General features: G+C 44.8%; 2 protein-coding genes across 4 annotated transcripts; both read right to left on the reverse strand.

Moving 5' to 3' along the window:
• Positions 1–1,376: 1,376 nt before the first annotated feature.
• SLC23A3 (solute carrier family 23 member 3) lies at positions 1,377–19,861 on the reverse strand. The gene is made up of 12 exons (XM_069985058.1): positions 19,655–19,861; positions 19,221–19,372; positions 14,638–14,732; positions 14,331–14,389; positions 14,025–14,206; positions 12,375–12,486; positions 12,097–12,286; positions 11,355–11,608; positions 2,558–2,663; positions 2,222–2,389; positions 2,046–2,141; positions 1,377–1,666 (listed from the first exon to the last, which is right to left on the reverse strand). Exons 1-12 carry the CDS (start codon positions 19,787–19,789, stop codon positions 1,377–1,379), a joined length of 1,839 nt encoding a protein of 612 aa, XP_069841159.1. The 5' UTR covers positions 19,790–19,861.
• Positions 19,862–23,971: 4,110 nt separating this feature from the next.
• On the reverse strand, positions 23,972–59,550 carry PRKAG3 (protein kinase AMP-activated non-catalytic subunit gamma 3). Of its 3 annotated transcripts, XR_011364499.1 has the most exons (14): positions 59,328–59,550; positions 53,063–53,108; positions 51,838–51,947; positions 47,944–48,025; positions 45,300–45,358; positions 43,010–43,055; positions 42,841–42,895; positions 42,626–42,752; positions 41,082–41,247; positions 30,648–30,685; positions 27,454–27,600; positions 26,503–26,596; positions 24,693–24,804; positions 23,972–24,318 (listed from the first exon to the last, which is right to left on the reverse strand). XR_011364499.1 is itself a non-coding variant. In XM_069982523.1 (13 exons), exons 1-13 carry the CDS (start codon positions 59,358–59,360, stop codon positions 24,782–24,784), a joined length of 1,026 nt encoding a protein of 341 aa, XP_069838624.1. In that variant the 5' UTR covers positions 59,361–59,550; the 3' UTR covers positions 23,972–24,781. The 3 variants fall into 3 exon arrangements, 1 of the variants encoding a protein (XP_069838624.1); XR_011364498.1 differs by having other exon boundaries at positions 23,972–24,804; positions 26,422–26,596; XM_069982523.1 differs by having other exon boundaries at positions 23,972–24,804.
• Between the last annotated feature and the right edge of the window lie 12,539 nt (positions 59,551–72,089).

Raw genomic sequence — 72,089 nt, forward strand, 5'->3', positions numbered from 1 at the left:
GCAGAACCTGTGTAGAGCTGTCAGTATGTGCTGGTATTAAAAAGTGGGACCAATCTCTATTGTAGAGTCGTTCAATGCCTTGTTTTAGCAGCGTCCTGCCAGTGATGCTTATCCTTATACCTATGAGGGTCAACAGCCTGAACCTACCCCTCAATTCTGGTTAGATTGTATTGTGGTGTTTCTTGCCTTCTAAGTAGAAGTGGTATTGAAGTAGTCCTTAAGTTTTTCCACTAGATGTCACTAGTATGTATATTGTGTACCTCAGTATTGCACAGCTGTAGGTAACTAAATGGTTATTGTTTCTAGGATCTGTGCACCAATGGGAGCTCTTTCTATTTTCTACCTATCTCTATCCTTCTCTTTCTCTTGCACTCTCTTCTCACCAACTCACAGCACACATTACAGATGCTGTAGGAGGAAGTCACATGGGGAGAGGAAGTGTAGCCACATCTTAGTGAGTCTTACTCTGGCTTTGGTAGAGGAAGGACGCAAGCCAGAACGGTCCCTGCAGTAGCCAAGTAGGGCCCTGGCTTATGCCAAGTCCCCTATGGAGAGTCTTACTCTGGTCTCTGTAGTGAACAGACGCACATGAGACTCTGGGTCCACTTCATTTATCATTTGCTACAAAAAATGATACTGAAACCTATGTCAGCTCTGAGCTGGCGTAGGTTTCCAAATTTTCTCACGGACAGGCTCTGTGTGCTCGGGATTTATGTAGAGGCAATGGGCCTCTACATAAATACCCTGAGCTCCGGGGACATTTGTAAGCCCGGTGTAAAAAACATGCCCCAGTGACCCCACCAGCAGAATAGTGAGTGCAGCTCTGGAGTATAATACAGGATGTAACTCAGGAAGAGACCAGGATCAGTAATGTAATGTATGTACACAGTGACTGCACCAGCAGAATAGTGAGTGCAGCTCTGGAGTATAATACAGGATGTAACTCAGGATCAGTAATGTAATGTATGTACACAGTGACCCCACCAGCAGAATAGTGAGTGCAGCTCTGGAGTATAATACAGGATGTAACTCAGGATCAGTACAGGATCAGTACTGTAATGTATGTATACAGTAACCCCACCAGCAGAATAGTGAGTGCAGCTCTGGAGTATAATAAAGGATGTAACTCAGGATACAGTTATAGCAGGATGTAAAGAACTGTCTCAGGGCAAATACAAATGCAATGTGAAGGATGGATGCGTTGTTCTCCTCTGTAGTAAGTGACGCCGCAGGCTATAAGAGTGGGGAGGAGGCTTGAAGGATCCTTTATATAACAGAATATGTCTCGTGTTATGTGCTCAGGATAGGACGCAGTGAAGCACGCTGCAGAAGTTAAATAAATTCTCTTTATAAAACTATAAATATTACAGTAGATACTATACAGAGGCTCCAGGATCCTCTATGCTCCTCATACATCTCAGCTCCAGCTCTATGGCAGGGGGTCCTCCCAGCAGTTTGTCATCCTCGCCTTCTGCAATCACAATAGATTTAGCTGGCGGAGAGCACAGCTGCGAGAAGGGATATGTGGCTGGCAGGAGGCAGGACAGGGCCGGAGGGAGTCCATAAACCTGCGCCAGCTCTCCTTCCTCATCCTTGTGAGGTTCCTTATTGAATGCCGAGTCCTTCTGGGAGTCATCTGACTGTAGACCTCGCTCCTCCAGGCTTCCTGGACGTAAGAGAATGAAATCAAAGTCAGTGTTAATTTATAGTATCCTTATATACAGACACAAATGTGAGAGCTGCAACAATGTAACCAGAGAGAAAGCAAAAAAAAAAAAAAAAAGCTCCTGTGTGTTTCCATGGTTACAGACTACAAACAAACTCTGTGTAGTCGGTTCCTGTAATCATCAATCACTATGTAGTCATTAATATCTGGTTAGAGCGCAGTGTGACTACAAGATCATAGTGCAAAGGGGCTGACTGTAGCTTGTAACCATGAAGACATATAGGTCTGCACAGGAGCTGTATACCCATTATAGGCAGACAGGAAGAGGTTTCTGCAGTAAGAAGGTTATGGGAATTTTAGGGTCTTTAGTTCCTCTCACCTTCCACTGTGTTGTCCAATATAAATGAGAATAACCCTCCCAGAAATATAGGAGTGGTGAGAAGGGATAGCAGGAGCATGTCCAGGGCAGGCCATCCTGGAGGAGAAGAAGAATACGAGCCTGAGCATGTAGCAGTATATAATCCACTGCTAAAGGACAGGCAGGCACCATCTCACCTGTGTCCAGTTGTGTTGGCACCGCATCCAGCCAGCGCGGAACCAGTAAAGCCATGAACATGGTGAAGCCGACAATGAAGATGTTCCTTCCTGAGTCTATATCAGCATACTGGAAGAAAGAGACTCCACCACCCACTGCCATGGAGAAGGTCAGAGAAAGAGTGCCCCCTGCAGATCAAGTGAGAACTGAGGTGAGCCTGAGACCCCTGTACCACAGTCTACTGAGCACTGCTATACAACAACGGTACCAGAATATGGAGCACAACATGCTGGAGAGTGTTTTATAATGGTGTTCAGTATAATGGAGTCTGTGATATCTGGTGTCACTGATCATACCGTGGACAGCAGAAGGGATAGTCATAAGGAACTGAGACAACCTCGGGGAGCAACCCAGGAGAACAAAAAGTAATGCGCATACATGAGCCGAGTGACGACTGCCCACCTGAAAAGCAATTGATATGTAAGAGTTAAGATGATACCACCCCTGTTTAAAAAAAATACTACTATAATACTGCTCCTATATACAAGAATATAACTACTATAATGCGGTTCAGGGAAGAAACAGAGTGCTGCACCTCACACCTATGGCTGATACTAGTGCCGCTTGGCTAAATAAAAAACACATCAGAATTTTGTGTATGAATTGATCAAGCCATACTGCCCCATGTACCTCGTGCCGGTATCTGATACACATGGGTCCCTACACTAAGTCCACACCGTGCCAGTCAGTGACCACCAACCCCGCAGGCGCGCACAGTCAGGGAACGGGGGCCATGGGACGGCCCTGCGACCCCCATGCCACAGGACCAGACCCAAAAACACCACACCAGAACCAGGCCAGCACCGCCGGCGGAGAAGGTCGCCCCCAAGCAGCACAAGTCTGGATAAGGAATTACACTCACCATAGTTATCCAGACTTGTGCTGCTTGGGGGCGACCTTCTCCGCCGGCGGTGCTGGCCGGGTTCTGGTGTGGTGTTTTTGGGTCTGGTCCTGCGGCATGGGGGTCGCAGGGCCGTCCCATGGCCCCCGTTCCCTGACTGTGCACGCCTGCGGGGTTGGTGGTCACTGACTGGCACGGTGTGGACTTAGTGTAGGGACCCATGTGTATCAGATACCGGCACGAGGTACATGGGGCAGTATGGCTTGATCAATTCATACACTAAATTCTGATGTGTTTTTTATTTAGCCTAGCGGCACTAGTATCAGCCATAGGTGTGAGGTGCAGCACTCTGTTTCTTCCCTGAACCGCATAACTACTATAATACTGCTCCTATATACAAGAATATAACTTCTATAATACTGCCCCTATATACAGGAATATAACTTCTATAATACTGCTCCTATATACAGGAATATACTACTATAATACTGCTCCTATATACAGGAATATAACTACTATAATACTGCTCCCTATATACAGGAATATAACTACTATAATACTGCCCACTATATACAGGAATATAACTACTATAATACTGCTCCCTATATACAAGAATATAACTACTATAATACTGCTCCTATATACAAGAATATAACTAATATAATACTGCTCCTATATACAGGAATATAACTACTATAATACTGCCTCCTATATACAAGAATATAACTACTATAATACTGCTCCTATATACAAGAATATAACTACTATAATACTGCCCCTATATACAGGAATATAACTACTATAATACTGCCCCTATATACAAGAATATAAATGCTGTAATACTGCCCCCTATATACAATAATACAACTACTATAATACTGCTCCTATATACAAGAATATAACTACTATAATACTGCCCCCTATATAAAGGAATATAACTGCTATAATTCCCCGGCAGGAAGAAGCGCCGATTGGGCGTGAAACGTCGTCCCCGGGGTGTAAGCGCCCGCTATCCCATCTGTCCTCCCTCACCTATGGATTGAAGTCGCAATAAACTCAGCTTGGAAGCTTGGTGAGTGCCCCAGTCTCTCTTTTCTACTACTCGCATAACTGCTATAATACTGCTCCTATATACAAGAATATAACTACTATAATACTGCTCCTATATACAAGAATATAACTACTATAATACTGCTTCTATATACAGGAATATAACTACTATAATACTGCTCCTATATACAGGAATATAACTACTATAATACTGCTCCTATATACAAGAATATAACTACTATAATACTGCTCCTATATACAGGGATATAACTACTATAATACTGCTCCCATATACAGGAATATAACTACTATAATACTGCTCCTATATACAGGGATATAACTACTATAATACTGCTCCCATATACAGGAATATAACTACTATAATACACGAACTGGAGAGAGTGGAACGGCTGCACATCCCATCTATGGCTGATACTAATGCCGCTAGGCCTGTATTAAAAATCAACACCAGAGTGTCTGTATATGAATTGATCAAGCCATATTGCCCCGTGTACCACCACGCAGGTCCTCTGGTCCACACGGGTCCCTGCGCTAACTCCACACCGTGTCGGTCAGCGACCGCCACCCCCGCAAAGCGTGCACGTGCAGGGAAGGGAGGCCATGGAACGGCCCTGCAACCCCAATGTCACAGGACCAGACCCAAAAAGCCCCACCAAAACCCAGCCAGCACCACCGGCGGGGAAGGCTGCCCCCAAACGACACAAGTATGGATATGGTATTACACTTACCATTGCTGCTCTCACAGAATGGGGAAGACATAGGGTCCAGACATGTGAGCACAGGCATCTCCTGCTAATTTTGGTCATGTGGGTCTTATAAAGGAGTGCGAGCTGTTCAGAGAGGGAGAACTGTAAAACACGAACTGGAGAGAATGGAACGGCTGCACATCCCATCTATGGCTGATACTAATGCCGCTAGGCCTGTATTAAAAATCAACACCAGAGTGTCTGTATATGAATTGATCAAGCCATATTGCCCCGTGTACCACTATAATACTGCCCCTATATACAAGAATATAACTACTATAATACTGCTCCTATATACAAGAATATAACTACTATAATACTGCTCCTATATACAAGAATATAACTACTATAATACTGCTCCTATAAACAGGAATATAACTACTATAATACTGCTCCTATATAGAAGAATATAACTACTATAATACTGCTCCTATATACAGGGATATAACTACTTCATTCAGAAGAAGCAAAACATTAAAAAACGTCCTGGTATCAAGTAACTTTAAATCAGGCAACCAGAAGAAGAACTGGTTACAGCAACTAAACCCCGCAGGGAACAAGAAATGTGGCAGGTGCAACTACTGCAACTTCATGGAACAAGGCCCCCGGGTCACACTGGGAGCCTATCAGGCTGAAGTACGCCAACCCATTTGCTGTCGTAGCGACTACATAGTATATGCTATCTTCTGTCCCTGTAGGAGGTTCTATATAGGATCCACAATAAGAAGCTTCTTCAAAAGATTCCAAGAACACCTTAGATCCATTAGGACCGGACAAGGATGTTATCGGCTGATCGACCACATCAGAAGCGCGCACAACAGTGACCAGAATGCCCTGTCCTTTGCTGGGATAGAAAGAGTTAACACCTGGTCCCCAGGCACAGATCGCCACAAATTGCTTCTAAGGAAAGAGGCAAAATGGATTTCTAGGACAAACGCCTTAGGAGGCCTGGGACTAAATGAGCGCAATGAACTGGTGGCTTTCCTGTAACCAAGTCTGCCCATTGAAGTTTCTGCCACATTTAATTGCCTCATCTCCAACTGGATACAAAACTGACACATTAGCTGAAGCTGGTATGAGTGCAGCACCAGTGTGGCCAAGAACGGTACTACACTACTACTCTACAGTTCATTCATAAAGTTTGCTTTGGCAAAACTACTGGAACACCGATTCTACTCAGAAGCGGCCAGCAATGTTCAGGATCACTTCGATCCCTAATACTATGTACTTTATGTAACTAACCCATCTTTCCTCCACATCTTGTTACATTTTTAATGTGTCACTTTTCCACCACGTGTGTTTGTGTTTATGTTTGTGTGCTGTCACACCCCCCACCGGTGACGTCAGAGTGAGAGGTTACTAACTGACTCCCGGGTTTGAACCTCAGTGGCTTGAGAAAGCGGGAAGTTTACCCGCGAAACGGCTGTAGCCCGAGGGCACAGCATCTGCTGGATCTGTCTCCCCCTGCCCCACACCAACCTGTTTGATGTCACCCTGAAATAAAGATACGGATTGCCTGAAGACTGGTGAGTGCTACGGGTCATCTTTCTGCTGCTTCACTACTTGGCTTGTGCATTATATTGGATTAACTTACCTCTGCATACCTGTCTGAGCACCACATAAAGGCAACTCTATCGGGTCCAAACAATCCCGTTACCCGAGACACCATAAGTGACACTTCCTACACTTATAACACATTTGTGAACGCATTGCTTACCACTGAATGCGATAGTGCCGACATCTCTTTGTAGCTTGTGTGATTTAATTGACTGTACTTTTGTCTGAGCACATCGCGGTGGTTCAGTTCTGATTTATGTCTGCAAGTGATATGGAAGAAGAATTATTGGTTCAGGACGTGGCAGAGTTGGCTCTGGGTGCAGGGAGAGAAGGTGTGGAGGATTTCTTTGAGCAATGCGATCTCAAAGAAGATTTACAACTTATAAGTACCAAAAGCCTCGAGTTCAAAATCATCCAGCTGGCAGAGAAAGAAATCAGATTATTCTGGACTGTAAAATCACTAAAATCGTATAAAAATGCCAAAAGGGTCCCAAGAGGACTGAGAATATATAAAGAAGTATCACAGTTCCAAGAAGATCAGAGTTTCCTTGCAGAGTGGACTGAACTTCAACTCGAGAGCTCATTCAAATTCATGCTGCTGACACTTAAACGCAATGAAGAAGAGTATGAAAAAGTGACCACAGAGCTATGTAAGGCAAAGATTGAACTGAGGACAAGACAAACAGAACAACAAAACCAGCAATTCTGCAGGCGACTAGAGAGAAGACTAGTTCCCTTACAAACAGAAATTAAAGAAAGAAAAAAAGACAAATTTATACGTGACAGAAAAGATTACGAAGAAGGAAAGGTTTTTTCCTGGCAAGAAAAGAAAAAAACAAACAGGAGTTACAGGAAAAAGACACCAAAACAAACCCGCAAAACAAAAGATTATTGGACCACAGAAACGGAATCTAGCTCTTCAGATGAGCAAAGTAAAACTACAGGGAATCCAGGAAGGAGCACATCGGAAGCTGCAGGAACATCAAAAAACGCACCAAAAACCACACCAACCCCTTTAGAAGGAGAAGAACACGGAGAGGAAGGGGTAAAACAAAAAAGAACGACCAGAACAGCAGAGAAGAAGAGGAAGGTCACCTGGAAAGACCTCCACTAACAAAGAAAAACAATAAATACTCGGTCGTAAATTTATCTGGAGTGGATCTTGATAAGGACTGTTTAGACTTACTGGAAAAAGGACTTAACTATTGCATACCTGAAGAATTCAACAGTGCTGACTTCGAAATTGATCTTTATAAGGGCATCAGAAAAATTAATCTATGCAAATTTTTCAAGCAGAACAAGTATAATAACCAAAATAAAGAAAAACGGGAAGGTGAAATGCAGACAGTAGTGGGACCCCTAGGCTTCAGCGCAGCCTCAGATCTCTCAGCAGAGGAACGTGCCAGTATAATCACATTGGCTGAATTAAGTAATGACACTGCCATAAATACCACTGAACCCAGCATGTCAGAGTTCAAAGGGGGAAATAAATCCAGCTTTAACCCCCAAATACAAAAAGGCAGCAATATTGATGTTTTCCACAATTCAGTACAGAGGGACATGAAGGCACTCATCTACCCCCAAGCGGACCCCAACTTGACCCAAAAAGAGCAAAAAGCCCTCAAATGGTTAAAATCCCGCACAGATCTAGTCATAAAAAAGGCCGACAAAGGCGGCAATATAGTAGTGATGTCACAGGGCTACTACTTAAAAGAAGCAGAAAGACAACTCCTGAACAAAGAAATTTACGAACCCCTCCCCTCTGATCCCACGGTGAAAATCCAGAGTAAAATCCAGACATTTCTGAGAAAAAGCATGGAAAGGAATGTGATCAGTAAAAAGACTGCAGAGAAATTAGTGGCTGAAAACCCAAAGAGACCAAGATGGTATTTCCTACCCAAGACTCACAAGTCCCTCACAGCCCCCCCAGGTAGACCAATAGTCTCGGGGATAGGCAGCCCCACTGAATCCTTATCCAAGTACATCGACTGGTTGCTCAGACCAATACTGGACTCAACTCCATCCTATTGCAAGGATACGACCGAATTCCTGAAAATCCTTAAAGATGGCACGTGGGAAAATTCTTGGAATTTAGCTTCGATAGACGTCGAGAGCTTATACACCAAGATCCCACAGGGAAAAGGGATCGAGGTAATCGGCTCTTTCTTACAAGCAGCCGAAAAAAGTGAGGAGTTCATAAGCTTTGTCTGTGAGGCTCTAGAGCTAATACTCACTAATAACTGCTTCACTTTTAATGACAAATGGTACACACAGAGATCCGGGACTGCAATGGGGACGCCGGTAGCATGCACATTTGCAAATCTTTATCTTGCTGCTTTTGAGGAAAAGTTTATCTTTAATGCCACCAACCCATGTATACTAAAGATTAAAAAATATACCAGATTTGTGGATGACATCTTCATTGCCTGGGAAGGCACTAAAGAAGAATTTGATCAATTCATAATATACCTGAATGCAAATAACACTTTCAATATGTACTTTACAAGCAATTTCAGTGAAACCTCAATAGAGTTTCTGGATGTAAAAGTTGAAAAAACCTGCGATGGAGTCACCACAAAAGGTTTTAAAAAACCCACAGCAACAAATAGCTACCTGCACTTCAACAGTTATCACCCGACACATGTGAAAACAGCGATCCCGTACGGCCAATTCATCAGGCTTAGAAAAATAAACGAAGCTGATTCGGACTTTGAAGAACAAGCAGCAAGACTCAAAACTGACCTGCTCCAAAGGGAGTACCCACTGCACGTAATAAATACAGCCCTGGAAAAAGTGAGAAAAATACCCAGGAAGGACCTTTTTAAAAAAAAGAAAAAGGAGGAAAAAGATCAAAGATTTATCTTCACCTTCAAGTACAGTCCAGCAGCTAACACTATAAGACAAGTGATATATAACAATTGGCATATACTGGAAAGTGATAACGCCATAGGAGAGATCGCTGCAAAAAAACCTCTCATTTCATTCAGAAGAAGCAAAACATTAAAAAACGTCCTGGTATCAAGTAACTTTAAATCAGGCAACCAGAAGAAGAACTGGTTACAGCAACTAAACCCCGCAGGGAACAAGAAATGTGGCAGGTGCAACTACTGCAACTTCATGGAACAAGGCCCCCGGGTCACACTGGGAGCCTATCAGGCTGAAGTACGCCAACCCATTTGCTGTCGTAGCGACTACATAGTATATGCTATCTTCTGTCCCTGTAGGAGGTTCTATATAGGATCCACAATAAGAAGCTTCTTCAAAAGATTCCAAGAACACCTTAGATCCATTAGGACCGGACAAGGATGTTATCGGCTGATCGACCACATCAGAAGCGCGCACAACAGTGACCAGAATGCCCTGTCCTTTGCTGGGATAGAAAGAGTTAACACCTGGTCCCCAGGCACAGATCGCCACAAATTGCTTCTAAGGAAAGAGGCAAAATGGATTTCTAGGACAAACGCCTTAGGAGGCCTGGGACTAAATGAGCGCAATGAACTGGTGGCTTTCCTGTAACCAAGTCTGCCCATTGAAGTTTCTGCCACATTTAATTGCCTCATCTCCAACTGGATACAAAACTGACACATTAGCTGAAGCTGGTATGAGTGCAGCACCAGTGTGGCCAAGAACGGTACTACACTACTACTCTACAGTTCATTCATAAAGTTTGCTTTGGCAAAACTACTGGAACACCGATTCTACTCAGAAGCGGCCAGCAATGTTCAGGATCACTTCGATCCCTAATACTATGTACTTTATGTAACTAACCCATCTTTCCTCCACATCTTGTTACATTTTTAATGTGTCACTTTTCCACCACGTGTGTTTGTGTTTATGTTTGTGTGCTGTCACACCCCCCACCGGTGACGTCAGAGTGAGAGGTTACTAACTGACTCCCGGGTTTGAACCTCAGTGGCTTGAGAAAGCGGGAAGTTTACCCGCGAAACGGCTGTAGCCCGAGGGCACAGCATCTGCTGGATCTGTCTCCCCCTGCCCCACACCAACCTGTTTGATGTCACCCTGAAATAAAGATACGGATTGCCTGAAGACTGGTGAGTGCTACGGGTCATCTTTCTGCTGCTTCACTACTTGGCTTGTGCATTATATTGGATTAACTTACCTCTGCATACCTGTCTGAGCACCACATAAAGGCAACTCTATCGGGTCCAAACAATCCCGTTACCCGAGACACCATAAGTGACACTTCCTACACTTATAACACATTTGTGAACGCATTGCTTACCACTGAATGCGATAGTGCCGACATCTCTTTGTAGCTTGTGTGATATAACTACTATAATACTGCTCCTATATACAAGAATATAACTACTTTAATACTGCCCATATATACAGGGATATAACTACTATAATACTGCTCCTATATACAGGAATATAACTACTATAATACTGCTCCTATATACAAGAATATAACTACTTTAATACTGCCCATATATACAGGGATATAACTACTATAATACTGCTCCTATATACAAGAATATAACTACTATAATACTGCTCCTATATACAAGAATATAACTACTATAATACTGCTCCTATATACAAGAATATAACTACTATAATACGGCTCCTATATACAGGAATATAACTACTATAATACTGCCTCCTATATACAAGAATATAACTACTATAATGTATAAAATAGAAAATAAGTCCAAGCACTCACCGGATGAAGGGATCTCTTTGTGCGTTTATTCAGACATCACAGGGAGGGAGCGGTGACAAGGGTGCGGGAGCGTGTAGCAGACAACTGTTTCGCGCCTCAGCGCTTTGTCAAGTCTAACTACTATAATACTGCTCCTATATACAGGAATATAACTACTATAATACTGCCCCCTATATATATATAGTATATGTTACCTGTGTGATTCCTGTTATTCCGGCGCTGGGAATGTTAGATCCCGCTCCGCACACGCTCCCTATAATTCCGGATAAGATATTTCCGATCCCCTCCATGCTGATCCCTCGGTTACAGGAGTGTGCGGGGAGCGGGGGGCAGTTCAGCATCCGAGCACATAAGATATAAGCGCCAAGTGAGGACAGGCTGGAGATGACGGCCATCGCTGCCCCCACGCCGGCCGTCTCCAGGCTCAGGTGAGGCCACCCCGAGGCTCCTGGGCAAAATCAGAGATCAGTGTTAATAAACCTTGTGCCCAGATTCTTATTCACAGTATCACACTTATAGGCTGGGTTCACACACAGTATATTTCAGGCTGTATTTGGTCCTCATGTCAGGTCCTCATAGCAACCAAAACCAGGAGTGGATTGAAAACCCAAGAAAGTATCTGTTCACACAATGTTGAAATTGAGTGGATGGCCGCCATATAACAGTAAATAACGGCCATTATTTTAATATAACAGCCGTTGTTTTAAAATAACAGGAAATATTTGCCATTATATGACGGCCAGCCACTCAATTACAACATTGTGTGAACAGATCCTTTCTGTGTTTTCAATTCACTCCTGGTTTTGGTTGCTATACAGCCTCAAATATACGTAGTGTGAACCCAGCCATAGGCTGAGATACATCATCTCAGCAGAGAGTATCACAAATGATAGGCTTAGATACAGCAGATAGTATCACACATGAGGTTATCCATACCTGGATATGGGAATTGGAACCATGGGGCGGGTTGGGTGATGTTCCCTATGAGGGCAGTGAGCGCCCCCTCTGGATCCTCAGCGGTGGTCTCTGAGGTGTTCTGTACCCCACGGACGTCACTTGGAAACTCCACCGGATCCTGAACCCAAAAACTGCAGATAATCCAGATGCAAGAAACAGGGAGGAAGATCTGTCAGAACCGGCAAAGAAATGGGGTGAGGTGTGAGCGACGGCCGGTAATGCTTGGTGTGGACGATACCTGTGATCTGCTGACTTACGGAGAGCATACGGAATATGGGGGCGTACCTCCTCTCCACCGCTCCCCAGCTACACAGAGGCAGGTGCACACAGCGGAGGGTTTGTGACAATAGACCAGTCACTGCAATCAGGCTGCAATACAACAAGACATCATTCAGTCAATACCCTGCCCCAGTGCATTGTGGGAGACGGAGCTTGGCTACCACAGACAGGTGTCATACAGCTCCCATAAAGAACAATGAAGGTTCAGGCTGTAAATATGCTGAACAAGCAGGAGGTGTTGAGATAGATGTGAGACTATGAATCCTACAGCAGAGGTGACTGGAGTATAAGATGTAATGTAAGTGCACTGTGAATGCAGCTCCGGAGGTGACTGGGGTATAAGATGTAATGTAAGTGCACTGTGAATGCAGCTCCGGAGGTGACTGGAGTATAATATGTAATGTAAGTGCACTGTGAATGCAGCTCCGGAGGTGACTGGAGTATAAGATGTAATGTAAGTGCACTGTGAATGCAGCTCTGGAGGTGACTGGAGTATAAGATGTAATGTAAGTGCACTGTGAATGCAGCTCCGTAGGTGACTGGAGTAAAATATATAATGTAAGTGCACTGTGAATGCAGCTCCGGAGGTGACTGGAGTATAAGATGTAATGTAAGTGCACTGTGAATGCAGCTCCGGAGGTGACTGGAGTATAAGATGTAATGTAAGTGCACTGTGAATGCAGCTCCGGAGGTGACTGGAGTATAAGATGTAATGTAAGTGCACTGTGAATGCAGCTTCGGAGGTGACTGGAGTATAAGATGTAATGTAAAAGCAGAATAGGGACTGACTCTCAGATAGGACGCAAAAGCAGAATTAAAGGGGTATTCCACTCAAACATAACTTTTGATATGTTGCTGCCCATGGTGAGACTAACAATTCCTTCCATACTTGTTATTATCTATTCAGTCTCCTTCCCCCAGTTCTCAGCTGCTGCTTTCTGCTGAAAACACAAAAATCTGTGTGTGAGCTTTTCTCTCTGTCTCTACCTTCTTCTCCTCCCTTCTGAGACAGATGATGTAAACAAGTCCCTGGTAGGCTGTATCTGCAACATAGTAGCTTCTTTATAATGCTGGAAGGGTCAATCACAGTGAGTTCATCAGCAACTTGACCTCAGAATAACCGTCCCAGCATTATAAAAAAAGCTACAATGTTGCAGATACAGCCTTCCAGGGACTTATTTACATCAGATGTCTCAGAAGGGAGGAGGGAGGAGAGGAGACAGAGAGAAAGGCTCACACACAGATTTTTGTGTTTTACCAGCTGAGAACTGGGGGAAGGAGACTGAATAGATCTGGAATGAATTGTTAGGCTCAGCATGGGAAGCAACATATCAAAAGTTATGTTTGACTGGAATACCCCTTTGAGAATGTGGCTCTAGATATGACAGGAGCACAAGATATGATGCAACAGAACAATTGGAAATGCAGCTCTGAAGGTGACTGGTAGATAAGACATGATGTAATAGCAGAATAGTGAGTGCAGCTCTGGAGGCGACTGTTAGATAAGACTAGATGAAACAGCAGAATAGTGAGTGCAGCTCTGGAGGCGACTGTTAGATAAGACATGATGTAACAGCAGAATAGTGAGTGCAGCTCTGGAGGATAAGCAATGAGCAGCAGCAGCTCACCTCATGGAGATCCCCCAGTTGGAGGCACAGAGTGTGGCCGCAGGTTTGTAACAGGAAAGTCCAATAATGGAGAGAACAGGAGCAATGACCATGGGGCCACAGAACTGTAAGATCCAACCCCAGAGTCCAGAGACCCCGAAGAGAAGCTGCAGGAGCCCAGAGACCAGCAGCGCCCCCGATACCTGCAGAACCAGCAGTCATAGTGAGGAGGGGTCAGAGGGCAGCCATAGTCTCATCACAACTACTACACACACCCAGTATACAGGCCGCTGTATATACTGTATCCTCCTTCCTGATCATACTGACCTGTGTGAGGGGCTGGAGGTCACACGAGGGTCCTGCACAATCCACCAATCCAGCAGCATCTGGAAGCAGAGAGTTTAGCAGGTGAGGACAGGTGGGGAAAGTGCAGCCTTACCTCTAAGCCAACAAGAACCAGAGAGACATCATGGTCTCCAGCCTGCAGCTCTCCCACAAATTCTAATGCCGCATATCAGAGCATGCTGGGAGTTGTAGTGTGCAGCAGTTGGAGATCCGCAGGCTGGAGGCCTATTATGTTATGTAATGTACTTAGGTTGTGTCTCATGGAGTTACATGTCAGGATGAGACTCACCGCCTCCTGCTGTAGACTCATTCACATCCTTGTATTTGCTGAGGATGATGGCCGGGACCAGGAGCTCGAAGGTTGGAGCCTGCACCAGGGGTAACCTGCATGATGGGAGAGGTAGTCATCGACCGAGCACAGGCCCTGGCCAACCATCACAGTCTGTGGACCACTAAACACTTCTTACTGATCTGTACCCTGATGAGGAAAGGACCATTGGCTGGAATGTTCTTCCTCAGGACACGGAATGAAAAGTTCTCCAACTTTCCGATAAACTTTTTATTCTGTTTGCTGTCAGTGAATGGAAACATTAATAAAAAGGCTGAAAACCCTTACCGGTAACTACACAACCTGGATTCCAGTCTGATGCATTGTACATAGCTAGTCCTGCTCTCAGCTGTATCCAGTATAGACAATGCTCTGTGAGCTCCAGACTGATACAGTGTACATAGCTAGTCCTGCTCTCAGCTGAGGAGTGATACAATTGTATCCAGTCTAGACAATGCTCTGTGAGCTCCAGACTGATACATTGTACATACCTAGTCCTGCTCTCAGCTGTATCCAGTCTAGACAATGCTCTGTGAGCTCCAGACTGATACATTGTACATAGCTAGTCCTGCTCTCAGCTGTGTCCAGTGTAGACAATGCTCTGTGAGCTCCAGACTGATACATTGTACATAGCTAGTCCTGCTCTCAGCTGTGTCCAGTGTAGACAATGCTCTGTGAGCTCCAGACTGATACATTGTACATAGCTAGTCCTGCTCTCAGCTGTATCTAGTGTAGACAATGCTCTGTGAGCTCCAGACTGATAAATTGTATATAGCTAATCCTGCTCTCAGCTGTGTCCAGTGTAGACAATGCTCTGTGAGCTCCAGACTGATACATTGTACATAGCTAGTCCTGCTCTCAGCTGTATACAGTGTAGACAATGCTCTGTGAGCTCCAGACTGATACATTGTACATAGCTAGTCCTGCTCTCAGCTGTGTCCAGTGTAGACAATGCTCTGTGAGCTCCAGACTGATACATTGTACATAGCTAGTCCTGCTCTCAGCTGTATCCAGTGTAGACAATGCTCTGTAAGCTCCAGACTGATACATTGTACATAGCTAGTCCTGCTCTCAGCTGAGGAATGATACAATTGTATCCAGTACAATAAACAATAGCCTCTTGTTCTGTGATTACAGCTCCTATGTGTCACCATGGTTACAGACTACAAACCCTGAGTAGTCGGATCCTGCAGTCATACGGCTATTTATCTGCCCCTGAACCTTGCTGACAAACATATAGTACCTTCTAATGCCCCTATTCCACGGGCTGTCTAGAGGAGCAAACGAGCACTCTCAGCGCTCGTTTGCTCCTTGTTCCCCGCTCGCTGCCGCCGCTATTCGTCGCGCCTGCAGCAAGCAGGTGAGTGCGGGAGGGGCGGCGGGGAGCTGCGGGGGGGCTGCCCGGGTGATCGCTGATCGTCCGGGCAGCCCATAGGATACAGAAGCGTCTGCTGGCGATGCTCCTATTCAACGGAGCGACGGCTGCAGATCGCTGCTTTATCAGTCACTTGTTTTTCAACATGTTGAAAAATAAGCGACTGCAACGATCAGCCCACATGAACGATGTCGGCTGATCTTTGCACTCTATTCCACGGGACGAATATCGTCCATAGCGGTCGGTATCGTCCGAATACGGACGATAATCGTTCCGTGGAATAGGACCTTAAGGGACAGAAGAGCCACAGATGCTGCGGAACAGCCATGGGCTCCAGTAAAGCCCAATGACTCTATGTACATCACATTCAATTAGACCAGTGATTTTCAACCAGTGTGCCGCGACACATGGTCGGGTGTGCCGCGGGGAAAGTTCCCCAAACTATGGTGCCCCTGCAGATCGCCCCACTGCTGCTGTCCGCCTCACCTACTGGCCGCCTGTAGCGCCCGGACGTGCTGCTCCTATCCAATCAGCGGAGACCGGGAGCGTGGTGCGCTGCGGCACCACGCTCCCGGTCTACGCTGATTGGAGGAGCACATCCGGGCCAGTAGGTGAGGTGGACAGCAGCGGCGACCATCTCGGAGGAGGTGAGGAGGAAGGGGGGGAGAGAAACCTGGGGATGGGGGAGAGAAACACGAGAAAACAATGGGGGAGAGAAACATGGGGATGGGGGAGAGAAGCATGGGGGAGAAACAGGGGGAGAGAGACAGGGAGAGAAGCATGGGGGAGAGAAACATGGGGATGGGGGAGAGAAACATGGGGATGGGGGAAAAACAGGGGAGAGAGAAACATGGGGATGGGGGAGAGAAACATGGGGATGGGGGAAAAACAGGGGAGAGAGAAACATGGGGATGGGGGAGAGAAGCAGGGGGAGAGAAGTTTGGTGGAGAGAAGCAGGGGGGAGAGAAGTAAGGTGGAGAGAAGCATGGGGGAGAGAAGCACAGGAGAGAAGCATGGGAGAGAGAAGCACAGGAGAGAAGCAGGGGGGAGAAGTATGGTGGAGAGAAGCACAGGAGAGAAGTAGGGGGGAGAAGTATGGTGGAGAGAAGTATGGGGGAGAGAAGTACGGGAGAGAAGCATGGGGGGGAGAAGCACAGGAGAGAACTAGGGGGGAGAAGTATGGTGGAGAGAAGCACAGTAGAGAAGTAGGGGGGAGAAGTATGGTGGAGAGAAGTATGGTGGAGAGAAGCAGGGGAGAGAAGCAGGGGGGGAAGTATGGGGGAGAGAAGTATGGTGGAGAGAAGCAGGGGGGAGAAGTATGGTGGAGAGAAGCACAGGAGAGAAGTAGGGGGGAGAAGTATGGTGGAGAGAAGCACAGGAGAGAAGTAGGGGGGAGAAGTATGGTGGAGAGAAGCACAGGAGAGAAGTAGGGGGGAGAAGTATGGTGGAGAGAAGCACAGGAGAGAAGCACAGGACAGAAGCATGGGGGAGAGAAGCACAGGAGAAGTATGGTGGAGAGAAGCACAGGAGAGAAGTAGGGGGGAGAAGTATGGTGGAGAGAAGCACAGGGGGGAGAAGAAAACAGGCCCAGGTTTCACACTGAGTGAGTACCTATACATACTATGTAATTAGTTATAGATATAACAATGTATGTGATATTCTTGTGTTTTTATTTGTTTATAACAATATGTGATGTTATACTGAGTCCGCACACTCCTCACATATCTATCACATATACTTCTATGTAACAAGAACAAAACCTAAAAGAAATAATAGAACAAATAATTACAAAAACTTCCAACGCACAGTCTGTGGGGTTAGAGCTCCAACCACAGCTAACTAGAAGAGACCAACCCAACCATAGTCCATACTGTCCTGACAGTGCAGCAGGGCTGATCCTAAGAGGGGAGGACTGATACACTATAACGAGTGCTGCACCTCTACATGGGATATGTGGTAATAAAGGGATTTTAACAAGAATTCTGTCATGTGTTACTTCCATCCATTTATCCTTACTTCTATGGTGGGAGTGCAGTAACATGACTGGAGACCAGACTACACAGGGCTTGTTTGTAGTCTGTAACCATGGAGACACATAAGTCTGCAAAGGAGCAATATGGTAGGAGAGTTTTAATCAAGTATTTGCACTGTTAGTACAGTGTATGTATTAAAAGTGTCATATAACCCACTGGGAGGGAGGGCATAGGGTCAGACCACCCACCTCTACAGTCCCTTTGGTTTCCATGATAGTGGACTCAGCAGCACAACCTGGATATATAGACAACTTCATGTAATACAATTGGTCTGAATACTCTGCTCATGTATCTTATAGGTGCCAATAGACGTCCCTTACATTTTGCCACAGACCCTTTAAATGGTCCTTAAAGGGATATTCCAATTATGGTTGGGATGGGGACGGCTGCCAGGATTATGGAAGTAGCCAAGCTATCTGGTCTGTGCTGTAAATAGGAGTTATCTGTGCAGGATCGGCAGGGACTGGTCAGAGGATTGTTACTGCTGAATAATGCCAGCAAGTAGTCAGATACAAGCACAGAGAGGCCGATCTCGTCTCCGCTCCATTTCCTGAGTATTAATGGGTTTATTCTAGGAGAGCGAGATAATAACCTGGCGCAACTACAGAGCTCCGTGGAGGTTTTTGTTTAGACCCTCAATTTATTTTTGTCTGTTTTAGACCATAAAATGAGCAAACTATTACTTTAGATCAGTGTTCTACAACCTCTTTGCAAAACTACAACATTGGTCTTAAAAGCTTTGGCTCTTAAAGTGATCGTTCACCATGAAAATGCCATAGAATCTATCAGCGTCATGTTATAGAGCAGGAGGAGCTGAGCAGATTGATGTATATCTGTGCTGGAAAAGATTCCGTATAACCTGTAGTCTATTGATTGTAATCTCCTATCCTCTTATGCTAAGGAGTCCAGTGGGCGGTCCTATTATTGAGTGGCACTGTCTGCTAGACTCCATAGAATAAGAAGAGCAAGTTAAATAGGATATATTCCTATGATTATATATATCAGTCTGCTCAGCTCCTCCTGCTCTATGACATGATGCCAAGAGATTAGAAAGCATTGTCATGGTCACATGGCCCCTTTAAAGGAAAAATCTTGTAGAATGGAGTCTCATTGCCCAATGAATCTGAAGACAATACCTGCTTCCCAGGCCGCTCTGTAAGCCGGTGCTGATACCACAGATGAAGAGGCTGCGGGCCAATAGGCGGCTCTGACCTTGGGGTGTCAGCGGGCGATGCTGCAGGAAGAGGCGGTGACAGGTGCAGAGTAGAGAGGTCTGAATCAAGACGTGCTGGAGGGTGAGAGCAGAATCATATATCAAGCCAGTTATATCACCACTCACCTAGATCAGTGGTCTCCAACCCGTGGCCCCCCCCAGCTGTTCCAAAACTACAACTCCCAGCATGCCCTGAAAGCCTTCTGGAGAGAAAAAGGTTGGAGACTATTGCTTTGGATTAAAGAGCCCCTTCATTTCTTTGGATTAAACAGCCCCTCTGAGCATGCTGGGAGTTGTAGTCTTCTAACAGTTGGCAAGCCATAAGTTGGAGGGTGTAATTGAGTATCCTTAACTTACCTGAAGTGCAAAGAAGAAGCTGAGGAGCCATGGTGGGGTCTCATGGGGCCGGTAGGAAGATTGCCGGCTACTCTTGGTCCCACAGCAGATAATGGACATCTCTGTGACAGGTCTTGGCGGGTTCTGAGGGGTCATGGAGAAACAGCTGAGCCCACCGTTCCCTGCAGATGTAGGAGGAGGGCCATGGACGCCACACTCCTTCCAATGGTCAGGACAACCTTTGCCTGCACACCCATCCCCTGTCATCCATTAACCTTGGTGTTCCACTTGCTTGCCCCGGGGTTTTCCAATAACCTGAACCTCTTGTGCGGGGAGCGTGAATCTAGGAACTCAGGATACGAGGAATTCGTACTAGGAACTCACCGAGTATCAGAGAGTTCACAATGGATGAGCTGCGTCATTCCTCACAGTGACACAACCCATCTCCAGGCTCACACTGTATAGGGGATAGGATCTGCAGAGAATGACCACAGGGCCTCAATAGGCCCCCGACATGGTCAATAGGCCCCCCCATCATCATGGTTAATAGGCCCCCTGACATGGTTAATAGGCTCTCCAACATGGTCAATAGGCCCCCCCATCATCATGGTTAATAGGCCCCCTGACATGGTCAATAGGCTCCCCAACATGGTCAATAGGCCCCCTGACATGGTCAATAGGCTCCCCAACATGGTCAATAGGCCCCCCCATCATCATGGTTAATAGGCCCCCCCAACATGGTCAATAGGCCCCCCATCATCATGGTTAATAGGCCCCCTGACATGGTCAATAGGCCCCCTGACATGGTCAATAGGCCCCCTGACATGGTCAATACATCCCCCAACATGGTCAATAGGCCCCCGACATGGTCAATAGGCTCCCCTACATGGTCAATAGGCCCCCGACATGGTCAATAGGCCCCCGACATGGTCAATAGGCCCCCCCAACATGGTCAATAGGTCCCCGACATGGTCAATAGGCCCCCCATCATCATGGTTAATAGGCCCCCTGACATGGTCAATAGGCTCCCCAACATGGTCAATAGATCCCCAACATGGTCAATAGGCCCCTGACATGGTCAATAGGCCCCCCGACATGGTCAATAGGCCCCCGACATGGTCAATAGGCCCCCTGACATGGTCAATAGGCCCCCCGACATGGTCAATAGGTCCCCCGACATGGTCAATAGGCCACTGGCATGGTCAATAGGCCCCCCGACATGGTCAATAGGCCCCTGGCATGGTCAATAGGCCCCCGACAGGGCCAAACCTTATTATTTGGGCTCCATAGTTATTTGCACTTGGGTCCTGGAGCTTCTAGGTATATCCCTGTTCTTGATACATTCTGTGGTAATGTGAGGTCATTGTGCAGTGTCCTATCGGTACCCCATTGGACTATGGTTGGATGTCATACAGCCAGTGCCACCAGACCTTGTGCAAAGTTCAGTACAGCTCACAGCCTGACCACCTCTGGTTAAGTAGAGAGTCTTGAGTATAGGAAGGAAAGGAGAGGACAGACCTTTGGAGATACGTACAAAGCAGCAAGACTTAGTACTAACCATCGAGACCTGCACCCCACTATTGGGAACTGCAGCATCACATGTAAGTAAAGACTTTTTACACCAACTTTGAGTCAAATAGGATCAGTCTCCGTGACAACCACATGGACTAAAGAGAGCAGCATACCCCCAGATACCCTCACATACACCAGTTTTATGAACTATCCTGCTCCAGCCATAACCTACCTGTTGTAATAGTCAAGAGACTGGGCTTCTTCCCTGCTCTGCACACCCCCTTATAAACAGCAGATGACACATAGAAGTAGATGAGGAAATAACACAGGTTTATTATTTTTATGGATGAGACATGGTGGAAACATGAATTATGCACACTTATACTGTGTATCCTCCAGTCACATCCAAAGCTGCAGGTTTGCAGTCACCTTAGTGGGAGCTCAGAAGACGGTGACATAGACAAAACTAAGCTGTTTGGGTAGAGCAAAGTTATGGTAAAGGAGAACCTCATATATGTCTGCGGAATTCTAAGTACAGCTTTGGATGTGACTAGAGAAGAAGATATTATATATGGATCAGGTGCTACTACTATTTCAGAACCATGTCTGTACAGTTCTATGATGTACTGCAGGAGCCACCATGTACAAATACAACAAAAAGACCCTCCAACAAAATACAAGATACGCTACTTGAATATTAGTGCAATCCCAGTATACATATATACTCACCAATACAGTATCCGGTCACATATAGAGAACTAGAGTCAGTGCAGGATTCAACACTTCATTACCTGTATAGCGATTCCCCAATATGGTGTCCGAATGCAGAATCTGCAATAAGACCCCCAACTATAAGGCTTCATTTACTGGGGTCTCCTATAGGGCGGTGATGGTGCCCCTCAGGATACGGGATACGGGGGCAGCTGTAATCGCTGGGCTTCTTATAGGTGACAACCTTATACTGGGGTGACACTCCATCAGCTATAAAATGTCATCAGGGAAGACATAGAAATCTGTTGGCAGGTGGAAACCATCAGTAAGTAGGCTGGAGGCTGCTGACAGATCATCTAGACAGATTTTAGGTGAATGTTCAGCGTCACAAACATCAATAACTCATCATCCAGGCTGACTGACATAGGAAGAACTGGATATTGTGTAAGGAAGTCACATGACGCTGGGTCACACTACACTGGGTCACATGACGCAGGGTCACATGACGCAGGGTCACACGACGCTTTTTTATATAACGTGTAAAGATAGGGGAAAGACGCATCACAAGAATCAGCACTTTTTATTATGAATCAGGACGGTTCATCACAAACACAATATAACAGATTCATCCACTGATCCATCCACACCTGCTTGTTGTCGGTTTCCCCACCTTGCTGTTGATGGATCCGTTATCCCTATGCTCTGCCTCTATTTTGTATGTTGAGTATTTATAGTTACGTGTCGTGCAGTAATCCACTGGCGAGTGTTACCTCTCAGAACCAGCACTGCCTGTACATGCCGCTATATACCACTATATAGTAAAGCCTATATATATAAATGTCACAGCTGAACCCGGCCCTGGAGCCTGAATGGGGCGGCATTAGTCGAGCCTACTTGATGATGGTTTCCAAGGAGAAGCTGTAATCAGTTACTGATCTACAATGATAGAAAACACAACATACAAAGAGGAAAGATGAATAAATTCTTAAAGTGTCACTGTCGTTTAAAATTTTTTTTCAGAAATCAGTAGTACAGGCGATTCTAAGAAACTTTGTCATTGGGTTTATTAGGCAAAAAATGCATTTTTATCAAGAAAAAGCAGTTTGAAGCTCTCCCCCTTCATCATTGTGTATGGAGAGGGGAGGGGTGGAGGGAGATGAGGCACCAAAACAGGGCAACAAAGAGTTAATTTACAGCTACATCACCAGGCTATCTCCTCTGAAGCCAGCACTGACCTCTGAATACAGGCTTTCCCACAGCTCCCACTGTGTAATCCTTTGTTCTCTGCTGCCGACTAATCTCCCTCCTCCTCTCTCCATAGGTTACACAGGGCCCGACTGATGTAAATGAGTTGAGATTTCCTGATAATGAGCAGTGAATATGAGAGAGGAGGGGGGGGGGGGGGGCTGGGAAAAGGCTTTCTGAATGCAGATGATGGCAGATTTGCCTAATAAACACAATTACAAAGTTTCTTAAAATCACCTGGACTATTGTGACACAACAGTGACACTTTAAAGGGAACCTGTCATATCACTTTAATGCTGCCTGCGTCATCTGGGCGGTTACTGACTTTTCCCCGTCCCTCCAGCTTTGATTGATAGATTTCTCCCAGTTATATAGGGTTAAGCATAGGGAAGACTTATTGATCAAGGCCTGCAAGGCACGGGGAAGCTGTGATGGAGAGGCAGGCAGTGCTGCCCCAATGACTTGTGGTTCAGGCAGCATGAAAGTGATGACAGGTCCCCTTTAAAGGGAACCTGTCACCCCCCGTACCGGGGTGACAGGCTCCCGACCCCCCGTTAGAGACCCTTATACTTACCTCATCCCGCCGGGTCCCGCTTCTGGATTCGGTCGGGTCCCGGAGATCTCAGCCGCTGCAGCCCGGCGCGCGCGCTGAGAGATGAGTCCAACACCCATAGAGAATGACAGGAGAGTCCAGCGCTCCGTCATTCTCTATGAGCGTTGGACTCATCTGTCAGCGCGCGCGCCGGGCTGCAGCGGCTGAGATCTCCGGGACCCGACCGAATCCAGAAGCGGGACCCGGCGGGATGAGGTAAGTATAAGGGTCTCTAACGGGGGGTCGGGAGCCTGTCACCCCGGCACGGGGGGTGACAGGTTCCCTTTAATCCTACACAAAGCTGCTATACAGCTAATGGTAAAGGTGGAGACTGAACTGGTTGAAAATCCTACTAGTAGAAAGTCTCCACAAAAACAAACTGATCACAAGGTGTCGTGCCCCTGGGACCCCCTTAGTAATCATATATAACTTGTGGGGGAACTTAGCAGCAAGTGTTTCATTTCCCTGCAGCGCCACCACAGGAGAAAAGGAGTATTACACCAGGTCCATTCAAATCGCAGGGTTGTCTGGGTGGTTCTGGACAAGACAAGTCCTCCAGAGAGGGAGACGCTCTTTACACATGATCTCCACTCACTCTATCAGCTCAGTTATGATCCCGTGAGGACTGAAGAGGAAACAGAATGTCCACCGTTACATTTCCTACGTACAATGAGATATATACATAACTGCGGGCGGTGTACACAGTATATACCTAGACACCTATCTATCGTCATAGTGATGACCCTGATCACAGGTCCGAGGACGTCTCCATCATGGATGAAACCGGAAACATCTCCAGCTCCAGTCTGTAAACTTCTCATGAACACATAGTACAGTATATTGTATCTCTTAGTATACACCATGAAGAGGAGGCGGAGCCAAGACGCCGCCATTACTGCCAGAAAACATCAAGGCGACATCTGTGACCCCTGACATCCTCCAAGCGGCAATGGAGCCTGCTTCTGTCACCAAACATCACATGACCAGGCATCCAATCACCTTGGAGTGATGAAACAGCGCCCCCTAGCCACAAAATGTCCTATCATTCCTCTGTGTCTGGTCGACTCCTCGCATTCCCATTGACTCCATCACAAGGAATTGCGGTCTAGACCTGGAAGAAGCAGACAGAAAGAGAAGATGTCAGAGAAAAGGCGGAGCTTGCTGGATGGGCGACAGAAAACACCAGAAGCAGTGGAGTAAACCCTTAAAGCGGAAAGAATATTCAGGATGACGTCACCGGCGATGATGTCATCACTGAGAAGAGAAGGGTTTACATGTGCAAGAAGGCGAAAAGGTGCGTGCAGTGTACGGGGGGGGGGGGGGGGGGGGGCACGGATTCTTACTGCCCCATCATTCCCTTGGGATCTCGGGGGAGGAGCTTTCACCTATTTCTCCAGTTTTGAGCTACTTTGCTGAATATAACAGGGAGTCGCCTCAACCCCTCCCACTGCTGGGGCTTTATTTTTCTTTCTTGTTGTATGTTTTTTTTTTTTAATGGAATCTTTTGTTATCCTTTATGTTGTATCGCAAAATGAAAAAATAAACCTATATTTATGGGGTGAAATAAAAAATATGGAGCGATTTTATGATTTGTGAGGTAACTGTGCGGTATAAATTATGTTATCCTGCAGACGGTTTTTATATACTTTTTGTTATTTTTATTACACTACAAACGCTTTGCGTGGTAGTCCGACCCCCGCCACTTCTTTAGTTTTGTATTTATGCAGCTGTCTTGTTGCTCGTTTTTTGCAGGGTAAAATGGCAATATCTATGCAGCTGTCTTGTTGCTTGTTTCCTGCAGGGGAAAACGACAATTTTTATTGACACCATTTTCAGGCAGAGGCCATTTTCTTAACCCTTTTTTTTTTGTAATGCGGCTACTTTATATTATGGGGGTTTTTTTATGGCGTTTTGTGTGATCTATAAACAACAATATATTTTAGCAGGTGATTTTATTTTTTTAGGTAAAAATTTTGTTATTTTTTTGTAGTTTAGATTTTTTCAACTTTATTTTATATTGTTTATTTATTTTTTACATGACTATATATTATGGTGTGTGTGCCATATTGCTTACAAGCATGGCGGAGCCAGACTGTGTCTCTGAGGGGCTGATTGGTAACTAGAGGACACTGACACACAGAATGTAACCACCTAGATGATGAGGTCACTATGCAACACGGCATCTAGGCGGGTAAATGTCTGGGATTTGAGTTATCTCTGATCCCGGCCCCTGATGGATGATACCCGCTGTGTTTAGGTTGGTTTCAACAGACACTCTTTCCAGCTTCTCCCCATTTACATATAACTATACTAAACCAAGAACCCCCTTTATTTCTTATGGTGTATTTCTTTAAACTGAACAATCCCTTTAAGCGATTCCCTGATATATTCAGCAAACTAGCTCCAAATCATGACAGTATCAGGGCATGCAATGTCTCATGCGTTATTGCTTTTATAGAGTCATTAGAGTTTGTTTTTTCCTGATTTTTGACAATGGGCATTGACCAAAGAACTGGAAGGAAGAAGAGAGCAGCCGCCCCAGGACACCTCAGAAGAGCAGCCAGAGGGAAAGAAACAGAGAGGGAAGCGACATGTCAGGCCGAGCAAAAACCTGGAGGCAGCATAAAGGGCCATTTCTGAGGTTCCCGGGTACAAAGGGCAAAGATGAACTTTCCAGACAATTCTCACACGGACGCTTTGCTCCTGCCAAGCACTGTAGGGAGCGTACCTGTGCCTCAGAGAGGAGAAGGAGGTGCAGGGTGAAGGTAGGAAAGACCATCGCAGGGTTAGGAATTAAGGGCATCAATACCTGCGGGGGTTAAAACCAGGGCTTGTAGGATGTCAGAGAGCGACACAATCCCACGGGGCCGACGCTCCTCATCCACCAGAACCAAACGATGAACCTGAGAGAGAGAAGAACATAGGGAACAGACAAATACCGCTATATCCATGTCATCTTATAGAGCATGCTGGTATAACCTGGGTATACACTGTATATAGTTATATATGTACAGCTGGTATAACCTGGGGATCTCCTGTATATATGTACAGCTTGTATATAGTGATATATGTACAGCTGGTATAACCTGGGTATCTCCTGTATATATGTACAGCTTGTTTATAGTGATATATGTACAGCTGGTATAACCTGGGTATCTCCTGTATACAATTATATATGTACAGCTGGTATAACCTGGGTCTCTCCTGTATATAATTATATATGTACAGCTGGTATAGCCTGGGTATATACTGTATATAATTATATATGTACAGCTGGTATAACCTGGGTATCTCCTGTATATAATTATATATGTACAGCTGGTATAACCTGGGTATATACTGTGTATAATTATATATGTACAGCTGGTATAACCTGGGTATATACTGTATATAATTATATGTACAGCTGGTATAACCTGGGTATCTCCTGTATATAATTATATATGATCAGCTGGTATAACCTAGGTCTGTCCTGTATATAATTATATATGTACAGCTGGTATAACCTAGGTCTGTCCTGTATATAATTATATATGTACAGCTGATATAACCTGGGTATATACTGTATATAATTATATATGTACAGCTGATATAATCTGGGTATACACTGTCTATAATTATATATGTACAGCTGTTATAACCTGGGTATCTCCTGTGTATAATTATATTTGTACAGCTGCTATAACCTGGGTATCTCCTGTATATATGTACAGTTTGCATATAGTGATACTAATAGATGTTTGCAGTTTGCGGTCAGTACCTGTTCTCTTACTATTCGATCTATCACAGTTTCCAGGGTTTCATGGGGGTAACACATAAGGACGCCTTCCAGACACAGGGAGCGCCGCCGCAGGGCCTCCCCCACCGTTATATCCAGGTTATTATAAATCTTCTGGGCTGCTAAATGCTGTTATACATGGAGGGAATAGAAGAAACAACACCATGACATGAGCAGGTACACAAGCGCAGTCCTCATAGAGCACCGCGGACGTGTATAACATATGTACATATACAGCACGAAATGTGTCGGTGGACAATCAGGGCCCTCTATCATATATATGTGGGGAGGGGGGGAAATATAGGGCAGTATACTGGGGACCAGATGAACTCGATGCCCTGTACACGACGCCTGGAAGCAGATATGTGTCTGTTTACATGGTCCCGGCTATTGTGCTATTTACAGCTATTTAGTGTAATATAGAAGGCGGAGGACTAAAATTAGAAGCAATCAGGGGGTATTCAGTGACTTCTGCCGGAGAGAAGAGATATAATCCCCCTATAGAGTGACAGAGAGAGGCGAGTGCTGCAGGCTGCTATATACAGAGAGAGGCGAGTGCTGCAGGCTGTTATATACAGAGAGAGGCGAGTGCTGCAGGCTGTTATATACAGAGAGAGGCGAGTGCTGCAGGCTGCTATATACAGAGAGAGGCGAGTGCTGCAGGCTGTTATATACAGAGAGAGGCGAGTGCTGCAGGCTGTTATATACAGAGAGAGGCGAGTGCTGCAGGCTGTTATATACAGAGAGAGGCGAGTGCTGCAGGCTGTTATATACAGAGAGAGGCGAGTGCTGCAGGCTGTTATATACAGAGAGAGGCGAGTGCTGCAGGCTGTTATATACAGAGAGAGGCGAGTGCTGCAGGCTGTTATATACAGAGAGAGGCGAGTGCTATGGGCTGTTATATATAGAGAGAGGCGAGTGCTGCAGGCTGTTATATACAGAGAGAGGCGAGTGCTGCGGGCTGCTATATACAGAGAGAGACGAGTGCTGGGGGCTGTTATATACAGAGAGAGGCGAGTGCTGCAGGCTGCTATATACAGAGAGAGGCGAGTGCTGCGGGCTGCTATATACAGAGAGAGGCGAGTGCTGCAGGCTGCTATATACAGAGAGAGGCGAGTGCTGCAGGCTGTTATATACAGAGAGAGGCGAGTGCTGCAGGCTGTTATATACAGAGAGAGGCGAGTGCTGCAGGCTGTTATATACAGAGAGAGGCGAGTGCTGCGGGCTGCTATATACAGAGAGAGGCGAGTGCTGGGGGCTGTTATATACAGAGAGAGGCGAGTGCTGCAGGCTGCTATATACAGAGAGAGGCGAGTGCTGCGGGCTGCTATATACAGAGAGAGGCGAGTGCTGCAGGCTGCTATATACAGAGAGAGGCGAGTGCTGCTGGCTGTTATATACAGAGAGAGGCGAGTGCTGCAGGCTGTTATATACAGAGAGAGGCGAGTGCTGCAGGCTGTTATATACAGAGAGAGGCGAGTGCTGCGGGCTGCTATATACAGAGAGAGGCGAGTGCTGCAGGCTGCTATATACAGAGAGAGGCGAGTGCTGCAGGCTGTTATATACAGAGAGAGGCGAGTTCTGCAGGCTGCTATATACAGTAAGGCGAGTGCTGCAGGCTGTTATATACAGAGAGAGGCGAGTGCTGCAGGCTGCTATATACAGAGAGAGGTGAGTGCTGCGGGCTGCTATATACAGAGAGAGGCGAGTGCTGCAGGCTGCTATATACAGAGAGAGGCGAGTGCTGCAGGCTGTTATATACAGAGAGAGGCGAGTGCTGCAGGCTGTTATATACAGAGAGAGGCGAGTGCTGCAGGCTGTTATATACAGAGAGAGGCGAGTGCTGGGGGCTGTTATATACAGAGAGAGGCGAGTGCTGCGGGCTGTTATATACAGAGAGAGGCGAGTGCTGCGGGCTGCTATATACAGAGAGAGGCGAGTGCTGCGGGCTGTAATATACAGAGAGAGGCGAGTGCTGCGGGCTGCTATATACAGAGAGAGGCGAGTGCTGCGGGCTGTTATATACAGAGAGAGGCGAGTGCTGCAGGCTGCTATATACAGAGAGAGGCGAGTGCTGGGGGCTGTTATATACAGAGAGAGGCGAGTGCTGCAGGCTGTTACATACAGAGAGAGGCGAGTGCTGCAGGCTGTTACATACAGAGAGGCGAGTGCTGCAGGCTGTTATATACAGAGAGAGGCGAGTGCTGCAGGCTGTTATATACAGAGAGAGGCGAGTGCTGCGGGCTGCTATATACAGAGAGAGGCGAGTGCTGCGGGCTGCTATATACAGAGAGAGGCGAGTGCTGCGGGCTGCTATATACAGAGAGAGGCGAGTGCTGCAGGCTGCTATATACAGAGAGAGGCGAGTGCTGCAGGCTGTTATATACAGAGAGAGGCGAGTGCTGCAGGCTGTTATATACAGAGAGAGGCGAGTGCTGCAGGCTGTTATATACAGAGAGAGGCGAGTGCTGCAGGCTGCTATATACAGAGAGAGGCGAGTGCTGCAGGCTGTTATATACAGAGAGAGGCGAGTGCTGCAGGCTGTTATATACAGAGAGAGGCGAGTGCTGCAGGCTGTTATATACAGAGAGAGGCGAGTGCTGCAGGCTGTTATATACAGAGAGAATCGAGTGCTGCGGGCTGTTATATACAGAGAGAATCGAGTGCTGCAGGCTGTTATATACAGAGAGAGGCGAGTGCTGTGGGCTGTTATATACAGAGAGAGGCGAGTGCTGGGGGCTGTTATATACAGAGAGAGGCGAGTGCTGTGGGCTGTTATATACAGAGAGAGGCGAGTGCTGCAGGCTGTTATATACAGAGAGAGGCGAGTGCTGCGGGCTGTTATATACAGAGAGAGGCGAGTGCTGCAGGCTGTTATATACAGAGAGAGGCGAGTGCTGCAGGCTGTTATATACAGAGAGAGGCGAGTTCTGCAGGCTGTTATATACAGAGAGAGGCGAGTGCTGCGGGCTGCTATATACAGAGAGAGGCGAGTGCTGCAGGCTGTTATATACAGAGAGAGGCGAGTGCTGCGGGCTGTTATATACAGAGAGAGGCGAGTGCTGCAGGCTGTTATATACAGAGAGAGGTGAGTGCTGCAGGCTGCTATATACAGAGAGAGGCGAGTGCTGCAGGCTGTTATATACAGAGAGAGGAAAAGGAGAGCGGAAACTCACTATCACATCGAAGCGGGAATACAGCCCCACCACCTGACCTGTAAGGAAAAGAACACAAGGATTACTGCCACATAGGGATAAGCTGGACAAAATAGTTATACAGAGCAGAAGTATTATAGTAGTTATATTCCTGTATATAGGAGCAGTATTATAGTAGTTATATTCTTGTATATATGAGCAGTATTATAGTAATTATATTCTTGTATATAGGGGCAGTATTATAGTAGTTATATCCCTGTATATAGGAGCAGTATTATAGTAGTTATATTCCTGTATATAGGAGCAGTATTATAGTAGTTATATTCCTGTATATAGGGGCAGTATTATAGTAGTTATATTCCTGTATATAGGGAGCAGTATTATAGTAGTTATATTCTTGTATATAGGAGCAGTATTATAGTAGTTATATTCCTGTATATAGGAGCAGTATTATAGTAGTTATATTCCTGTATATAGGGAGCAGTATTATAGTAGTTATATTCTTGTATATAGGAGCAGTATTATAGTAGTTATATTACTGTATATAGGAGCAGTATTATAGTAGTTATATTCCTGTATATAGGGGCAGTATTATAGTAGTTATATTCTTGTATATAGGGGGCAGTATTATAGTAGTTATATTCCTGTATATAGGGGGCAGTATTATAGTAGTTATATTCCTGTATATAGGGAGCAGTATTATGATATTTATATTCCTGTATATAGGAGCAGTATTATAGTAGTTATATTCTTGTATATAGGGGCAGTAATATAGTCGTTATATTCCTTTCTTCTTCGTATAGAGGCAGCACACATGGGATATAGGTCCCTCCTACTTACTCTCAGGACCGCCCACCTACAAAAAATACCTGACAACAGGTTAACCAATTAAACATAATGACACCACTTAAGTACTCCTTCACACCATCCATACACTGTGTTTTTTTCTGTCCTCCTATTCAGGAGGGCAGGTGAGGTTTGTAGCTCACCTGCTAAATGCCCACCTTTTAGTAACTTATGTTGTTTTCTATTTTTTACAGGGTGGCCAATGTGGGTAACCCTGGCCAGAGCACCCACTGCATGACAGTAATAGTAAGGGTAACCATGCCATTTCTGGTGCTCTGGCAGTTATATGGCCCCTTACATGCATCGGCCAGTGGCTTTGCCTGGCTATGTTGCTATACAGTACTCAGCAGGGCTGGATGGTTTCAGTACCAGGATTATAGCTGCCCTGCAAGGAGATGGTGAGTCTGTATATCTGTTCCTGTCTTTTTAGATGGTACGCTTTACCTGGCTTAATTCCTGCGCTTCATGCTCCGGCCGGCGCTCAGTAGTTCGCTTGCGGTCCAAACGGCGGCCATACTACTTCCGGTCTGCGTTTCACGGACCGGAAGTACGTCATCTGAAGCCACGGCTCCCAGTACGGCCGGTAAGGAGGAATTCCTTAGACATCGCGGTGAGCGGTGAGCGGTTTAGGACACAACAGCTATGATCGTCGTCTCACCTGGCCGGTAATGTAACCTACTGTGGCACGGATGGTGGGTTTACTTCCGGTCCGCGGCCGGACCGGAAGTGCGTCATCCCCTAGCGTGACACCTCCCTAGGGGTATTTAAAGCGCGAGTGGCCGGCGTGCAGCACCTCTGTGTGCGAGGCAGCCGGATTCACTGCTTACCAAGGTGCTGGAGGGGGTTTTCTAAGGACGCAGTCTGTACTAATGAGACTCTTTGAGGTTGTATTGGTGTATTTCATAGCCACTTACTTGTGTATGCTTCTTGCAGATGTCAAGCCATTCATCTGCCAGTAAGAGGAGAAGCAAAACTAGACACAGATTCTGTGATGTTTGTGAGCAGCCCCTCCCAGATGATCTCCCTTCAGCCACCTGTGACCTGTGTGTGGAACAAGAGGCAGAGAGAAACAGAGCGCCTCAGGAGGAGACCTCAGCATTTATTAATGAGGCTAAAGCCTTTTTTTCGTGGTTCAAAACACACATGCCTAGTGCCTCAACGCCAGCTCCTTCCACTTCAGGGCTTAAGAGGAAATCTAAGTCCAAAATAGCAGAGAGATCTCCGTCTGAACATTCTTCGGATTCATGGGACTCTGAGCTGGACGATTCCACGGACTCAGAAACTGAGGCCCCAGTATCAGAAGATTATTTTCTATTTAAAAAAGAAAATGCGGATGGACTAATAAAAGCTGTTAAAGAGATTATAGAAGTAAAGAGAGATAAGACTTCGTCAAAAGAGAGAGAAAATTTATATTATTTTCCACGTAAGAAATCTACAGTCCTCCCGGGACACCCAGTTCTAAAAACGATCATGGAAAAGGAATGGAAGAGACCAGATCGCCGCATAGAGTTAGGCTCTAGGTTCAGGGCCGTATACCGTCTTGACCCTACGGAGTCGGAATCCTGGGAGAAGCCAGCCCAAATAGATCCAGCTGTTTCAAAGCTATCGAAGAATATTCTGCTACCATCAGATGATTCTTCCTTGCTGAGAGATGCGAGTGACAGAAAAACCGATGTCTTATTAAGACGGGCATATTGTAACTCTGCAGATCTCAGTAAGGCGGCGCTCTCTACAGTTCCGGTTGCAAGAGCCATGAGAGTTTGGTTGAGCACGTTGTCCAGAGACATCGAGGATAGAGTTCTAAGGGAGGAATTGCTGGAGCAGGTTAAGAGTATTAAACTTGCAGCGGACTATCTTTGTGATTTCCCAGTGGATGTGCTAAAAATTGCATCAAAGAACTTGGCGCTTACAAATTCTGCCAGACGTTCTGTCTGGTTAAAACCATGGAAAGGAGAGGTCAGTTCCAAAAATAACTTCTGTTCTCTTCCATTTGAACCTGGACAATTAATTGGCGCGCAGTTGGAGAAGATCCTAGAAAAATGCAAGAAAGGCAAAGGACTAGCTTTTCCACAATCAGAAAGGAAAAAGCCTTATAAATTTTTCAAAACGAAAGGTAGAAATACTTTTCGTAATAGAAACTTTTCCGGCAACTCCAACAGACGCCCCCAGAAGACTGCACAAAATCGTAAACCCAAACAAGGGCAATCAGTACAGACCAAATCTGAATTCTGACGCCAGGAGTTTAGTCACTCAGCCAGTCGGTGCAAGACTAAAGAACTTTTTTCCGGCTTGGGAGGCAGTGACTACAGACAGATGGGTTCTCGACATAATAAAGACAGGCTACAAGATAAAGTTCATAAAGAGACCAAAAGAGAGGTTAATCATAAACCGTCCAAAGGATCATGTAGTGCCCACTCTGTTACAAGAATTTCTTCTAAAAAGAGCGTTGGAACCAGTGCCAGACGAGGAAAAAGGAAGAGGGGTTTATTCGATGCTCTTTCCCGTGCCCAAGACCGAGGGAAAATGGCGTTTAATCATAGACTTACGTTATGTCAACCGGTTTGTAACAAAAGAAAAATTCAGGATGGAGACCATCAGATCAGCAACAGCATTGATACAAAAAGGGGACCTCATGGTCTCACTGGACTTAATGGACGCATACCTCCATATTCCCATTCATCCGTTGTCCAGAAGGTTCTTGAGAGTAGCAATTCAGGTAGGCGCAGAAGTACGTCATTACCAGTTTTGTGCCCTCCCATTTGGTCTCACCTCCTCCCCAAGGGTCTTCACAAAAGTAGCCATCGTCTTAGTAGCCCATCTTCGCCTGCAAGGCATACAACTGATTCCTTACCTCGACGACTGGCTGTTGATCGCATCCTCTCGAGAGCGTCTGCTACTACACCTCCAGAGGACGACTCATTTACTGCAGGAGGTGGGATTTCTTATCAATCTGAAGAAATCAGATCTACACCCAGCTCCAATAAAGAAATTCCTGGGCCTCATAATAGATGCGAATCAGTTGAAACTGTTTTTACCCAGAGACAAACTCAGAGATCTACAGAGTCAAGTCCGTCAATTAATTCGCGCCAGTTCAGTGACGATAAGGCAAGCGATGAGAGTACTGGGACTGTTTACAGCAGCCATAGACGCAGTGCCCTGGGCGAGGGCACACATGAGGCCTTTACAGAGAGAAATTCTCGACTTTTGGGACAGGAGTCCGACGTCACTGAACCAATCATTGGCCATCTCGAAGTGGACGAAGAAACAGCTGGAATGGTGGCTGGTGCAGAGCAATTTGTCCAGCGGCAACACGTTTGCTCTAACCGAGTCAGTAGTTATAACTACGGATGCATCTGCAACCGGTTGGGGAGCCCATCTCGGAGACAGCTGGGTACAGAAGACATGGTCTGCTGCAGAATCTCGACTTTCTTCGAACATGAGGGAAATGAAAGCGGCTCGTCTCGCGCTTCTACACTTTGCACCTCTGATAAAAGGGAAAGCAGCCCTGATACAGTCCGACAATTCAGTCACCGTATACTATATAAACAAGCAGGGGGGGACGAGAAGCCCCGCGCTCGAGAGGCAGTGCAGAATGATAATGACTTGGGCAGAAGAGAACCTTCTCAAGATTACAGCGCTTCACATAAAGGGAGTCCAGAATGTGAAGGCCGACTTACTGAGTCGAGAAGCACTGAGTCCCAACGAATGGGTGCTGAACCAAAAATATTTTTGGCAGATAACGGACAGATGGGGTGTCCCAGATTGGGACCTAATGGCGACCAGACAGAATCGCAAGGTGGAGAAGTTTGCATCTCTGAATCCGAAGGACAATCCTCGGATCCTGGATGCATTTTCAGTGACATGGAAACAGAAATTCGTATATCTCTTTCCTCCAACAGCGATTCTGGAGAGAGTCTTGAGGAAGATTGTGCAAGACAAACCCAGAGCAATACTGGTGGCACCCTATTGGCCTCGGAGACCGTGGTTTCCACTGCTCCTGCGTCTATCCAGAGGGGAGTTCTGGACTCTCCCCCTGCACAAGGATCTTCTCTCTCAGAAACAGTTCCTTCATCCTCAGCTGTCACGCCTGCATTTAACGGCGTGGAACATGAGAGAACTAGATACAGATTAAAAGGATTGTCAGAAGACGTAATCAGCACGTTATTATCAGCTCGTAAACAATCTACTAACAAGCTGTATGCGAGATTATGGAAAAAATTTGCTTCATGGAGACAGCAAAATAATCATGGGATTGTATCTCTACCAGCTGTGCTACAATTTCTCCAAGATGGCTTTCAAAAAGGTTTAAGAGCTAACACGCTGAGAGTACACATGACGGCCATAAACTCTTTCACGGACGGTGTATTTGCAGGAGAGCCTATAATAACAAAGTTCTTTAAAGCTCTAAGGAACTTAAGGCCAGTAGTAAAATCACCTACCTCGGCATGGGATTTGCAGATTGTGTTACAATCATTGATGGACTCTCCGTTTGAACCGTTGGAAGAGGTGGAAATAAAGTGGCTAACCCTAAAGGCTTGTTTTCTAGTAGCCATAACATCGGCAAAGAGACTTGGTGAGATCCAAGCTTTATCATCCAGAGAACCTTTCATTAAATTTGTTCCAGAAGGCGTACTGTTAAGAACCATCCCGTCCTTTTTACCTAAGGTAGCCTCAGTACAGAACATCAATAGGGAGGTTCTACTACAGTCTTTCTACCCTGATCCGTCCAGTGAGGAAGAACAAAGACTACGACTACTAGATGTTGGTAGAACTCTCGCCTGCTATATCTCTAGGGTAGAAGCCTTCAGGCGAGATGAAAATTTATTCCTGCAGTTCACTGGTGCAAACAAGGGGAAAAAGGCTGCCAAGGACACAATAGCGAGATGGCTGAAAACGGTAATCTTGGAAGCGTACAAAAAGACAGGCAAAGATCCACCTACCGGCTTGAAGGCTCACTCAACGAGGGCAATGGCGACTTCGTGGGCAGAGAGAGCCCAAGTGCCTGTCATAGACATCTGTAATGCTGCATCGTGGTCTTCATCATCTACGTTCATATCGCACTACAGGATTGACAATCTAAGCAGTATTCCAGCCTTCAGCACAGGGGTACTAAGTGCTGCAATCTGACCTACCCTCCCCTATTTCAGTTAGCTATTTAGCTCCCATGTGTGCTGCCTCTATACGAAGAAGAAAGCTAAAATTTTAATTACTTACCGTAATTTTGCTTTCTTCGAGGATAGAGGCAGCACAGATATACCCTCCCAATAAATGTGTGTTTAAGCATCATATCGGCTAGTTTATTGAACACAGTGTATGGATGGTGTGAAGGAGTACTTAAGTGGTGTCATTATGTTTAATTGGTTAACCTGTTGTCAGGTATTTTTTGTAGGTGGGCGGTCCTGAGAGTAAGTAGGAGGGACCTATATCCCATGTGTGCTGCCTCTATCCTCGAAGAAAGCAAAATTACGGTAAGTAATTAAAATTTTAGCTGTATATAGGAGCAGTATTATATTAGTTATATTCCTGTATATAGGAGCAGTATTATAGTAGTTATATCCCTGTATATAGGAGGCAGTATTATATTAGTTATATTCCTGTATATAGGAGCAGTATTATAGTAGTTATATTCTTGTATATAGGAGCAGTATTATAGTAGTTATATTCCTGTATATAGGAGCAGTATTATAGTAGTTATATTCCTGTATATAGGGAGCAGTATTATAGTAGTTATATTCTTGTATATAGGAGCAGTATTATAGTAGTTATATTCCTGTATATAGGAGCAGTATTATAGTAGTTATATTCCAGTATATAGGGGCAGTATTATAGTAGTTATATTCTTGTATATAGGGGGCAGTATTATAGTAGTTATATTCCTGTATATAGGGGGCAGTATTATAGTAGTTATATTCCTGTATATAGGGAGCAGTATTATGATATTTATATTCCTGTATATAGGAGCAGTATTATAGTAGTTATATTCTTGTATATAGGGGCAGTAATATAGTCGTTATATTCCTGTATATAGGAGCAGTATTATATTAGTTATATTCCTGTATATAGGAGCAGTATTATAGTAGTTATATTCTTGTATATAGGAGCAGTATTATAGTAGTGATATTCCTGTATATAGGGGGCAGTATTATAGTAGTGATATTCCTGTATATAGGAGCAGTATTATAGTAGTTATATTCTTGTATATAGGAGCAGTATTATAGTAGTTATATTCCTGTATATAGGGGCAGTATTATAGTAGTTATATTCCTGTATATAGGGGGCAGTATTATAGTAGTTATATTCCTGTATATAGGGAGCAGTATTATGATATTTATATTCCTGTATATAGGGGGCAGTATTATAGTAGTTATATCCCTGTATATAGGGAGCAGTATTATAGTAGTTATATTCCTGTATATAGGGAGCAGTATTATAGTAGTTATATTCCTGTATATAGGAGCAGTATTATAGTAGTTATATCCCTGTATATAGGAGCAGTATTATAGTAGTTATATCCCTGTATATAGGAGCAGTATTATAGTAGTTATATTCCTGTATATAGGAGCAGTATTATAGTAATATATTCCTGTATATAGGAGCAGTATTATAGTAGTTATATCCCTGTATATAGGAGCAGTATTATAGTAGTTATATCCCTGTATATAGGAGCAGTATTATAGTAGTTATATTCCTGTATATAGGAGCAGTATTATAGTAATATATTCCTGTATATAGGAGCAGTATTATAGTAGTTATATTCTTGTATATAGGGGCAGTAATATAGTAGTTATATTCTTGTATATAGGAGCAGTATTATAGTAGATATATTTTTGTATATAGGCACAGTACAAAAAAATATCTCAAATCAACTGGTGTCAGAAAATTCTATAGATTTGTAATTTGCTTCTATTTAAAAATATTTTGTCTTCAAGTACTTATCAGCTGCTGTATGTCCTGCAGGAAGTGGTGTATTCTCTCCATTCTGACACAGTGCTCTCTGCAGCCACTCCTGTCCATGGCAGGAACTGTCCAGAGCAGGAGCTTTTCTCTATGGGGATTTGCTGCTGCTCTGGACAGTTCCTGACATGGACAGAGGTGGCAGCAGAGAGCACTGTGTCAGACTGGACAAAATACACCACTTCCTGCTGGACATACAGCAGCTGATAAGTACTGGAAGACTGAAGATATTTAAATAGAAGTTAATTACAAATCTATAGAACTTTCTGACACTAGTTGATTCAAAAGAAAAAAGAATTCCAGCAGAGTATCCCTTTAATTCTTGTATATAGCTGGAAGTAATTATAAATACAAAGCCCCTGGTGACATTTTATAGGATCATAAACATCCACATTCAAGCAGAATATAATGTAACCTATTACATAATACGCTGATATAGAGTTCTGTGTGGCTGACACCAGCTGCCATGTACTATTTGTCTGATTTATTATGCACTTACTGCGCTATATATAGCTGTAAATGCTTTGGTGTGTTCACAAATAGCAGCTGTAGAGGGATGAGATGGACAGTGCTCCGACCCCCTTACACAGGGTCTCCTGACTCTAAGCCAGGGCCACACAGTTTGCACTGGAGGCGATTTATTAAAGGAAAGTTGCAAAAGTACAGAAGGTTCCTTCTCATTTAGCGGTCATGACTTCTTGCTCTGCCTCCTAAAGCCCTATGCTTATACATGGATTCCTGTCTCTTCTAACAAGCTTGCAAAATGTCTCTAACGCTCTAATACTTTTACCTGTTCCTGGGAAAGCTGGGTAGCAATTAAAGGGGTAGTCTAGAGAAAAATGTTTTCTTTCAGATCAGCTTGTGTGAGAAAGTGCCGGAGATTTGTGATTTACTTCTATTAAAAATCTCCAGTCATCCAGTACAGGAAGTGGCGTATTCTTTCCAGTACAACACATTGCTCTCTGCTGCCACCTCTGTCCATGTCAGGAACTGTCCAGAGCAGCAGCAAATCCCCATAGAAAACCTTTACGGCTCTCCAGACTGGAAGGAATACACCACTTCCTGCAGGACATACAGAAGCTGATAAGTACTGGAAACTGGAGATTCTTAAATAGAAGTAAATTGCAAATCTCTGGCACTTTCTGACATGAGTTGATTTAAAAGAAAATGTAATTTTGCTGTAGTACCCCTTTAATATGATGCAGATATCATAGGTGGGTTCTCAGCAGGCACTCTGCCCCTAGTGGTGCTCCTGGGGGTGGTCACTTCCCTTCCTCACACAGGAATCAATGGGAAGGGGAGAGGTCCTGGGCTGGCGGAAGGCTCTGTATATTTATATACAGCCCTGATATAAAACTTCTCTGCTTCCTGTTAGGAACTCTTACTCATAATAACTCAGCTTTCCCTGTGAATGTTCCCACCCCAGGCAGGAAGCCAATAATCTGGTCCCTGGGCTGTGACTGTACCTGAGACCGCAGCACAATGTGACTGGGAGGGAAGTGACAGAGCTTCTGCTGTATACACAGGGCAGAGAAGCTGAGATATGGGGAGCTGTTTGCTGAGGACATAACAATGTAGATCTGTGCTTTTACTTGCTTCTAACAGGAAGCATTGAGCATTATTGCATGCAGTGTTATGTGCAGTTCTCTGGCAGTGACTACAACTCCCAGCATGCTCCAACAGCCTTTGGGTTATGTTAAACACCCCCATTTGTGGCCCAAATGTTCCATATAGCCCCAGCCTTATGCTGTGTGCACACACAGTCTGTGTATGTGTGTAGGGTCCCTGAGTGTGAGTGCAGCCTCAGATATATGGGTGATCCTTCAGTGTGAGTGCACCCTCAGATGTAAGTGTGATCCCTCAGTGTGAGTGCACCCTCAGATGTATGTGTGACCCCTAGTGTGAGTGCACCCTTAGATGTATGTGTGACCCCTAGTGTGAGTGCACCGTTAGATGTATGTGTGACCCCTAGTGTGAGTGCACCCTTAGATGTATGTGTGATCCCTCAGTGTGAGTGCACCCTCAGATGTATGTGTGACCCCTAGTGTGAATGCACCCTTAGATGTATGTGTGACCCCTCAGTGTGAGTGCACCATCAGATGTATGTGTGATCCCTCAGTGTGAGTGCACCCTCAGATGTATGTGTGATCCCTCAGTGTGAGTGCACCCTCAGATGTATGTGTGATCCCTCAGTGTGAGTGCACCCTCAGATGTATGTGTGACCCCTAATGTGAGTGCACCCTCAGATGTATGTGTGACCCCTCAGTGTGAGTGCACCATCAGATGTATGTGTGATCCCTCAGTGTGAGTGCAGCCTCAGTTGTATGTGTGGTCCCTCAGTGTGAGTGCACCCTCATATATATGTGTGATCCCTGAGTGTGAGTGCACCCTCAGATGTATGTGTGATCCCTCAGCGTGAGTGCACTCTCATATATATGTGTGATCCCTGAGTGTGAGTGCACCCTCAGATGTATGTGTGATCCCTCAGTGTGAGTGCACCCTCATATATATGTGTGATCCCTGAGTGTGAGTGCACCCTCAGATGTATGTGTGATCCCTCAGCGTGAGTGCACCCTCATATATATGTGTGATCCCTGAGTGTGAGTGCACCCTCAGATGTATGTGTGATCCCTCAGTGTGAGCGCACATACTCACCGGCCTCGTTCACTACAGGAAGCGCTGACACTCTCCTCTCCACGAAGATCTCCAGCGCATTGTAAATAGTTGACGTATCGTGAATAACGGCGACATCTCTAAAGGTGCCGATCCGCAGCTCCTCGATGGTCCTCTGCAGGAAGCGCGGCCGGGGTATGGTGCCCCCCTACGAAATGTGTCCAGAGAAGGTGAGTACTCTATCTACATGTTATATGGTCACATTCTGGCTGGGCTCACACTCATGTAATAAGCATCTGTATTACGGCTGCCAGTCCCGGCCTGATGCTGTCAGATGAGCCACCATCAGGCAGGGACTGCAGCCGTAATACGGACAAAAATTGTCTACATTACACTAGTGTGGCCCCCTCCCCATTCCTCATTACACTGCAGCTCGGCCTGCTCAGATTGGCTGATGTGTATGAGCACAAGCCCTGCAGGAAAGTAAAATACACTGTAGCCAATGGGGGAGATTTATGAAAGGGTGTAAATATACACCCGGTGTAAACTGCTCCCAGCAACCAATCACAGCTCCTCATATATTTTAATAGAGCTTAAAGCTGAGCTGTGATTGGTTGCTGTGAGCAGTTTACACCAGGTGTATATTTACACCCTTTCATAAATCTCCCCCAATGTGTTCAGTGCTGCTAAGGATCCATGGGAACTGAACCTATAACCTATTATCTGCCCATCTGATATATATATATATATATATATATATATATATATATATATATATATCTATATATCTATATATATATATATATATATATATATCCAGTGCTGGTCGCCATTCACATACATACTACTATACCCACCGACCTACCTCACCCTTCCCTCCGAGGCATTGGGAAGAAGATGAGACTGACCTGCTGACATGACATGTGCTCGGTTCTCCGTTGTCTTGGTTTGAACATGAACAAATGCTAAGTGCTCAATGCCGTCCATACCATAGAGGGCAGATTAACCCTATAACCCCCACCCTTGGCTACACCATTGTGAATCATGCTAGCTGCTCATCCTCGAAGTTTTTTAAGTTGACTGGTGTCAGAAAGTTATATAGATTTGTAATTTACTTCTATTTAAAAATCACCAGTCTTCCGTACTTATCAGCTGCTGTATGTCCTGCAGGAAGTGGTGTATTCTCTCCAGTCTGACACAGTGCTCTCTGCTGCCACCTCTGTCCATGTCAGGAACTGTCCAGAGCAGGAGAGGTTTTCTATGGGGATTTGCTGCTGCTCTGGACAGTTCCTGACATGGACAGAGGTGGCAGCAGAGAGCACTATGTAATACTGGAGAGAATACACCACTTCCTGCAGGACATACAGCAGATGATCTGGAGTACTGGATTTTTTTTTTTTAAATAGAAATAATTTACAAATCTGTATAACTTTCTTATACCAGTTCATTTGAAAACATTTTTTCTGGAGTTCCCCTTTAAGGTGCAAACTATAGAGGTGCTGGGCCTTATTGCTCCATTGTATCACAGCCAATCTGACAATGGAGACCCCCGTGAAGGGTTGGTGTCCCCTCTGATCTCTACTTACAAATATGTGCAGGAACTTCAGCAGACGCTTGTGTGTCAGGATGTGGAGGATGTTGCCCGACACCGGCTCCATTACTGGTAATCGGTGAATCTTGTTCTTGATGAGTGAATAGACGGCATGGAAGAGGCTGGGGGGAGATACAATGTATCATAGGTTACTACCGACCCCCACCACTAGGGGGCCCTCAGCACTGGATGCCACATATCCCATATTACCTGTCACCAGGGGCTATGTAGATCAAGGGCTTGAAGGAACTCTGCAGGTAAACCTCTACAAGACAAGACAGAGCCTGATCACTTAAGAACAGGAGAAGAATAAATACTTCTATTATATATATATATATATATATATATATATATATATATATATATATATATATGTTACCTCTCCAGGTCTCAATCTTATGCTCCTCCAGCTCGTATATCTGCACCTAATAATAAAGAAATTCAGGATGTAATAAAACAACATAGAGACAGACTCTATTATGTGCACTTGTAGCCATTCTGGATTCTGGGGAGGCTGGGTGATACCTCTATGCATACCTCCCAACCGTCCCGGATTTCGCGGGACAGTCCCGTTTTCGGGGTGCTGTCCCGCGGTCCCGGAACGGCCCCCCGTGTCCCGCAATATATGTGGCCCCAGCGAAAAAAACAATAAACCAGTAACTCACCTGTCCTCCGGTCCCAGCAGCTCCTCTCCCGGCAGAGCGCGCACTCCCGTCATCCTCCGGGGCGGGCAGCGGGGTACAGAGTCACTGACTGTACCGGAAGTAATTCATATAGAGGCTGCAGGTCACTTCCGGCACAGTCAGTGACTCTGTACCCCGCTGCCCGCCCCGGAGGATGACGGGAGTGCGCGCTCTGCCGGGAGAGGAGCTGCTGGGACCGGCGGACAGGTGAGTTACTGGTTTATTGTTTTTTTCGCTGGGGCCACACTAATGGGGGGTATTGGCTACTCTGTGGGGCGCTATATGGGGGCATTGGCTACTATGTGGGGCGCTATATGGGGGCATTGGCTACTATGTGGGGCACTATATGGGGGATTGGCTACTATGGGGCATATATGGGGGATTGGCTACTATGTGGGGCACTATATGGGGGCATTGGATACTATGTGGGGCACTATATGGGGGATTGGCTACTATGTGGGGCATATATGAGGGATTGGCTACTATGTGGGGCACTATATGGGGGATTGGCTACTATGTGGGCACTATATGGGGCATTGGCTACTATGTGGGGCACTATATGGGGGCATTGGCTACTATGTGGGCACTCTATGGGGGATTGGCTACTATGTGGGGGGCACTCTATGGGGGATTGGCTACTATGTGGGGCACTATATGGAGGGATTGGCTACTATGTGGGCACTCTATGGGGGATTGGCTACTATGTGGGGCACTATATGGGGATTGGCTACTGTGTGGGGGGCACTATATGGGGGGATTGGCTACTATGTGGGCATATATGGGGGATTGGCTACTATGTGGGGCACTATATGGAGGCATTGGCTACTATGTGGGGCTCTATATGGGGGATTGGATAATATGTGGGGCACTATATGGGGGCATTAGCTACTATGTGGGGCACTATGTGGGGATTGGCTACTATGTGGGGCACTATGTGGGGATTGGCTACTATGTGGGGCTCTATATGGGGGCATTGGCTACTATGTGGGGCACTATATGAGGGCATTGGATACTATGTGGGGCACTATATGGGGGTTTGGATTCTATGTGAGGCACTATGTGGGGGATTGGACACTATGTGGGGCACTATGTGCGGGATTGGATACTATGTGGGGCATATATGGGGCATTGGATACTATGTGGGGCACTATAATGGGGGATTGGATACTATATAGGGCATTTTTGGGGGGATTGGATACTATATAAGGCACTATTCAGTCAGCAGCATGTGGTGACTGTAGGGGAGTGGCTATGGAGGGTTGCTATGGGGGCGTGGCTATGAAGGGTCGCTATGGGGGCGTGGCTATGGGGACCGCGGCGCACATGTCCCTCTTTGCTCTTTGCAAAAGTTGGGAGGTATGCTCTATGTACGGTGTATTGGCTGCTATGTTTCCTGTGTACTAGCTCCTATAGAAGCAGTGCTGTGATTGGCTGCTATGTTTCCTGTGTGCTAGCTCCTATAGAAGCAGTGCTGTGATTGGCTGCTATGTTTCCTGTGTGCTAGCTCCTATAGAAGCACTGCTGTGATTGGCTGCTATGTTTCCTGTGCGCTAGCTCCTATAGAAGCAGTGCTGTGATTGGCTGCTATTTTTCCTGTGTGCTAGCTCCTATAGAAGCACTGCTGTGATTGGCTGCTATGTTTCCTGTGTGCTAGCTCCTGTACAAGCAGTGCTGTGATTGGCTGCTATGTTTCCTGTGTACTAGCTCCTATAGAAGCACTGCTGTGATTGGCTGCTATGTTTCCTGTGTGCTAGCTCCTATAGAAGCACTGCTGTGATTGGCTGCTATGTTTCCTGTGTGCTAGCTCCTATAGAAGCAGTGCTGTGATTGGCTGCTATGTTTCCTGTGTGCTAGCTCCTATAGAAGCACTGCTGTGATTGGCTGCTATGTTTCCTGTGTGCTAGCTCCTATAGAAGCACTGCTGTGATTGGCTGCTATGTTTCCTGTGTGCTAGCACCTATAGCACAGCTCCCCCCGTCCTCATACCAGCGGAGCTTTGTAGTATCTGTGCAGGATGTTGATAAAGTCGGTGATGGTCAGCATGCCTGCAAAACCAAGAGTGATACAACCGTCAGTCATCAACAATCTGTAATCACAGCGCTAATCGTGTCCGGCGTATGGATAATGGGGCCGGAACCTGATAATAATACGGAATGACCCCCACATAGTACCGTGTAATGTCTGGAGCAAATGCAAGTCCCGGCCTGACCCCTTATGACCTGAACCGAAAACACTGTAAATCCCTATGATAGATCCCCATGATAAAGTCGGCTCATCTGAAACCAGCCTTACATATAAGTAAAGATTTTGGTCACATGACCCTCCCACAGGCAGCTTTAGGCTGGGTTCACACTAGGTATATTTCAGTCAGTATTGTGGTCCTCATATTGCAATCAAAACCAGGAGTGGATTGAAGACACACAATAATTGTTATAATTGAGTGGATGGCCGCCATTTAATGGCAAATATTTGCTGTTATTTTAAAACAACGGCTGTTATATTGAAATAATGGCCGTTATTTACTGTTATATGGCGGCCATCCACTCAATTTCAACATTATGTGAACAGAGCCTTTCTGTGTTTTTAATCCACTCCTGGTTTTGGTTGCAATATGAGGACCACAATACTGACTGAAATATACGTAGTGTGAACCCAGCCTTAAAGTGTCACTGTCATTTAATTTTTTATTTTTTTTTTTTGCAGAAATCAATAGTACAGGCAATTTTAAGAAACTTTGTAATTGAGTTTATTAACCGAAAAAAGCATTTTTATAATGAAAAAGCAGTTTGAAGCTCTGCCCCCTGTCTTCATGGTTGTCTATGGAGAGGAGAGGGGTGGAGGGAGATGAGGCACCAAAACAGGACAACAAAGAGTTAATTTACAGTTACATCACCGGCTATCTTCTCTGAAGTCAGCACTGACCTCTCTGACCTCTGACCTCTCTGGCCTTCACACAGCTCCCACTGTGTAATCCTTTGTTCTCTGCTCTCTGCTGGTGACTAATTTCCCTCCTTCCCCCTCCCCTCTCCATAGGTTACACAGGGCCCGACTGATGTAAAAGAGTCGAGATTACCTGATAATGAGCAGCGAATGGGGGGGGGGGAACCTGAGGAAAGTCTTTTTGAATGCAGATAATGGCATATTTGCCTAATAAAACCAATTACAATATATTTTTTTTTAAATCCCCTGTCATACAATTCTTATTGTAATAATAACCGAACACTTATAATGTACACGTTCTCACATTGTTGCTATTGTGGAACTTCACCTCTCGCATCTATGAGCAATATGAAGGTTTGGCTATTGCTGGGCCGGAGCGTAACACAAGGATTCTCTCTTTGGTGCAATGCCAATCTTTGTGTCATGCTCCGCCCCCTCGGGCCCTGCACTAGGTATAATAAATATATCAGATCTGTCCCTTTAATACAGACACATTGTTATGGTTGATGAGTCCAGCAGTGAAATCTGGCAGGCCGGACGGTGTTGCCGCATGGTTTCTAAGGCTCCAGGACTCCACAATGAAAGCCAAGACTTGGAACAGGGGTGAATCTGTGCAGGGGCGGCGGGCATACCAGAAATACTACAAGGACGCAGCGACAACTGATTGAGGAAGTCCCAGAACATTCCAGAAGAGCGTCCAAAGAGTCAAAGACCTGCAGGCATCAGCTAAGGTTATTGTTTATAGGGTCACAATAAGAAAGGGAAATGGGTCCGTACGAGCCAATCACTGCTGCCCAATGGGGGCCTGAGTCTTATCTCCCATTTCACACTATATGACGGATCTTAAGTAATGTCCTCTGGGTCCCGTTACTCTGCACTCTCACATCTATATGTATAACCCAGCACTGGCCTTCTGGCCTTAGAAAGGACCTTACTTGAACCCAAAAGGAACCTATACACTTAAAGGGCAACTCCAGCAATTTTTTCTTCTAAATGAACTGGTGTCAGAAAGTTATATAGATTTGTAATTTACTTCTATTTAGAAATCTCCAGTCTTCCAGTACCTTTTAGCTGCTGTATGTCCTGCAGGAAGTGATGTATTCTCTCCAGTCTGACACAGTGCTCTCTGCTGCCACCTCTGTCCATGTCAGGAACTGTCCAGAGCAGCAGCAAATCCCTATAGAAAACCTCTCCTGCTCTGGACAGTTCCTGACATGGACAGAGGTGGCAGCAGAGAGCACTTACAGGACATACAGCAGTTGAGAAGTACTGGGGATTTTTTCTTAATAGAAGTAATTTACAAAACTTTCTCGCATACGCATACACAATCCTAGTTACCTCCCTGCAACCTATAATATGGATTATTCTCAGAGGAAAAAACAAGCACGACTCTCTAACAAGGTGGGATTTAAAAAAACAAAATGGACAAACCCTTTAAGAAGTGAAGACAGAATACACGTCTGCTGGTGCTAACCTTTCATTTGATGCAAATACAAACAAATGTTTTGGATCCTTCTTCGGATTATTATGCTAAATGTTGATACGATCCCTGAGAGCTTTGTGTACAGCAGAGATACGGGGTGAAGATGAGCGCCCTCCACCGCCCCCCTTACCCCCATTCCTATGTACTTCTATGTGGAATTCTTGATTCACCAAACGTCTTCCTAATATCCCCCCCCCACAAACTTACCCACAAAGCAATGCTGCTTGCTGTCCCAGAGCGGCGCAGCCCGCACCCCATTCGCCACCAGGGCCAAAAAGGCTTTCTTTATCTGTAAAAGGGAAGGAGACAGGAATGGAAAGACATCAAGAAGCTGAATACCGTGTGAACAAAGCCAGAAACAAGGTCATCTTATTGCCAGGAGACGCTGGGGGTCCGGAACTTCAGAGGAATTCTAATGTGCTTGGCTCATACACAGACACTGCGATGGAGCACAGCTGGATACTCCAGCATACACACGGTTATAATAATATATAAGGCAGGCTGGGCCAAGAAATAGTGATGTGCCGTGTAATGCCGCCATACGGTGCCAAACTAATAATTATATAGTGATCCAAAAAGCCTACATAATAGCGATATATAGCGCTTATATAACAGTAGAGTAGTCTATAGAGTGTACGCAAAATAGCACTCCTCATACTCTAATATTGCCATAGGGAGTCCAAACTGCAACACGCAGTACCCAAATAACACTGCCATACAGTACCCTAATAGTTGCAGTAATTATATCACATACTCTATATTGGGAAAAGAACTGGGCCCCTCCAGAAACCTGATATATCTATATCTTTAGTCAGTAATATGGAATCGACCCCCCACCCCACCCCCACCCCGGTAGAAATTACACGTCAGGGGTAATGTGACTCCTGAAGTAAAGAAATAAAGATCTGGGACCTGGTACTACTGTCCATATATTATATATGTAGTCACATCATAATACTGTCATGTGTTAGACAATGATGCTACCATATAGCACTATATATACAGTACATCAGTCTGACATGATAATATGAAATACCTCACATTCATCAAACTATTCATAACAACATATACATACATATACATACTATACATATGCAGCGTCTACACCATACTGTCATGTTGGGCTAAATAATTGTATTGTACTACTTACTAGTCCCATATACCACCACAGTACTGAGCATAAATAATACCGCCAGACCGTGCTACAATGGCAAAATGATACCACAGCTTCAGCTAGAATGTAGGTTTAAGGTCCCATCCAGGAGGAAATTAGAGGATCAATGAAAATTTCTATATAGTGGATGTATAGAATTCCAATCAAACAGCCCACTCTAAACTATTACTGCAAAATCAATCTGTATACTGCTATTATGTATGAATATGTACAGTGTGTATATAATGTATATGTATGTACAGTGTGTGTATATATGTACAGTATAAGTATATGTATGTACAGTATATGTACATATATATATATTTATGAACAGTATATGTATGAACAGTATATTTATATACGTGTATGTACAGTATATGTATATGTGTGTACAGTATATGTATATATGTATGTACAGTATATGTACATGTATGTATACCCTATATATATATATGTACAGTGGATGTATGCATGTCAGTATATGTATGTACAGTATATGCATGTATGTGTATGTACAGTACATGTATGTATATGTATGTACAGTATATGCATATGTATGTACAATATATATACACTCAGCGGCCACTTTATTAGGTACACCATGCTAGTAACGGGTTGGACCCCCTTTTGCCTTCAGAACTGCCTCAATTCTTGGTGGCATAGATACAACAAGGTGCTGGAAGCTTCCTCAGAGATTTTGGTCCATATTGACATGATGACATCACACAGTTGCCGCAGATTTGTCGGCTGCACATCCATGATGCCAATCTCCCGTTCCACCACATCCCAAAGATGCTCTATTGGATTGAGATCTGGTGACTGTGGAGGCCATTGGAGTACAGTGAACTCATTGTCATGTTCAAGAAACCAGTCTGAGATGATTCTAGCTTTATGACATGGCGCATTATCCTGCTGAAAGTAGCCATCAGATGTTGGGTCCATTGTGGTCATAAAGGGATGGACATGGTCAGCAACAATACTCAGGTAGGCTGTGGCGTTGCAACCATGCTCAATTGGTACCAAGGAGCCCAAAGAGTGCCAAGAAAATATTCCCCACACCATGACACCACCACCACCAGCCTGAACCGTTGATACAAGGCAGGATGGATCCATGCTTTCATGTTGTTGACGCCAAATTCTGACCCTACCATCCGAATGTCGCAGCAGAAATCGAGACTCATCAGACCAGGCAACGTTTTTCCAATCTTTTACTGTCCAGTTTCGATGAGCTTGTGCAAATTGTAGCCGCCTCAGTTTCCTGTTCTTAGCTGAGCGGAGTGGCACCCGGTGTGGTCTTCTGCTGCTGTAGCCCATCTGCCTCACAGTGCGACGTACTGTGCGTTCAGAGATGCTCTTCTGCCTACCTTGGTTGTAACGGTTGGCTATTTGAGTCACTGTTGCCTTTCTATCAGCTGGAACCAGTCTGCCCATTCTCCTCTGACCTCTGGCATCAACAAGGCATTTCCGTCCACAGAACTGCCGCTCACTGGATGTTTTTTCTTTTTCGGACCATTCTCTGTAAACCCTAGAGATGGTTGTGCGTGAAAATCCCAGTAGATCAGCAGTTTCTGAAATACTCAGACCAGCCCTTCTGGCACCAACAACCATGCCACGTTCAAAGGCCCTCAAATCACCTTTCTTCCCCATACTGATGCTCGGTTTGAACTGCAGGAGATTGTCTTGACTATGTCTACATGCCTAAATGCACTGAGTTGCCGCCATGTGATTGGCTGATTAGAAATTAAGTGGTAACGTGCAGTTGGACAGGTGTACCTAATAAAGTGGCCGTTGAGTGTATGTGAATGTACAGTATGTGTATGTGAATGTGCAGTATACGTATGTACAGAATAGGTATGTACGTATATGTATGTGCAGTGTATGTATGTATATGTATGCATGTATATGTATGTGCAGTCAGTGTATTTATGTATGTATGTATATATATATATATGTACAGTATATGTATGTACAGTGTATGTAACCTTCCATGACCATAAAGTTGGAGGTTTTTCTAACCATTTATTTTCTGCTTTGCTATTTTCACATAAAACTGCAGGTGACAGATATGTGAAGAATGTGCCGCCCCACACCACACAGAACACCACCGCGGGATGGTAGTAGAACCCTGTATTATTGTTATAAAAACATTAGTGGTATATATATATATATATATATATATATATATATATACATATATGTTTGTGTATGTGTGTGTATACACCAATACTTCCATCATAACAGTAAAACAACTGATTATATGTCACAATGGTGGCTGCTGAGGTGGGATTTGTTAGGACCCATCTGGTCGGATCCCACAGAAGAGCTGCTGTAAAGCAAACTGCTGCAAAACTTTCTGCTGACTATGACAGAAAGGAGTCAGATGACACCTGTGGCAGCTCACTGTGTATGGGGCCCAGCAGATCGGTCAGAGCCTATGTGACCCCTGTCACCCCCTGTCAGGACTGGAGCAATGGAAGAAGACGTCTGGTCTGATGGGTCACGTTCTCCATCATGGGGACGGCCGAGTGCGTGTACGTCACTTACATTGGGAAGAGATGGCATCAGGATGCATTATGGGAAGAAGACAAGATGGCGGGGGCAGTATGATGGGCAATGTTGTGCTGGAGACCTTGTGTCCTGGCATCATGTGGATGTTACTGTAACAGCGACCACCTATCTAACCATTATACACACCAAGCCCACCCTTCATGGCAGCGGGACCCTGTAATGGCAGCGGTCACCAGAATAATGCCCGGGGGCCGCACTGCAGACATTGTACAGGAATGAGGAACAGGACAGAGAGATCAAGATGGTGACTCGTCCTCCAGACTCCCCAGATCTAATCCGACCCATCATCTGTGGGATCCATGGAGACCGCACTGGCAGTGGCAGGGTGGCGGGTGCAGTGGGGTGCCCTCTCCTCTATGCCAGTGTTATTATATACCCACCTGCAGAGACGTATCAAACACCACCAGCTTGCAGCTTGTAGGAATGGCGTCGTAGCATCTGCGCTTCATCATAAATTCCATGTACACCCCGGCGTCCTCCCCGAGATCGGCTGAGAGAGAAATCAGAGAGAAATTCCTTCAATGTGATAGAAGTGATGGGTATGACGCCCGGCCGGGCACAGGGCATCTCTCTCTGGTGTCATCCATGTCGCATTGTGGCTGATAACAGAGACAGCAGCCAGATAACAAGGTTGTGTGAGTGCAGCCTACATAAAGCCGCCATGTGCAGGAGATAAGGGACACCACTTATCACCCCGCACCCCTGCAACGGTAATGTGCCAGCTATGCTTGGCAGAACATGTTATTTCCTACAGAGGGATCAGGGAGGGGCAGCGGCATTCACCACCAAAAATACAAGGTGTGGTGGTCTGCAGTACAGGTGGCTGGCATCTTTACTGAGAGTTTTCTCATCACTGCCCTGGACCACCAGGGATCATATAATTGACTTCATCACTGCCCTAGACCACCAGGGATGGTATCATTAACTCCATCACTGTCCTAGAACACCAGGGATGGTATCATTGACTCAACCACTGCCCTAGAACACCAGGGATGGTATCAGCGACTCTATCACTGCCCTAGAACACCAGGGATGGTATCAGCGACTCTATCACTGCCCTAGACCACCAGGGATGGTATCATTAACTCCATCACTGCCCTAGAACACCAGGGATGGTATCAGCGACTCTATCACTGTCCTAGACCACCAGGGATGGCATCATTAACTCCCTCACTGTCCTAGACCACCAGGGATGGCATCATTAACTCCATCACTGCCCTAGACCACCAGGGATGGTATCATTGACTCCTCCACTGCCCTAGAATACCAGGGATGGTATCATTGACTCCACCACTGCCCTAGACCACCAGGGATAGTATCATTAACTCCACCACTGCCCTAGACCACCAGGGATGGTATCATTGACTCCACCACTGCCCTAGAACACCAGGGATGGTATCAGCGACTCTATCACTGTCCTAGACCACCAGGGATGGCATCATTGACTCTTTACTACTCTATAACACTATGGATGTTCTCATTGATGTCTTCACTATTTCTTGACTCTGTTACTACCCTAGATCACCTGGGATGTTACCCCCAGGTTAGTAGACCAGACAGGTTTGGTTGTTCCCTGTGATGAGTTGCCCCAGAAGGTCACATTACCTGGAGTGGGGAACAGTGGGAAGCTGGGGCCCAGAAACATTTCCTCCTATAAAAGAAAAGCAGAGAATTACTTATCAACATCATGTAATAGGTATAAGTGCAAGAAATCTCCCTCTCTCTGTCTATCTATCTGTCTGATTTGTAGCTCATTCATATAAATGTGAGATCTGTTTTCTGGTCTTACAATGTCACACGCTCCCCACTATAAATATAATATGTAAAAAAGCAAATAAATTCAGTATTTATCCAGATTTCCATATAAGTAGGTGTCACCGCCTGCCAGGCCGAAGCCTTGGTAATCCCCATTACTATAGATGACTGAGTATGTAATACCCCCCCCCCTCCCTCCCCAATTATAAACCACAAATATGACCCTGTCACAACCATCACAGACACATAGTACAGTAATACATATAATATGCACAAGCCTAAAGAACAGAAATGGCTGCACATCGCACCCATGGTTGATACGAAAGCTTGTTCAGCTACATTAAAAACCGACATCAGAAGTGAGTATATAATTTGATCAAACCATATTGCCTCATGTACCAACGTGCAGGTCTCTGATACACGAGTCCCTCCGCTAAACGACACTGTGGCGGTCAGCAAACGCCAACCCCGCAATGTGCAAGCAGGTAAGGGGGGCCACAGAATGGCCCTGCAACCCCAATGTCATAGGACCAAACCCCAAGGGCCCCCCCAAACCCCGCAGGCACCACTGGCGGAGAAAGCGGCCACCAAGCAACACAAGTGTGAACAAGCTGTTACCTCTCACCATTGCTCCTGCAGGCAATATGGTTTGATCAAATTATATATAAACTTCTGATGTTGGTTTTTAATGTAGCTGAATAAGCTTTCGTGTCCTATCCTATATTACGATGTGTGAAACAGGAGCATAGCCATGGAGTGGGATGCTGGGCTCTCCACAGGGCTCTGGTGTCTGCTGGGGCCCCTGGAAGGCAGAAGAGGACCCCGGTATTATAAATGGCACATGGCAGGCCGGGGTCTTGTTACAGATTATGCCTTGGGGCCCAGGAGCTTCATGTTCTAGAGACATTTAGGGCCCGACATCACCGCAGCATCAGCATCACAGGGCACAGGAATGTAGGCCCCGGGGGGGCACTAGTATATGATTCTGCTATTTACTTAGTATATGGTAGTGTTTTTATTATTTTTTTTTTATGCCATGTAGAAGTTTTTGGATTATTATATAAGAGATTTTCTAACTATGAGAATATTATCTGGGCACTGTATGAGAATATTATCTGGATACTGTATGAGAATATCTGGGCGCTGTATGAGAATATTATCTGGATACTGTATGAGGCTATTATCTGGGCACTGTATGAGGATATTATCTGGATACTGTATGAGGATATTATCTGGGCGCTGTATGAGGATATTATCTGGGCGCTGTATGAGGATATTATCTGGATACTGTATGAGGATATTATCTGGGAGCTGTATGAGGATATTATCTGGGCGCTGTATGAGGATATTATCTGAGCGCTGTATGAGGATATTATCTGGGTGCTGTATGAGGATATTATCTGGATACTGTATGAGGATATTATCTGGGAGCTGTATGAGGATATTATCTGGGCGCTGTATGAGGATATTATCTGGATACTGTATGAGGATATTATCTGGGCGCTGTATGAGGATATTATCTGGGCGCTGTATGAGGATATTATCTGGATACTGTATGAGGATATTATCTGGGAGCTGTATGAGGATATTATCTGGGCGCTGTATGAGGATATTATCTGGGCACTGTATGAGGATATTATCTGGGCGCTGTATGAGGATATTATCTGGGCACTGTATGAGGATATTATCTAGGCGCTGTATGAGGATATTATCTGGGCACTGTATGAGGATATTATCTGGGAGCTGTATATAGATATTATCTGGGCGCTGTATGAGGATATTATCTGGGAGCTGTATATAGATATTATCTGGGAGCTGTATGAGGATATTATCTGGGCGCTGTATGAGGATAATATCTGGGAGCTGTATATAGATATTATCTGAGCGCTGTATGAGGATATTATCTGGGCGCTGTATGAGACTATTATCTGAGCGCTGTATGAGGATATTATCTGGGCGCTGTATGAGGATATTATCTGGATACTGTATGAGGCTATTATCTGGGCACTGTATGAGAATATTATCTGGGAGCTGTATGAGGATATTATCTGGGTGCTGTATGAGGATATTATCTGGGAGCTGTATGAGGATATTATCTGGGAGCTGTATGAGGATATTATCTGGGCGCTGTATGAGGATATTATCTGGATACTGTATGAGGATATTATCTGGGAGCTGTATGAGGATATTATCTGGGAGCTGTATATAGATATTATCTGAGCGCTGTATGAAGATATTATGTGGGAGCTGTATATAGATATTATCTGGGCGCTGTATGAGGATATTATCTGGGCACTGTATGAGGATATTATCTGGGAGCTGTATATAGATATTATCTGGGCACTGTATGAGTATATTATCTAGGCGCTGTATGAGGATATTATCTGGGAGCTGTATGTGAATATTATCTGGGCGCTGTATGAGGATATTATCTGGGAACTGTATGTGGATATTATCTGGATGCTGTATGTGGATATTATCTGGGAGCTGTATGTGGATATTATCTGGGCACTGTAAGAGGATATTATCTGGGCGCTGTATATGGATATTATCTGGATACTGTATGTGGATATTATCTGGGCACCGTATGAGGATATTATCTGGGCGCTGTATGAGGATATTATCTGGATAGTGTATGAGGATATTATCTGGGCGCTGAATGAGGATATTATCTAGGCATTGTATGTGGATATTATCTGGGCGCTGTATGTGGATATTATCTGGGCGCTGTATGTGGATATTATCTGGGCGCTGTATATGGATATTATCTGGCCACTGTATGAGGATATTATGTGGGCGCTGTATGAGACTATTATCTGGGCGCTGCATGAGGATATTATGTGGGCGCTGTATGAAGATATAATCTGGATACTGTATGAGGATATTATGTGGGCGCTGTATGAAGATATTATCTCGGAGCTGTATGAGGATATCATTTGGGAGCTGTATGTGGATATTATCTGGGTGCTGTATGAGGATATTATCTGGATACTGTATGTGGATATTATCTGGGCGCTGTATGAGAATATTATCTGGGCGCTGTATGAGGATATTATCTGGATACTGTATGAGGATATTATGTGGGCTCTGTATGAGGATATTATCTGGGCGCTGTATGAGGATATTATTTGGGTGCTTTATGAGGCTATTATCTGGATACTGTATGAGGATATTATCTGGGCGCTGTATGAGGATATTATCTGGCCGCTGTATGAGGATATTATCTGGCCGCTGTATGAGGATATTATCTGGATACTGTATGAGGATATTATCTGGGCGCTGTATGAGGATATTATCTGCATAGTGTATGAGGATATTATCTGGGCGCTGTATGAGGATATTATCTGGGTACTGTATGAGGATATTATCTGGGCGCTGTATGAGGATATTATCTGGCCGCTGTATGAGGATATTATGTGGGCGCTGTATGAGGATATTATCTGGATACTGTATGAGGATATTATCTGGGCGCTGTATGAGGATATTATCTGCATAGTGTATGAGGATATTATCTGGGCGCTGTATGAGGATATTATCTGGGTACTGTACGTGGATATTATCTGGGAAGTGTATGTGGATATTATCTGGATACTGTATAAGGATATTATGTGGGCACTATATGAGGATATTATCTGGCCTCTGTATGAGGATATTATTTGGGCGCTGTATGAGGATATTATCTGGATACTGTATGAGGATATTATCTGGGCGCTGTATGAGGATATTATCTGGGCGCTGTATGAGGATATTATGTGGGCGCTGTATGAGGATATTATGTGGGCGCTGTATGAGGATATTATCTGGGTACTGTATGAGGATATTATCTGGGCGCTGTATGAGGATATTATGTGTGCGCTGTATGAGGTTATTATCTGGGCGTTGTATGAGGCTATTATGTAGATACTGTATGAGGATATTATCTGGCCACTTTATGAGGACATTATCTGGGCGCTGTATGTGGATATTATCAGGGCGCTGTATGAGGATAATATCTGGGCACTGTATGAGGATATTATCTGGGCGCTGTATGAGGATATTATCTGGGCACTGTATGAGGATATTATCTGGGCACTGTATGAGGATATTATCTGGGCGCTGTATGAGGATATTATCTGGGCGCTGTATGAGGATATTATTTGGGCGCTGTATGAGGATATTATGTGGGCGCTGTATGAGGATATTATGTGGGCGCTGTATATAGATATTATCTGGGCACTGTATGAGGATACTATCTGGGCGCTGTATGAGGATACTATCTGGGCGCTGTATGAGGATACTATCTGGGCACTGTATGAGGATATTATCTGGGTGCTGTATGAGGATATTATCTGGGCGCTGTATGAGGATATTATGTGGGCGCTGTATGAGGCTATTATGTGGGCGCTGTATGAGGATATTATGTGGGCGCTGTATGAGGATATTATGTGGGCGCTGTATGAGGTTATCTGGGCGCTGTATGAGGACATTATCTGGGCACTTTATGAGGACATTATCTGGGCGCTGTATGTGGATATTATCTGGGCACTGTATGAGGATATTATCTGGATACTGTATGATAATATCTGGGCGCTGTATGAGGATATTATATGGGCACAGTATGAGGATATTATATGGGCACTGTATGAGGATATTATCTGGGCACTGTATGAGGTGTTATTTGGACACTGTATGGGGTGTTATCTGGTCACTGTATTGGATGTTATATGGGAATGTACAGTATTATATGTGGATACTTTATTACTTGCTGTGTATTCTCCACCACCTGCAGGGTCTATTATCCCCGATCACCTAGGACCTTTATCCTAAAGCGCAGGAATATACAGTCCGCTCTATAATACCAATGTCACATACATGTAACACATCATATATGTAACACACAGCAGCAATAACACAGGTAACGTCTAACTGCCCAGCTCCATGGAACTACAACTCCCAGCAATGTCAATGCTGTATGAAAATGAATAAGTAATCCACTCCTGGGAACAAGATGCTCTGCCAGATATCATTACCAGCAACTTAATGATCTGCGAAGACACTCGGGTAGAAGAGCACAGTTTGTAAACTAGCAGAGCTGAGTATGACATATGTAGCAGAGCTGAGTATGACATATGTAGCAGAACTGAGTATGTCATATGTAGCAGAGCTGAGTATGTCATATGTAGCAGAGCTGAGTATGTCATATGTAGCAGAGCTGAGTATGTCATATGTAGCAGAGCTGAGTATGTCATATGTAGCAGAGCTGAGTATGTCATATGTAGCAGAGCTGAGTATGTCATATGTAGCAGAGCTGAGTATGTCATATATGTAGCAGAGCTGAGTATGTCATATATGTAGCAGAGCTGAGTATGTCATATGTAGCAGAGCTGATTATGTCATATATGTAGCAGAGCTGAGTATGTCATATATGTAGCAGAGCTGAGTATGACATATGTAGCAGAGCCGAGTATGACATATGTAGCAGAGCCGAGTATCACATATGTAGCAGAGCCGAGTATGACATATGTAGCAGAGCTGAGTATGTCATATGTAGCAGAGCTGATTATGTCATATATGTAGCAGAGCTGAGTATGTCATATATGTAGCAGAGCTGAGTATGACATATGTAGCAGAGCCGAGTATCACATATGTAGCAGAGCCGAGTATGACATATGTAGCAGAGCTGAGTATGTCATATGTAGCAGAGCTGAGTATGTCATATGTAGCAGAGCTGAGTATGTCATATGTAGCAGAGCTGAGTATCACATATGTAGCAGAGCTGAGTATGTCATATGTAGCAGAGCTGAGAATGACATATGTAGCAGAGCTGAGTATGTCATATGTAGCAGAGCTGAGAATGACATATGTAGCAGAGCTGAGTATGACATATGTAGCAGAGCTGAGTATCACATATGTAGTAGAGCTGAGTATCACATATGTAGCAGAGCTGAGTATCACATATGTAGCAGAGCTGATTATGACATACTACATGTTAATCAAGAGCGTTGCAACAAAGCCAAAGCAAAGCAGCTCCAAGAAAGAATAATGACGTATTCAGCTCTGCTACATGTATGCAAGTAGGAGATAAAGCCACTGTTCAGCAAATAAGGGAAGATCAGCGTCATGCAGGATTGATTACCTGTTGGGGGTCATCCTCATCCATTATCTCCATGGTGAAGTCTTGGTAAGGGTTGTGCAGCCTGAGTATTCGGGTGCAGTCACTATCCACTGCCTCCAGAGCTGTATTCACTCCTATCCCATCCTTGCACACACATCAACCCTTCTATCCTTATGTGGGTCTAGCACTGTACAGCAAAGTGAGAACCGCGAAGAGCTATGCACTAAATGTGTGACAGTCCGCTGCGTCCCCCCTCAGACCCCCTCCCCAGGGTTTATTCCCCTCTGCTCCTGTGCATTATCTTGTCCCCGGCTCCTTCTTGCCCCCAGTCCCCTTGTACATTCTCCCAGTCTATGCCCTTAGCCTGTGAATCTGTTCCTTCCCTCTGATTCCTCCTCTTCCTCTCTCCCCTCCCTCCCTTTGCAGGTTGTGTTGATACCATTTGCTCCTAGGATAGAATGTCATAGCTGGGCTGCTTGGCAGGGCTCACCAGTGCAGGGTAACCCCCCGGCTGCGGCACCGCTGTGCACTGACTGGGCACCTGCTGTGGTCAGACCCCCTGTGAGCCCGCCACATTCCCAGTCCCATATTTCACATCACCCCTGCCCCAGCGGATTCATCTGATATGCTGCGACCTTCATGGCTGTGATATACGTGCAGTATATAGGAGGAGTGCTGCAATAAATGCCACTGCAACTGTAACGGTAACAGCTAGGCATGATGTGATTAGGAACTTAAAGGGGTTATCCAGGCTTTTTCCAAGAACAATGACACTCTTGTCCTTGTGTGTGGCTATGACATTGCAGCTCAGTTCTATCAAAGTGAATGAAGCTGAACTGTAATACCAGACATGACCTGATGACAAGGGTGGCGCTGTTTCTGCAAGAACGTAGCTGTGTTTTTTTTTTCAAAATGGTGCACAGAGTAATGGTGTGTTTACACAGACAGATTTATCTGACAGATCTTTGAAGCCAAAGCCAGGAACAGACTATAAACAGGGATCAGGTCATACAAGAAAGACTGGGATCTATCCTCTTTTCAAATCCATTCCTGGCCTTGGCTACCAAAATCTGTCAAATAAATCTCTCTGTGTAAACGCACCCTAAGGCCAGGTTCAGACTATGTAACTGTGCGGCTGTATTTGCGGCTGTAATTATGCGGCGGTATTTTTGGTGGTTCATGCGTACGCTGGAAAGTATAGGATATACGGCTGCCGACGGAATCCGACGTAATCCACAGGATACCGATATCTGAAAAACAAAAAGGGAGAAACACACAAAAAACACACAAACAGGAGCACAACACCCATCATTGTGAGCGGTGTTGTGCTCCTTACAGTATGCAGCATCTTTACAGATCGCTGCTTACAGTCTGGCCCCCAAGGGGTTAAGGGAGGATGTATTGCATCCCCTGATGTCAGACTGCACCCATCCCAGCAAGGAAGGGGTTAAGTGACCCCCCCTTCCTTGCTGGGAGGGGTGCAGTGCTGGGGAGGGGGTGGGGAGAGCTCTATACTCACCCCGATGTGTCCTCTTCGCTGGTCCGCAGCACAATGAAGTGACTGTACTGCGGACCCGCTAATTATATGTGTGCTCAGCCGATCAGCCAATCAGCTGAGCGCACATATAATTCTAAATGTTTCTTCTAATAATGCTATTGTGATAACATAATTAGAAGAAACATTTGATGTTTTAATTAAAGTAAAGTGATGATTAGTACAGAAAGCTCTATTGCCGGGAATATGAATTAACGGCTTGTGGAGCTTCCTGTACTAATTAATATTTAATTAATAAAACACATTTTCGATGAAATAAATTCAGTTTCGTTGTTCGATAATTTAATTCTAACGAATCCATCATTGTGCAATTCAATATACTGTCAAAAAATAAATATATATATAAAAATATACATTTATTTATATATCTATTTATTTTAACAGTATATTTAATTGCACAATGATGGATTCGTTTAAATTTAATTATTGAACAACGAAAGGGACTTTATTACAACGAAAATGTGTTTTATTAATTCAATATATTAACCATGAGAGGCATCGGCATACTGCAGAGGATCACAAACCCCGGTAATAGCAATTCCTGTACACTGTGTTCTCTGCTTTCCCAGATGCATCCAGAGGTGTTTGCATCACTTTCCTAAGATTTTATTTGTCATTTTTAGTTGAACCAGATTTCCAAGTAAATGACCGTATGTTTTGAGCCGCATGTCTATTTTTTCCCACGGCCGGAGTTTCAGCCGCACATTTACAGCCGCATAAAAAATACAGCCGCACAGTTACATAGTGTGAACCTAGCCTAAGACTGCATAGTTCTATAATGCTAGATGAGTGTAGGGAGGGGACAGAGAGGACTGTGCAGCTGTATGTGTATGGACACACATATATCTCTATGATTATAGAGATGAGTGCAGAGAGGGGATAAAGAGGACTGTGCAGCTGTATGTGTATGGACACACATATATCTCTAGGATTATAGAGATGGGTGAAGGGAGGGGATAGAGAGGACTGTGCAGCTGTATGTGTATGGTCACACATATATCTCTAGGATTATAGAGATGGGTGAAGGGAGGGGATAGAGAGGACTGTGCAGCTGTATCTGTATGGACACACATATATCTCTAGGATTATAGAGATGAGTGCAGGGAGGGGATAGAGAGGACTGTGCAGCTGTATCTGTATGGACACACATATATCTCTAGGATTATAGAGATGGGTGCAGGGAGGGGATAGAGAGGACTGTGCAGCTGTATCTGTATGGACACACATATATCTCTAGGATTATAGAGATGAGTGCAGGGAGGGGATAGAGAGGACTGTGCAGCTGTATCTGTATGGTCACACTGTTCTCTCTCTGAGATCAGGCAGAGCAGTTCAGAAGAGCTCTGCCTAATCATTCAGGGGAGAATTAGCATTAATGAAAGACATCCTCTATATCAACGCAGAGAGTATCGTAGGGAATATGTGGAGACATTATGTCTCTGTATTTTGGGTAATCCCACTGTTTTTTCTTCTATTATAAACTATATATATTCATACAACACATGTTCATGTACATATATATATATATATATATATATATATCTTATTATACACCATACACCTTCAATGACTCAGTAAGAGGTGACGAATTATTCAGTCAGTAACTCCACACAGAAAACCTTTGAGCGACCGTTCTTGCATCGATACATTGATCAGGACTGAGGCCCCGGAGGACAGACTGATGTAACAATGATCCAGCTCTAGGTCGCCTCCCCATGGACAGTGTGTGTGTTGCCTCCTGCCCAGAGCTGATACCCCTGTCACATTATAGCTGATAACTGTAGGGATCTGGATAATAAACATCGCCCCCCAGAGGATGAGGGCACATGGTGCACCAGGAAAAGTTCTACCATTTTCTAATGTTACCTGTGCTTCAGTTCTCACCATTAGATCTCCGCTTGCTGTCAGTGAATGGAAACTTTATATATATTTTTTTAATCCAGAAGAAAACCTGTACGGACCTAAAACCTCTCCAAGACTGTATCCAGTCTGGACAATGCTCTGTGAGCTAATTTGCCTGGACTCCAGCCTGATACCTCTTACCTACACTGATACATTGAAGCGAACCAGCTGGAGAGGAATACAGCGCACTAAGGACACTAGACTGTACTACTACCTCCTGTTCTGCTATATAGCAGTATTATGTGAGCTCTAGATGACACTATTTTTAGATCCTGTTATTATGGAAGCTATCTATGATACTATTATGTAAACACTATGTGGCGGTATTATGTGGGCCCTCTAAGCCTCTATTATGTGTACAGTATATAGCAGGATTAATAGCGCTCTGCATGACCGTTTATGTATGGCACTGTTATGTTTTCAGTATATGACACTATTCTGAAGACATTATATGTCGGTATATGTGGGCACTCTGAGGTACTATTATATAGATAGTGTACTGTATAACGGTATTATGTGAGCCACTATTATTCAGAGCCTATATATCAGTCATACATGGACACTTTTATGTAGATACAGGAGTATTATATATGGCACTGTTTGTCAGTAGTGCAGTCTTGCCTGTATGGATACGATTACTCGCTATATGTAGATACTATACAGCAGTATTATGTATAACACTACTCTATAGACACTATATGGCAGTATAATGTAGGCGCTGTATGTCAGTAGTGCAGTCTTGCCTGTGTGGATAAGATTACTTGATATATGTAGATACTATACAGCAGTATTATGTATAACACTACTCTATAGACACTATATGGCGGTATAATGTAGGTGCTGTGGGTCAGTTGTGCAGTCTTGCCTGTATGTATGGATGAGATTACTTGTTATATGCAGATATTATACACTAGTATTATATATAACACTACTCTATAGACACTATATGGCAGTATTATGTAGACGTTGTATGTCAGTAGTGCAGTCTTGCCTGTGCGGATAAGATTACTCCTTATATAAGCAGATACTATACAGCAGTATTATGTATAACACTACTCTAAAGACACTATATGGCGGTATAATGTAGGCGCTGTGTGTCAGTTGTGCAGTCTTGCATGTATGTATGGATGAGATTACTTGTTATATATAATACTAGTGTATAATATTTGCATATAACAAGTAATCTCATCCATACATACATGCAAGACTGCACCACTGACACACAGCGCCTACATTATACCGCCATATAGTGTCTATAGAATAGTGTTATATATAATACTAGTGTATAATATCTGCATATAACACTATTCTATAGACACTATATGGCGGTATAATGTAGGCACTGTATATCAGTAGTGCAGTCTTGCATGTATGTATGGATGAGATTACATGTTATAAGCAGATACTATACAGCAGTATTATGTATAACACTACTCTAAAGACACTATATGGTGGTATAATGTAGGCGCTGTATGTCAGTAGTGCAGTCTTGCCTATATGTATGGATGAGATTACATGTTATAAGCAGATACTATACAGCAGTATTATGTATAACACTACTCTAAAGACACTATATGGTGGTATAATGTAGGCGCTGTATGTCAGTAGTGCAGTCTTACCTGTGTGGATGAGATCACTCGTTATACATGTAGATCTGTGACAGTAAGATGCGGGAGCGGGGCTTTCAGCGCTGCCCTCATTGTTCCTTGCGCTGTGACGTCCCTCTCGTGCGTCCGTCGCCCGGTGACCTCTGTGTCTGATATTCTGGCGGTATTCCTCCCCATTACTTCAGCTTCTCCTGCGTCTTGGGTTAATATGTAATAAAGTGGATGGATTAAAAAGCAAAAACAAGAATTATAAGAACCGCTCAGATCCAGTGACCGGTGCATGATATGTAATACGGAGGAGAGGGGGGCTCACAGTAAGTGATAGGTGACAGCACCCCCTCCCAGCTGCTGGGGAGTCACAGTATTACACAGGGAACAACATCTATGGGAAAAGGAGCAAGTTACCAAAATACAACTATTTTTTCATGAGGGAAAATTAAGGGGATTAAACGTTACCCCCTATCCACAGATGGTGGGGGTCCACCTCCTGGGACCCCTATAATGGAGGGAGGGCGGGACCCCTAAGGGAATGGGGCCGCAGTGTGCAGGATTCTCTTGTTCCTGTGTCACCATAAGATAAACCATCTCAACGGACAGTATTATACATTACATTCTTAGATACACCAGCTCAGGAGGCAGTATCACACATCAGTGTAGATACAGCAGCTCAGCATAAAGTATCACACATGATACACTTAGATACACTGATTCAGCAAAAAATATAACACAATAGGCTCAGCAGAATGTACTGTAAATGTATCATAATAGGCTTAGATACACATGATACACAGGTAGTATCAAACATCTTTAAAAGGCTTAGATACAGAGGCTCCACATTCACTATTATATATGACTGGATTAGTTATAGTTTGTTCAGTAACAAAGTATCACATAATCCACTTAGATACCAGAGGTGAACAGTATCGCAAAGGCTTAGATACCCCAGACAGTAACAGCAGACAGTAACAGAAGACAAGGTTAGATACTCTAATTAATCTGTCCCACTTGTTAATAGTATTAGATGAATTAGATACAGTGGCTAAGCAGTCAGTATCACACAGTCCTAGATACCGCAGGTCAACAGTGCCACATGATCGGTTTACTTACACTAGCTTAACAGTTAGATACACCAGCTCAGCGGATCCTATCATACATAATAGAGTTAGATACACCAGCTCAGCAGATCCTATCATACATAATAGAGTTAGATACACCAGCTGAGCAGATCATATCACACATAATAGAGTTAGATACACCAGCTCAGAAGATCGTATCACAGATAGTTAGATAAATGCCCCAACAGGGATTGTGTCCAGATAGGAGTACCCCTTTAATACACCACACTGTAGTATGTAAGTATGTGAATGTCTGGTGAGCCTCTGTATTCCTGCTGTACTATCACTCCCATCATGCACTGCACTGATCTGTAACTCTGAGCGCAGCCTCTGGGTCTCCTGGCTGGAAATCTTATTTGCTGCCAAAGATTCTTCAGCCAAACGTGATAATGAAAACTAATGATCTGTGATTCTCTTGTACAGATCCGGGATCATCAGTGTCAGCATGGAGGAGGGCGGAGGTTATACAGCAACTCCCCAACCACTGCCAGCCCCGGGCCCCTGGGCTCCCATCACCCTCCGGGGCCACACAGGCTTCCCAGCTGCATCAATCAGTGACCTGGAGGAAGAAGCGTCTGGAATCCTTATAAGGAGCCAATACTTTTGTCTTATTCCTAAGAGCGGAGCAAGCCAGCACAACAAGCACAGGCAACCATAGGGTTACACCCTACCAGAGACATAGGAAAGCAGCCAAACATCACTACAGAGAGAGGAGAAACCACTACACTACTACAACTTCTATCATCCCTGCTGCTAACATATCACACAGAAGCAGTATTATAATAGTTATATTCTTGTATATAGAGGCAGCATTATAGTAGTTATATTCCTGTATATAGGAGCAGTACTATAGTAGTTATATTCTTGTATATAGGAGCAGTATTATAGTAGTTATATTCCTGTATATAGGGCAGTATTATAGTAGTTATATTCTTGTATATAGGGGGCAGTATTATAGTAGTTATGTGCAGGCGCTCCTCTCTCTCCATGTCGGATTATAGTAGTTATATTGCTGTATATAGGAGCAGTATTATAGTAGTTATGCGGTTCAGGGAAGAAACAGAGTGCTGCACCTCACACCTATGGCTGATACTAGTGCCGCTAGGCTAAATAAAAAACACATCAGAATTTTGTGTATGAATTGATCAAGCCATACTGCCCCATGTACCTCGTACCGGTATCTGATACACATGGGTCCCTACACTAAGTCCACACCGTGCCAGTCAGTGGCCACCAACCCCGCAGGCGTGCACAGTCAGGGAACGGGGGCCATGGGACGGCCCTGCGACCCCCATGCCACAGGACCAGACCCAAAAACACCACACCAGAACCTGGCCAGCACCGCCGGCGGAGAAGGTCGCCCCCAAGCAGCACAAGTCTGGATAAGGAATTACACTCACCATAGCTGCAGCAAACAGAATGGGAAAAAACAGGAGGGATTAAAACCATGTGCACTCAGGTGTCTCCTGTAGTAGTTATGTTCCTTTATATAGGGGCCAGTATTATAGTAGTTATATTCTTGTATATAGGAGGCAGTATTATAGTAGTTATATTCCTGTATATAGGAGCAGTATTATAGTAGTTATATTCTTGTATATAGGAGCAGTATTATAGTAGTTATATTCTTGTATATAGGAGCAGTATTATAGTAGATGTATCTTTCTATATAGTGGCAGTATTACACTGTATATTATAGGAGGTAATATTCTTGTTGAATTATGGGTGTAATAGTAATAGATTGGTAATCTAACGTCACAATGTTTACCGCACTGTTGATATTTTGTTAATTTTTCGCCCTTATACTGAATTTCCTAGGGTTATTATTGGTGACTAGGTGTCAGGTATATACATGATGTGGACGGCTGTTGCTGTCCAGCATGGGCTGGATCAGGGTCAGTAACCCCGGACACGGAGGGCTATACGGCTATCTTTAGCTGTCCTGGCACCACGCAAACTGCTGAAATCCCCAGATCACTGCCCAAGAAAATATGTTACTGCAAACCCGAGCAGAGGAATGAAACCTTCTCCGACAAGTGATCCCCTGGATCCTTCTGGCTGTTCTGGGGGATATCATCACTTAAGGACATATATCTACTTGGATATAACGTGTCCAAAATTCTGCACTGTTCAGGAGCACATATACTTTGCATGGAGCATATTATAGAGCAGGGGGAGCTAAGACGATCAATATATACAGTGTTATGGGTAAATATACTGTATAACGCTTATGGATATAAATTCCATCTCTTTCTGGGATTAGGAGTCAAGTGGGTGGTCCTAATTAGTGACTGACAGTAGGTTTTCTGGGGGGAAATTTTTTATATAATAAAAAAAAAAATATATATATATATATATATATATATATATATATATATATATATCTATATATATCAGAAGAATATATATATACACACACACACACACACTTATCCGTATCCACTGATATGCTGTTGAGGATCTGCAGAGAGTTGGGCGACAACACTTATACATAATGTCAGACCCTGTGTTTCTGTAGTGACCGCACTTAGCACCACTATGGTTGTTCTTCTCTCCTCCTAGATCTAGCTGTGACCAGAGGGCTCTCAGTGAACAGGCTGTTTCTGGGGGGGGGGGATAATATTCTGGGAATGACAGGTAGTGCGGACACGACAGCAGCAGTCTGTCACCCGGGTGCTTGTTGGCTTAACCCACTTGTTGCAGAAGGGGTCAGCATTGCTGGGATACTGGGTGCGGAGGGGGCACCTGTCACTGCCACTAATGGCTTCCAGATAATGATGAATAGCAGGTTATGAGTCACAGCAGCAACTGGCAGACCACCCAATCCACTGCTGATCCTGGGGTCCAAATACCCTGGAGTAGCAAAGGTGGAGGTTGGCACCAAGGGCACAGGCACCTGCGAGTGTTACTTCAAAGCAGTGTCCTGGAACCACCTGTGGCCCTAACACTCACATCATGTGGCCCCTAGCTCTATGCAATTACAGGCACTGAAGTACGCTATAGCACAGGGGTAGGGAACATTGGCTCTCCAGCTGTTGCAAAACTACAACTCCCATCATGCCTGGACAGATCGGAGTGGTAGTTTTGCAACAGCTGGAGAGCCAAGGTTCCCTACCCGTGCTGTAGCATCACTACTGGTGCCCAAACACCTTACACTAGTCAGCTGAACCCTATAGTAATATTTATACTGTACTGTTACTTTAAAAAGGAAGTTTAATCTTTGTATAAACGTAAAAAAAAATAATAAATCAGATTTCCTATGTGTTGACATTCCTTTGCAGGATCTCTGCTTGCTGCCAGTGAATGGGAACAGTCTAGTGGCTGAACACCTGTCCTGGTCTAATAGGTGACACAGCTTTGGGTTTGCTACAATTGTATCCGATCTAGACTCCAGAGACATAGTCATACATACATACATAATATATAAATGGGAGCTTAGATTGTGATTAGAGTCCACTGTGAGATCTCTGTACAGCGCTGCACAATATGTCGGTGCTATATAATTAGACAATGGCTTGGACTCCAGGCTGATACATTGTAACAAGCTGTCAGGACTCTGTAGATTGGAGCTCACAGAACATTTTCTACACTGGGTACAATGGTGGAAACTCTCCGCTGTGATATTAGGCCTGTGCAGCTTTTCAGCCATTCAGTGACAGCTAGCAGAGATCTTCCTAATGATCCTGAAATGGAACACAAAGCAAGAGAAAAAGATTTTTTACTTATACAATGATTATATGACGAGCGTCTTGTAACCCCTTCCTCCCCATACAAGTTACTATATACGAAGAGCTCTAAGTGTAGGAGATGGCCGGGATCCATGGTTTCCTATTGTGTGTGTTGTATTACCATACCTGGTGTACAGCGCAGAGGGGGCAGTGCAGTGAGGGGGTCAGGACTATTTTTAGGGCACTGATAATAGGACTGGGCTCCAGGCGCTGAACACTTGGCCGAGTAGGAATGCATCTCCGGTAATTGTCTGGAATCCTCTGCACATTGTAGTCCTGTTATATCATAATGATAGGCTACTACTAATGGATTAGATAGACATGGCTGCTGTCAGAACAGCGACACATCTGCCCACAGGTGATGTGTGGTATTGCAGCTCAGCCCCTCCAATTTTGATAGAAGTTGCAATACCAGACAGAACCCATAGACAGGTGGCCAAGTTTTTTTTCTTATAACCCTTGAGCACCCCTTTAACTTTGGAGGGATCATCCAGTGTAATGTATAATGAAGTTTTGCAACTTTCTAATCTGCTTGGTCTCTGCTTGCTTGACTGGACATGTTCACATATGCAATAAAAAGCTGCCCTGACCAAGGGCCCCTTGCACATGAAGTCATTTAGGTTTTCACATACTGTTTGCAATTGTGAAAAGTAATAAACCTATTATAGTCTATGGGAACATGACCTTGGATGCACCAGGCCGTACGTTTGCCTGGTGCTCGGACTGCAGGACCTGCACTTATAATAACTGTACTGCAGAATTTTTTTAAATTCACCCTCTAGGACACAGGTGTCAAACTTGCGGCCCTACAGCTGTTGCAAAACTACTAGTGTAGTGTGTCAACAGCTGGAGGGCCGCAAGTTTGACACCTCTGCTCCATGGCAACTACCATAAGTGTGTACTGCAATGACATCAGTTGTCGTCTGTGACATGAAGTGGGGGTGGAGCCGTCTGTGACAGGAAGGAAGGATGGAAGCTGTCTGTGACAGGAAAGGAGGATGGAAGCAGTCTGTGACAGGAGGGGAGGATGGAAGCAGTCTGTGGCATAGGGAAATGGTCTAAGAGGAGCAGTCTGTGACAGGAGGGGAGGATAGAAGCCGTCTGTGACAGGAGAGGAGGATAGAAGCCATTTGTGACAGGAAGGGAGGATGGAAGCAGTCTGTGACAGGAAGGGAGGATGGAAGGTGTCTGTGACAGGAAGGGAGGATGGAAGGTGTCTGTGACAGGAAGGGAGGATGGAAGCCGTCTGTGACAGGAAGGGAGGATGGAAGCCGTCTGTGACAGGAAGGGAGGATGGAAGCCGTCTGTGACAGGAAGGAAGGATGGAAGCAGTCTGTGACAGGAGGGGAGGATGGAAGCAGTCTGTGGTATGGGGAAATGGTCTGAGAGGAGCAGTCTGTGACAGGAGGGGAGGATAGAAGCAGTCTGTGACAGGAGAGGATAGAAGCAGTCTGTGACAGGAGAGGATAGAAGCAGTCTGTGACAGGAGGGGAGGATAGAAGCAGTCTGTGACAGGAGGGGAGGATAAAAGCAGTCTGTGACAGGAGGGGAGGATAAAAGCAGTCTGTGACAGGAAGGGAGGATAGAAGCAGTCTGTGGGATGGGGAAATGGTCCGAGAGAAGCAGTCTGTGAGGGGAGATCAAGAACAGTGTGAGGTAGGGGAATAGTCTGAGAGAAGGAATAAGTAGTCTGAAGAGACAGAGCAATCTGATAGCGAGTTTTAGAAGCTGTCTGTAGGATGGTGGAGCTATCTGTAAGATGGAGGGCATAGGGATTAGTGTGAGAAGGCAAGAGAAACAGGGCAGGAAGCAGTCTATGAGAAGACACGAGGAGCAGTCTATGAGATAAGACACAAGGAGCAGTCTATGAGATAAGACACAAGGAGCAGTCTATGAGATAAGACACAAGGAGCAGTCTATGAGATAAGACACAAGGAGCAGTCTATGTTGGGGAGTTGTCTATCTTATGGGTCATGGGCAGCAGTCTGTGAAAAGGGAGCAAAAGAATAGGGAAATAGAAACTGTGCCAGTAGAGGTGAGCAAGCAAGCGTGAGTTGCCTATGACGGTATCCATGTTTTCCAGGACTCCCTAGGGCTGCATACAACTTCTTTAGCCACCAGTATTCAAATGCTGAGCGATTAGACTCAAGTGAGGAACGTCTAATGTCCCAAGTAACAATTTAAATAGAAAAAAATGAACCTTTATTGGTTAAATGTACAGACCGGGGTACTGCCCCATGTGCCATTGTGAAGCGGTATATGAAGCCAATGTCACAAGGGGCTTGTAAAGGCGGCAGAATTATATAGGAAAGAATCTACGTCTGATATTATTAATCATTCCCCCGCTTCTGTGCGCCACATAAATACCTCCCATCCCAATAAAAACTATTCTGGAACCTCTGTTCTCAGATCCCTGCATTGTGTCGCTGTTATTTCTGTGTGCCCTTACCCTGTGTGACCATGGCCAGTATGTGATGACCGTGTCACTATGTAAGGAGGATGGAAAGGCAGAGCTCTTCATTTAAAGTGTAACTGTAACTTTAAAAGGTTTGTCAAAAGTTTCAATCAGTTTGGGTCTGGGTGTTTAGCTCTGGATGATCACTAGACAGAGCCAGGAGAAGCACATGGCTGGGCGCTTCACTCCTCACAGCTTGTTGTTCTCCATGTTTTATTTCATAAGATAGACTTCAAAAAAAGTTTAAGGACAGCATCAAGCCAGGGAGAGTGAAGCGTTCAGTCGTGTCCTTCTCTTGGCTCTATCTAGTAATCACCACAGGCTGAATCACTCAGATCACGACCAATCAAAACTTTGACTTTAATGATATATTTACAGGTAAGAGAGGAACGGCACAATGCAAACTTCTTAAGTGTTTGCTTTG

The sequence above is a fragment of the Dendropsophus ebraccatus genome, chromosome 9 (assembly GCF_027789765.1).
Source record: "Dendropsophus ebraccatus isolate aDenEbr1 chromosome 9, aDenEbr1.pat, whole genome shotgun sequence".
In the NCBI taxonomy this organism is placed as follows: domain Eukaryota; kingdom Metazoa; phylum Chordata; class Amphibia; order Anura; family Hylidae; genus Dendropsophus; species Dendropsophus ebraccatus.

Excerpts from the sequence above, each read along its gene's own strand:
- SLC23A3 (XM_069985058.1), bottom strand. The coding sequence starts at position 19,789 with ATGACCCCTCAGAACCCGCCAAGACCTGTCACAGAGATGTCCATTATC. Across the intron at positions 19,373-19,654 it reads GCTTCTTCTTTGCACTTCAG|CACGTCTTGATTCAGACCTC; the intron begins GTAAGTTAAGGA and ends CTCACCCTCCAG. Across the intron at positions 12,487-14,024 it reads AACTGGGGGATCTCCATGAG|CCTGATTGCAGTGACTGGTC; the intron begins GTGAGCTGCTGC and ends GTTGTATTGCAG.
- PRKAG3 (XM_069982523.1), bottom strand. The coding sequence starts at position 59,360 with ATGGAGATAATGGATGAGGATGACCCCCAACAG. Across the intron at positions 41,248-42,625 it reads TGAAGTTCCTGCACATATTT|GGGGGCACCATACCCCGGCC; the intron begins GTAAGTAGAGAT and ends CACATTTCGTAG. Across the intron at positions 27,601-30,647 it reads ATTCCCGCTTCGATGTGATA|CATTTAGCAGCCCAGAAGAT; the intron begins GTGAGTTTCCGC and ends CATGTATAACAG.